The sequence below is a fragment of the Xenopus tropicalis genome, chromosome 4, assembly GCF_000004195.4.
Source record: "Xenopus tropicalis strain Nigerian chromosome 4, UCB_Xtro_10.0, whole genome shotgun sequence".
Lineage (NCBI taxonomy): Eukaryota > Metazoa > Chordata > Amphibia > Anura > Pipidae > Xenopus > Xenopus tropicalis.
The window spans coordinates 66,625,210-66,697,298 of NC_030680.2; the positions used below are offsets into that span (position 1 = coordinate 66,625,210).

General features: G+C 38.5%; 1 protein-coding gene across 1 annotated transcript; it reads right to left on the bottom strand.

Moving 5' to 3' along the window:
• Positions 1-14,451: 14,451 nt before the first annotated feature.
• On the bottom strand, positions 14,452-31,593 carry trhr2 (thyrotropin releasing hormone receptor 2). Its single transcript, XM_002936091.5, has 3 exons — positions 31,029-31,593; positions 28,711-29,134; positions 14,452-17,612 (listed from the first exon to the last, which is right to left on the bottom strand). Exons 1-3 carry the CDS (start codon positions 31,403-31,405, stop codon positions 17,211-17,213), a joined length of 1,203 nt encoding a protein of 400 aa, XP_002936137.2. The 5' UTR covers positions 31,406-31,593; the 3' UTR covers positions 14,452-17,210.
• Positions 31,594-72,089: the final 40,496 nt, after the last annotated feature.

Genomic DNA, 72,089 nt, shown 5'->3' on the forward strand with positions numbered 1-72,089 from the left:
AAATCATTTTAATAATGAATAAACACAACAGGCTTGTTTTGCCTCCAATAAGTATTAATTATACCTTAGTTGGGATCAAGTACAAGGTACTGTTTTATTATTACAGAGAAAAAGTACATTATTTTTAAAAATGAGAATTATTTGCTTATAATGGAGTCTATGGGAGATGGCCTTTTCATAATTTGGAACTTTCTGGATAACGGGTTTCCGAATAAGGGATCCCATACCTGTTTATTTTAATTACTTTAAAACAATTTGATTTTTTTAGTGTTACTGTTCCTTTAATTAAAGCAATATATGGGCCACATCTGCACATTGTGCACTTGTTTTTTTATAACTTTTTTTAAATGCATTTAAATACGTTCAACAGCATCTTGTATCACAACCATCTTGCCATGAAAGTTCATATGTGCGCTAGGAAAGTTTGCATTATGAATGCATTCATATATTCTCTGGTGATAGCGGCAGATAAAAATCTGACATTTCTAGATGCAGCACTTGGTTCTTCGAACAGTTAAATTAAATTGCCTGAATATTATACTGTGTGTATGTCTGAATGCCAATCGGCTTTTTGATTTATTTCACCTTAAAAGCATCTGTTGGGATAAAGCAGAAGTTGAAAGATCTGGAACTGATGATTTTTTTCTAACATATAATCAAATGAAACACAGCAGTATTCATTTCTATAACGGTAATAGACTACCATGATGAAAACAGCTTGAGGAACTGTGTTCTCATGCTGTGCTGCCTTCTTTATATACTATATATATATATATATATATATATATATATATATATATATATATAAAAATACACACACTAAATGGATGCGCCAAATGCACAAAAATATATATCTATATCTACCTCTGATGCAGATAGCTATGCTATGATGCGTTGGCATTGTCTATATAACAAAGATATGTGTAGTCCAGTAGTTTCATATGCTTTGGGGTCATGTTTAAAAGCATCAACACACAGAAACATGATTGCAGGGCACAACTTTCTTTTGCAAACCTTAAGAGAGCCCCTGGCAAGCTTTTAGTGAGGTGCAGAACACCCACAAGAGAACAGTTCCTGGAAATCGATTGTGACAAGTGCAACACCCATGTTGTAGATGTAATAAGATGGTACTTTGCAATAGTTAAGTACTAGTTTGCTATATGTCAATCTATTTCAACCTTGCATGGATCCAATCAACAATGATTTAGAGGAAGGTTTAAAAAAAGAACATTAATTTATTTCACCTAAGCATATACTAGTGTAGCCTCAAGGGTAGTTAATTCTTACTGGTCCCAAAAAGGCAAAGAGCTCTCTTCTGAGATCAATCTGTGATTATTTAATCATAAATGTCCTTGACAACCTTCTGCAACTTAATATGAAATGTGTCTAGTACAATTATAAATCTCTCCTCTCAATTAAAAAGGACTTTTGATTTGTAGATATGTTTCTTGGATACTGTAGACGGGTGTTTATATTTGATTCAAATTTAGATATATAGTTATATGCCAATAGTTTGTGACCATCTGAAATTGCCAAAAATGTTGTTTTATGACAATGAAAATGTATTAATAGTATGGCTGCTAATTTCCTAGTTATAGTTTTAGTGGATGACATACAGCCACAAGGGCCCAAAGCCATACATTATGTCAGCTCTGCAACACCACTGATCTTCTGTCTGCCCCTAGCAGTTTGTACTGGTCTTGTCAAATTGACAGCACTCCAGATAATTGAATTTGCAAATGATTAAGATAGTTAGCTCCTGTTTGCTGAACGCTTTTCGGAAGAACATCTCTTATCTAGAAAATACAGTATCCAGAAAGCTTTCAATTATGGAAATGCCATCACCACATTATTTTATGTATGCATGTATGTATGTATAACTTTATTTATAAAGTGTTACAAGGATACACAACACTGTACAATCTTACAATATACACAATTGCACACAGGGAGGAGTGTTATAATAAATACAATAAATAAATAAAAATACACAAGAAAAGTGCCATGTGGTATGAGACACAGTAGGAAGGAGGTCCCTGCCCAGTAGAGCTTACAGTCTAAGTGGTCGGGTAACATACAGGCACAAGATGGAGGGTAGGAGTGCACAAGGAATGGGCATTTGCCCTTAAGCACAAGACTAGACAAAATAATGTTTTAGTGCTCAAGAAAGTAGCATCTGAGTTTTTTCTTGAAGAGAGTGAGTGCTCCCTATGAAGAGATTCAGGGATAGAGTTTCCAAAGGTAATGAGCAGCAAGATAGAAAGGTTTAAGGTGAGAGAGCGCAGTGGGTGTGGATGGTGTAAAAAGACAGAGGCTCTGAGAGGAGCAGAGGAGACAATCAGGAACGTGCAGAGAGACCAGTTAATAAATGTAGTCACTGGTCTCCCTGTACTTTCCAGGTCGTCTACTCCGCTCCTCAGAGTTTCTGTCTTTTTACACCATCCAGATGCTATGTTCTGGAGTACTAAACCATTATTTTGTCTAGTCTTGTGCTTGTGCACTTTTACCTTCCAATTTGTGCCTGTATGTTACCTGACCACTTAAATTGTAAACTCAGTGGGGCAGGGACCTCCTTCCTACTGTGTCTCATACCACATGGCACTTAATCTCTGTGTATTTATACTTATTTATTGTATTTATTATAACACTTGTCCTCCCTGTGTGTAATTGTGTATATTGTAAATAATTCCATTGTTTAATAATTTCCTTTTTCAGAATTACTCATTGGTACTTGTTGGCATGGATGGATTTTCACTAAGGCTAGGGGTGGATAAGCCTCTCCAAACTTATCTGATGCCTAAAAAACAAAATAGGGAAAAGACCCTGCCTCTTTGCCACTGTACGGCAGCATATTTTCTGTTACTCTAAAATCTTCCATCATGCCTGTAAATGTCTATGCTGCTGCATATCAGTCCCAATATAACTGAAATCTGATTGGCTGGAACTGTGAAACTCCTACTAGCCAATCTAATCCTGGAGAAGCTATACTGGGGTTTCAACTTTGGTGGCTGAACTAGCAGTGTGAAAAATAGATGTTAGAGAGTTCTGGAGGACTGAATGTAATAAATGTAATATTAATATACAGACTGCTGCTGCTGACCCAGGAGATAACACACCCATCCCCCAAAATTCTACCTACTCACTATTTTATATCTACACTCACCTACAGCCCTTGTTTAGTGGCATTGCAGTTTCATAATAACAGTATTATTAACTCTTCTTTTACCTAAGCTGCCATGATATATGTGTAAGTAACCAAATGCGAAATCTATACCCCCTGATGGTAGACATTTACCCTGATATACAGTATGTTCTGATCTGTATTATGCATGAAATTGATACTGCTATAGTCTGTTTTGTTTTTTGGGGTTTTTTGATGGAAAGAATTAGCATTACATTTATCCTATCTTTTTTTTGGGGGGGGGGGGTTATACGTGAAATTAGCACATCATTTATTTTACCCAACACTTGGGGAACATTATAAATAAAACTTGCTAGTCAGTAACCCTAAATGCATCCTTAAACATAACTAATTTTAGAATCTACTGTACTTGTTGGGGGGTCAGTACCTAATTTTCTCATTGTATAGATAGTAATGCAATTCAGTTATGGTTTAATGTGCTCAGGATGACACAGCTGTTAAAATCACTCCTTTTGAAAAATCACGCCCCACTATAGTTGGGGCGGGGTGCATATTTGGGCCAACAGTAAATCCACTACATCTAATATTGGCTTTAAGTCAGCCCATGCATGGACAACTTTAGCCTCCCCAAACCATTTGCCTATGCTTGTTGGGATGGCAATGATTACTCAAGTGAGGAATGTGCATAGAGAAAATGGGGAGCCACACAATTTTAAACTCAGGAATGTTTTATTTACATTAATTTACAACATATTACTCTCTCAACAGTTTTTTTTTTACATGCTTACAGAACAATATAAGCTAACACAGTTTACCCTACCTCCATGAATCCCACCCTCTTGGTACCCTACTTTCCACCAGACATGGTCGGTATCTGGCCAAGTGGCACACACAATGGCCCTGCATACAACAGCTTACGTTATATAACTTCTCTTGGACATGGAATTTTTGATCAGGTTTAGCTTAGGCAAGCAAATTTCTGCTCCCCTATTCATTGTTAAGACAAATTATAAAACATGTAATACATTACAATAATTTAATGACCATGTTTAAAAAAACACAACACAGTTTAGCATTCTTTCAACAGTTTATTTTATTTGATGCTACGCATGGGTTTGCAATAAGTTTCAGTCTTTACGTGCAGCTAATATACCAATACAGGTATGGGACCTGTTATCCAGAATGCTCAGGACCTGGGGTTTTCCATAACTTAAGCCTGTTGGCTTGTTTTGCCTCCAGTAAAGATTAATTATATCTTAGTTGGGATCAAGTACAAGGTACTGTTTTATAATTACAGAGAAAAAGGAAATCATTTTTAAAAATTAGAATTATTTGCTATAATGAAGTCTATGGGAGATGGCCTTTCCGTAATTCTGAACTTTCTGGATAATGGGATCCCATGGCTGTATTTATATTTTAAAGAGAAAATGTGTATATACTTTGCGTTGAAAGAACATCAAAATTCTTTCAGCAGTTGGGCTGCTCTATATAAATTCCTCAAGAAATAAGAAATTAGATATGAATTTTTGTACAGTAAGGATATTTTTTTATGGCTTAAGGGACATTTGTACATGACCTGAGAAAACGTCAAACAGTTCACATAAGCTGAAGGCTGAATCATAGGTTAGCACCTTATTGATTGGCATACACTGCAGACAGCAAGCATAGTTAACAGAAGCTAGATCAAGTTAATAGGCTGTAAGTGAGAAACACAGATGACGATAAGTCCATTAGCCCTGAGCTGAACTAGCTCCTAGGCAGCCATACATTCCCCAGGAAAATATAGGTACTCTGCACAATAAGGAAAGCTTAACAAGGTTATGTTGTAAAAGTACAATGTTTGCTCATGTTTAGTAACTATCCAGTTAGATCAATGGTATCAGGCTCAGACTTCAATCTGGTTAATCTGGCAAATGCAAGAAAGCCTGCTTTAAGGGCTCTGGCACACGGGGGAGATTAGTCGCCCGCGACAAAACTCCCTGTTCGCGGGCGACTAATCTCCCCGAGTTGCCTACCCCTGCCATCCCACCGGCGAACATGTAAGTCGGCGGCGGGATGGCAGACACGGCGGCGCAATTTCTCGCAAATCGTCGAAAAAGACTCGCGAGTCTTTTTCGGCGATTTCGGGAAATCGCAATGCCGCGTGTGCCATCCCGCCGGCGACTTACATGTTCGCCGGTGGGATGGCGGGTCATGGCAACTCGGGGAGATTAGTCGCCCGCGAACAGGGAGTTTTGTCACGGGCGACTAATCTACCCCGTGTGCCAGAGCCCTAAGATGCCATAGGCAAACACTTTGTATTGGTCCTGTGGGGGCCAATTGGCCCTCCCTGTAATTAAAATGCTGGAGTGTATTTTGTATATTCTTTATTTATGCACATAGACATTTTTTCAATTTTATATCACATAATAAAGGGGGTAAAGAAAGAAAACACGTGTGACATAATGCATCCATTCATGCCCCAGATAGTCCTCTCTGGATACCTGTTATGTTATCGGTAGCATGGCCATAAACTGTGTGTCCCTGTTAGATGCTGTCTCCTTCCCGTCGCTGTGAAAAGTAGTTCTGATGACTGCATGTGGAAACCAATTTAGTCAGGTAGAGTCCGCTTTATTGGGATTTTCAATATAGTATGCTACCATTCTGGAACAGTTACTATTGGTCTTCTGTTATGTCATCACATGTGGTTGGGGTGGGGAGACAATAACATTCAATAGGAAAATGAAGTCATATTAATAATTAAAGAAGAGAAAGAAAGAAGAACATAAACCTGATAGGTCGCACAGCCGTTCCACTCCCGTTGGTTTATTCTAACTTAATTCTAATAGTTACTGGAGTGTATTTTGATTAACATGGTGGACGTTCATTCTGTTGTGAACTAGTCAAGCAGTTTGACCAACCAGATACACTTTAGTACCTATTTATTAATAATCAAGATCATGGTTTTTTTTCTGCAAATCAAAAATTTGTTGTCACAAGAAAAAAAATCCCAAAAATGTAATTGAAGATATTTAGTAACTGAAATTTGTGACCTTCCATAGGGGTGGAAGGGGTGGTGTATTTTCAACAATCAAATAAATTTAATATGTTTTATTTAAACAATCTTTTTTTTATAATATATTTATTATATTAATATTATAGCAAAGAATAATAAATTGATAAAATGTAATCAATGTTTTTCTTTTCAGAACAAAGAAAAACAAATTTGATAATCAGCCTTCCCATGTATAATACCAACATAGTGTTCTGTTACACTGGTAATTTTTTCAAGATGTCAGAATAATTTTTTTAGAAAGCTTATATATGTACTTGTGAATTGTAATAGCAACCGTAATCTTAGGCAATGTGATCTAATAACACAGTTGTTGCTCTTTCACTTAAATAAACTGTTAGGGGCTTTAACTTTGTGGGATTAACTTTTCCACGGAATCATTATTTAGATATTGTATTTCTTAACGTGCAGGAGTGGGTGAAAAAAAAGCGTTTTCAGACGCTGTAATCTCTTCCTTTGTCAGGCCATGCTGATGTTTATCTTCCTAAAGAACAAGGTAAAGGTCACTTTTGCCAACATAAATATTTCTCTAGCTGTAGCTATTAGGTAAGGCAACGTGGGAATAGGCAAAAAAGATAATCTGAGATAACAGTGAAGCTACCTGGACACAGTAAAATATATGTAGAATTTATATACGGTATTCTAATAATTTAGGTCTGCAGACTATATTGGTTTGTGTCATCCCATGCACAGACAGGCACAGACAGACACACAAATCCCCAAGCCAGTTAGACATTTGCTTTCATTATTATAATTGTGAATGTCCCTAAATTACATCTACATAACTGGTTTTAAAGGTTACCCTCCTGTACAAGCCTGTCTGCACCAGCAGTATGTAGTACAACATTATTATTTGTGTACTCTCCCTACTGCCCTTGATCTTCCCCACAGAAGATCTACAAAACAGCATACTTTGCTGGTGTCCTTTGTGAGCCAGGAGAAAGGCGAACCCCACTAGCCCATATGTCTAATTTCTAATGACCATATATATGTTTCAAAGAAATCACATAATAAATACATTGCCAATATGTCTACTAAGAATGCTTACACTAAGGGGCTGATTTATTAATCCACGAATCCGAATCCCGAATGGGAAAAAATCGGATTGGAAACGAACATTTTGCGTCTTTTTCGTATTTTTGCGATTTTTTCGTCACCGTCGCGACTTTTTTGTAGCCCTTACGACTTGCGTGAATTGTCGCGACTTTTTCATAGCCATTATGACTTTCGTGAATTGTCGCGACTTTTGCATAGCCATTATGACTTTCGTGAATTGTCGCGACTTTTGCATAGCCATTACGACTTTCGAAAAATTCGCAAAATACAGATCATTACGAAAAAAACGCATTCGGACGTTCGTGGATTAGTAAATGTGCCCCTAAGAATGCTTGCTTATTTTGGCTTATATATATATATATATATATATATATATATGACCTTAGTGGGGTCCTGAGTGGGGTCAGTGAAGCTTCTTGCATCTAATAGTATATTTAAAAATCTTATCTGTATACTATAAGCAGACCATTAGAAGGTAGAATGCATGAAGAATGTATATATTTTGAACAGTATATATTTCCAACATATAAGGGCTAATTTATAATCACGGTCCCAGTGGGCAATTTGCACTTTTCTATGCAATGAGTTTTGTTTAAAACCACTTTTATTAAAGGCACTTCAATCCAAATGCGCTCTACAAAATTCTGTATAGTTTAACTCAGCGGCAATCAGTCCTTCCAGCCTTCTGTTCCGAACTGAGTGCTGCTGTGTCTATTAGCGCAGGGCACTGAGCGAACTACCTCCTGGTCAGGAGGTGACGATAGCTCAACGATTCGCACAGCTATCATCCCTTCCTTACCACAAGATAGTTCCCTCAGTGCCCTGCATAAATAGACACAGCAGCACTTGCACTAGAAGACTTTATTCACACACGAACACTGGGACTGACCTAAAACAGGACCAGAACTGACACTGCAGACTGCAAAAATGTTTGGTGCAGTTGTGCCAGATACAGGACGAAAGACTCAGGCACAGTGTAATTGTGTCCACATGACACACTTGCAATATCCCATTAATTTAATGCCGATTGCATCCAAAAGTGCACTTTGCTCACTGTGTCTGGGTAAGTGAATGTGCTGTATCATCAGAACCCTATTTGTGGTTGTGCAATTTACACACTGAGTGCTTCTCTCTTGATTCAGTGTATGTCAGTTTACTATGGTACCACAATGGTATGCCAAAGTAGTGGAATAGTGATGAGTTAATTTTTTTTGCAGGCATGGATTTGCTGTGAAATTCTGCATTTCACCATTGACAAAGTTTTTTGTGAAACAGCAGCAAAAATTCACCGCAACAAAAAATGCACAGAGAAAAAATTAAGTCACACCTGCATTAAAAGGTTGCATATGTAAGAAAAATTTTTGCGTGGTAGTAGCAAGAAAAAATGCCCATTGACTTTAATGCATTTGGAGTAAGAAAAAAGTTGCGTGCATAAGAAAAAATTGGTACACCTAAAAAAAAATGATTGCCTATTGACTATTTTTCGCTGCTTCACACATTTTCAGCAGTTTTGTGAATTTTTCAGTGAAGCGAAACAGGGCAGATTCACTCATCAATACAGTGGAAGCAAATGTGTTAACTGCTCATGTGTTCCTATTCCAGTCATGTTCCCGCCAACTGTAACCACCCCGTCTGCTCATACTTTGTATCCACTTTACTTTAGAAGTGCTTCTGCAGGCTGCAGACTGAAGAAAGAAGGAACATAATCAGTTTGATTGAATACGAAATGATTCAACCTAAATGGCAAACACCTGCATGAAAGATGTAGATTCTCATTTTTCACAGAAAACACAGAATAGTGATCACATATTATTTTCTGTATGGAAGAATGTATTAAAATAACCTGCTGAAAGAATTCCAAAGCAGGATTCATGATTACAGAAAGAATTATGTTAAAAATCCTTGTGATTCAAAGCATGCATGGATACTTCCATAAAACATTCCATGCCATTGCTAAAATAAAATTAAATGCATTCTAAACTAGCTAAAGAGTTGGCTTGCTGGTTCTGCAAAGTCTAAATAAATGGGCATAGATATACCACATGGGTCCAAATTTCTACTACATTTTACTTTTTAAATTGGCTTAAGTAGATGTTTCTGGGGCTTGCAAAAATCAGCCTTAAGTGATACTGACATGAAAAAACTACTTTTCAAAATATGAATATACATAAAAAGCTACCTATAGGTCATGTTGACGGTTTTTCGCTGACAGGTTTGGTTTTGTAAGTAATTGTTACTTGAAGTTCCTAAACCTGACTGTTTTGCCAACCTGACTGTCCCTTCCCAACCTGTCAGTTATAGCTTCTAATGCTAACAGACAAATATGGCTGCCCCCTCATAGAGGAACACAGGGGATCAGACAGGTAATGTAAACGCATCAGGTAAATATTTTTATGGCAAAATTATAAAGTTCTTGCAAAGAATGTTATGATAGATGTAAAAAATAGATTTTCTTTCTGGTGTCAGTATCTCTTTATAACCTTCACTATGGGTAACACAAGAATACATGTCATGACCCACAATTGGCCCCTCTGCACTCTGGGCCCTAGCTTACTATTGCTCCTGCTGTCTTCAACCTCCCTAACACGGAAGCAAAATGTACTATAATAACTGCAAGTAGGTGTGTTGACAAAGAACTGAATGGTGATCGGTATGTTTAATGCAATATGGCTCTTTCTAGACATGCTAATGCTTAAGGCTGCTCATTCTATGTCTAAGGGGCAGATTAACTAAGACAAATTTTGGCTAATTTTTTGTCGCTTGCGCAACTTTTTTGACTCCCGCACAACTTTTTCGTATGCTTGCGCAAAAAAATTGGAAAGGTTTTCCCACTGTTTACAATCGTTCGGTACGAAAATTTTGTGACTTTTGGATTGCCAATACGATATTATCGTGACTAATATGATTTTTTCGTAAGCATTTTCGTGATATTTGCGATCTTCAGAAATTTTCATATCCAATGTCTAATGCCGAGGAAGAAGAAAAAAGGAGTGGAAGTGATATATTCCTGTTAAGCGAAACATTAGAAGAAAAAGCAGTGGAAGTGATATCTACCTGTTTAGTGAAACATTACTGCTGCAGTACCAGCTATCTTTGGCTTGTCACACAACTAGGCTATACTAGGCCACTTATGGCTTCTTGTAATTAAACTATGACCAGGGTCACCATCAGTAATCATGGGATCCTATACTACCAATGGCCCTCAGCCCAAGGGCCTCAATTTTAGGCCACTAGTTACCTGGACCCCTTGGGTGGAGCCTGCCAACAACTTGTGTCCTTTATAGATGTGTTCCAATAGATGAAATTATCATTCTGCATAAAACAGGAGATGTCACGCTTTTGACCCAGCAGTTTTTAGTGTGGAGCAACTCACATGCTCTTTAATATGCTGCAGAAGCTGACTTTATTTCTGCAGACCTCTGGCCTTATTGTACAATATATATATTTGTATATAGTGTCACTTTTGTTAATGAAATCCTTTTAAACCTAATTCCTGTTGGTTTCTGCTAAGTAACCACAGACATGGTGAACCTTCTTCAGGTCCTTTATGATACTGGGCTGGACAATGGCTGCTGGGTCTGTACCTCTGACTTATTTGTAACAATGATGTGCCAGACAGACAACAAATTGCTTTAGAGGAGTTGAATATTGCATGAGAAAAAATGATTATTGTACGTACACATACCTATGCCAATAATTGATTGCATTACAATTCAAGTCATCCTCTACTCAGCATCCTCTCGTTCTAGAGGCATTTTATTTATGTCAGGCTAGGGGTATTTAAAGCACACGTAAACCCCCCACAAAAAATTAATCAGTGAACAGTCTCTTTGAAATGTTTAAATACCTGCTACTCCTGTTATACAAAGGTTGTAAGGCTGTAGCATCCCCTTAAAGGACAAGGAAATTCATCATCTTATGATTGCAGTATATGAGAAGGTCCCCCTTGCTGAATTAGATTGCTAACTTATTTTTTTAAAACACTGCTTGTATCATTCAGTGCTTGTCTGTTAAACTTCCTATGCATCTGCTCGGCCCTAGACGCCATCTTTCCCTTTCCTATGTCATCATTATAGAGCCCTGCGCAAGTGCCATTACTTGCCTGCCCACTGACCCTCGCTGGTGATAGTATCTCACGTGCCAACATGGCACGACAACATTGATATACTTTTAAATGCACTTTCATGTAGCATTGTCAGTTAGCCTTCCCATTTGCTGACAAACTTTATTATGCAAGCCTGTGTCATATACAGAGACCCCAGGAGTAAATGAAAAAGAGCTCTCCTTACTGTTCATTCTACAAGCACTTGCATCTGTCTGTGCTTTTGCCTAGCAATTGGTGGCTCTGTCCTTACTACCTAAAAACAGGGCTTCATTGTGTGTTGCACCTGCCGGCACTCCCTACCGTCACACATGCAAGTTAGGGGAGGGATAGATGGGACACCTTTGTGCCTCCCCTCATCCATCCCTCATGAATACAGTGCTGCAAAACACAGGTAATGCTTTGTTTACGGGGAGGGCATGGTACTTTGCTTTTCATTTTGGAAAATAGAGACTTGTGTCTAGGGTTTCCACCTGTCTAGTTTTGACAAGGACAGCCTGTTTTCTCAAGGGGCTGTCCGGGTCAAAACCCTCTGCCCCATTTTCAGCATTCTGAAAACTGTGTAGAAGCTCTCTGAATTGCATCTGGTGGATGCAAAAACCTTGCCCCTGACTTTGTCACGCTACCAGAAACTTGATCATGTGATGATGCTGTGTGATGATGTTGCCGTCGCATGCCCCTTTGCCTGCCCTACACCCTATTTTCTAGAGGACAGAACATAGGAAAAATATTAAAAAAAAACTTGTGGCTTTTATCTGTTTTTAGCACTGTACACTGTCCTGGACATAATAAATGACATCTTATATATAACAATGATATTCCTTGGGTAGTTTGACAATGGTTATCTACTGCTATGTTTTACATACAGTGCATCTAAATGTTTGCCAGCACACAAATTTGAAGAAAAGTAATCCATTTTTTTTTTTAACGAAGCACAAGTATAGCATTTACACATTGGCATTTCCTTCACCGGAAATAAAAAATGACATCTCTTGATCAAGAGATAAATATTTTATTTTTGACATTCTCTGCTATCATCAAACACAAGACCACAATATGGAACATAAAAGGTAAATAACACACAAACAAGTGTTAACAGCGCAATATACAAGCAGTATTCAGAAACATCCTCCAGGATTTGGCTTTTTTAGAAAGTAGATGCCTCTTGCTAGCTGTCATTGGCAAACATCAAAGCAGTGCTGGTTGTTCATCGCTTATTAGGCCCACTGTTGTGTAAGGCAGTAGTGGATCGCTACCTTGTCGTGGTTGGGGGCTTGTGGGTCTCTGTGACCCAGAGAGCTATGCTGATTGGAGCTTATGCTTATGGCCTAATGGTAGTAGGTCAGTCAAGTAATGAACTGGTTGATCAAAAGTGATTATACAATTAGTTTTATTAGAAACAATAGACACATACCCTTACATATCATAAAATGCAGTAAGTTTGGCCAAGTGCAATAACCAATAAGATTTATATATTTATTGATATATATTGGTTTTAAACAAGTGAACATTAGATACCACCTGCTGATTGGCTGTTAGTTGTTACAGTAACCCCGTGAGTGTGCTCTCTTTTTAATTGTATTTGAGAGTGTGTTGTGGATTATATATTCAATCCATTACTCTCATGAGTTAGAGAAGCAGCCCCGTTCATGGAAGAGGGGAATATTTACTCGGCAGCCAGGGAGGACTGGGCCGCCGTGAAGATACACGGTGGGCCCCAGACCCGAACCTGTTGGCGCTTCCCTTGCTGCCAGTGTCCTCCCCTGATGTGTTCACAAACGTGTATTCAGGGGAGGACGTCCGGCGGGGGCCCCTGGGGGGGTTAGGGGTGCATGGCAGGGGGATGCGTACCTTGGGGTGTGAGGGGCTCCCTCCCCAGTGGACCCTGCACCCCCCAGTCCGACCCTGTTGGCAGCACATTGACAGACAGCAACCCGTAACAAATGGGGCAAGCAAGAACTGTGAGCTAATTTCCGATAATAAGTGCTAAATTGCAACAATGCAAGTTTCCAGTAGCATCCAATTAGCTAATGGTATCAGCTTACTAAACATTTGAAGATTTGAATGGTTTATGAAAATATATTTTAGAAAGTAAGTTTTTAGCTGATTAAAGGCAGAGACTAAACATATTATGAATGTAAATATGCTGGTTAGTGTTGAGCATAGATACATATTAACCATTTAACAACAACAGATGTGGTAGGAAATAAAATATGTAAACTTAATAAAAATTTGCAGAAATAAGAATAAAAAGTTTAATGTAACAGTTTATAAATGCTCATTTATCAGTTTATTACATTGTGAACTTTAACTTTTAAGTCCAACCTGAAGGTGGTGCGTGGTGCTGTTTTTTTGAGCAATATTACTGCTTTTTTAGTTACAATTTATGACATACAGTATGCTACTGGTAGAACTGACAAAAGCACACAATCTTCTGCTGCCAGTTGAGCCTCTGTTGGGGTTATTTAATAAAAATATAGGTCTAGTTAGGGCAGAGTTTACCTGGTCAAACTTATATATACTGTATATACTCGAGTATAAGCCTAGTTTTTCAGCACCCAAAATGTGCTCAAAAAGTCACCCTCGGCTTATACTCAAGTCGGGTGCCATGGGTCCCTCCAGACTAGCACCCTCTCTCCTTTGTGTGCAAATTAGGCCACCTGCAACCAGACCCTCCAGTGCCCTGGACCGCTCCCAAATTTATCTTCATCTACCATCCTCACCTGTCCCATTCTGCACTAGACATTTCACTTTATATTCTATATAAACTATATATAGTTTTGAAGGCTTTTTGCTTGGTTGCTGAGTACTCTTAAGGTATCATTGTTGATAAAACAATTGTTTTTGTTGACCCTCCACTTACAGAGCTAGTTTACAGTTTTTATTTGAAATAAATATTTAAAAACATATACCCCACTGATGCCTCATTTAATGTAATTTTATTGGTATTTATTTTAATGAAACTTAGCAGTAGCTGCTGCATTTCCCACCCTAGGCTTATACTCGAGTCAATAAGTTTTTCCAGTTTTCTTAGGTAAAATTAGGTACCTCGGCTTATATTCGGATCGGCTTATACTCGAGTATATACGGTATATTATAAATTATATAAATCATATATTATTTCTACATTATATGTTAAAGCTATTTATTACATTTCCCCTTTAGTTTTGTCACAAGTTATTTCTATAGAACACTTGTTGTAGTGGGACACTAATGGTACCAGAAGTGTCAGTGGTTTGATTAAACTAAATCTCAGGGAAACTTGCTGAAGCCTAGCATACCAATGTTCAGTATATTGCATCCTCCCAAAGCGTCTGTTTCCTACAAGTAAAGCGTATAGCATGTGATAAATAAGACTATGGTTAGTCAGCCTTGGAAAGAAATTAATATTCCACTAGTACACATGTTCATCAAGTGCAGTGAGCAAAGTGCAATTTTTAAGAGGAATCAACAAGTTTTATTTCTCCCACAATGCAGTGTTTTTCTCAGATTTCCAGCGTCAACATGGTCTCAAAAAGGGCAATGCGACCATCTGACGACATTTCCGGTGTTTGTTGTGCAAGTGATGTCAGTGGCCAAAGGGAAAGGGAGGAAGGACTGAGTGCAAATATATGGAAGTTCAATGAGCGCATTTTGAAGCAAGTTTTACCTAAAAGTGACTTTGGGGAGCACAACTGCACTTGCAACCCTACCATGTTCTGAGATACATCTACACGTAGCCTTTTTTTCAAGGAAATTGGCAACAATGATGTGAAATAGCTGTATATACTTCATTATGTGCATCTTCATTCTGCTTTTAATGTTGAAATATATATAGCAGGTTGGAGGAATATATGGAGACTAAACAAATCATAGAACACCCCTTTCCCAGATATATTAAAGCAGGACTTTAGTGAACAACATATGTATCTATAAGGCAGACCTTAAGAAGAATTTATATACATGGTTACTAATTAGAAATACCATCAACTTGGGAATCATTCTTCTTGCATACTGTCCTCATGTGTCCCTGAAACCAGAGTCAATCAGACAGAATTTACAAAATGGCACTAACATAAACAAAGTGTTAATAAGTATATTAGTATATAATAAGTATATGTTGTTTGTATTTCACTGTATTCAGGCTTTTTCCCCTCCATTTGTAAAAAAAAAATAGAAGTATATTGGTCTTTGGTGAACACAAATAGTCCTAATATTATTATATATATATATATATTTGGATAAAATTTTTAATAAGCCCCCAAAATAATTTTTTAATTTGTGTGTGTCTCTATACATAGGGCTGCTGAACTGTTTTCATTTACATACAAAAATAATGTTATAGCCTCCTCTAAATGGTAAGCTGTTCTCTGTGTGGTTATTATAGCAGTTTATATACAAGAGTTGCTTTTTCACTAAGATTCAGCTGAATTAAATAATAGGGAACCCATGCCCATTGTTTCATTTACTAAAGAGGTCATTTGTCATGTGAGTTATAATTATGTCTGGCTGTCTAAAGTGGTAGTTCAACTTCAAGTACACTTTTAGTAATGTTTAGTATGTTATAGAACTCTTACCAACATTTCAACTGACCTTCATCTTACATTTTGTATAGATTTTGAATTATTTGCTTTTTTCTTCTGACTCTTTCAAAAGGGGGTTCACTGACCAAGGCTATTGCTCTGTGAGGCTAGGGGACAGATGACTTAATGCACTGAGCTTGCTTAGCAAAGTTATGTATATAAAAGATTATCTGCCTTGGAACTCAGTGAGCATTTTTGTCATTTTATTTTAGGTCTAGCAATTAAGTGTAACCTTTTGTCAGAGGAATTAGCAACACGTAACATAAAGGAAAAAGTATAAAATATTTAAAATGCTGGCAGAGTACAAAGTAGAACAAAGATCTGGCTGAATAAATATATATTCATAACCATAACTGCCACAATATCATTATCAAGCCCAAACAACTGTGCAATATCTACAATATATAGAAGTTTCGATCTATTTATTTGTTTAAGTAAAATAACCTTGCGCATTGTCATGTCACCTGTAAAGAAGAGATTTTTGCCTTTTTTTAGTTCAAGCATTCTAAGCATTGCAGTCCAAATGTTTCCTACAGGGTTAGACCCATAAAATATATTTGTAGCAGTCACCATGCTACAGTGTTTTGAAAATATTTCAAACAGGAAATCACCCTAAAATCTTATTCTGATTACATCCCATAGCATTATCAGCCCAAGAGAAAAGTGTAGATTCTGTATAGGAACAGCAAGAATGGGGTCAGGTCCATCAACAGCATCAAAACATTTGAGGGTACTGTAACTCCTTGACTTCTGCCATTTTGAATCATTATCTCAATCTCCCTTATAACATAAAAATGCATGATTTTTTTACTGTGATGAAAAATGGTTACTTTGCTCTGACAACTCTATATCTGTGGCACCTGCAGAAGTTCCTTTTTTTTACTAACAGTAATAAAAAGTTCCTTGTCAGAAAATACATTAGCGAAGTGGGCATTGTAATTATTCTGGTTACTTACAAACTGATTAGATGGCTGTTTTTATGGCTAAGTTGGTGATTGGTCTGAAGGTGACAAGCAATAAATGCCTTAAAGCTAGGGCTGAATTAGGTATCTCAAGGGAAAAGAAGTTTAGGTCAATGTTGCTATCAGAGCTCTAAATATATAGAATTTATTGGGCACTGGATATACCCCCATTAATGACCAATACCTTGAACTTATATCTTCTTGCCCTTTTGCATTTCATTGGACAAAAATGTAAAGGGTTTTTTCTGAAATTAACAAAAGTTTTTACTTGGAATAAAGATTATTTTCCAGGTATGTTGATATTAATGAAGGCACATAACATGGACATTACAAGTTAAACCACACTGTAGTAGAGATCACCTTCAGGACCTGCTTTATTTGTCTGTTTGGCAATTATATTTGTTTTCTCAAGAGATTGCTTCTCCTTCTTTTCCCCACCAGTGTTGACACCATCTTTTACCATACTGTAACTTGTAGTTGTCATGTAAATGCTTCTTCTTTGGGCCTCATGCCCACACTTACATAGTCTTTTAAAGGCAGTACGAAACTTCTGGGACATAAGATTGTAGATGACAGGGTTGATGGCACTGTTGGCATAGACACAAATGCGGCAAAAAAGAAGGAACCAAGGATCTAGGTAAGGTTTGTCCATAAAGGAGTTGACCAAAACCAAGGTTCGGTAGGGCATCCAGAGAAGTGCAAATAAAACAACCACAACTGCCAACATTTTTGTTACCTGCAAGACAAAATGACAAAGATTATTTATCAACTTCAGTTTCACTTTTTATGTTGCTGATAATATTATTTATCATTAAAGCACAACTGAAGTTGCTGTGCCACTTGTGTTCTCATAAAGACTCTACAGATCAAAGAATCAATGCAAAGCTCTAATAACTTTTCTAAAACATATCCATGGGACACAATCATTGTGTAGACAGTTATACACAGACACTTCACTCAAGTTATTACACAGTAGCCTCATGCTATATATACATAGATATATTATATTTGGATTTTATTATCCACGATGCTTAGGACCTGGGTTTTGCAGATAAAGGGCCAAATTCAGTTGGATGAGAAAAACTTATCTCATAATTTTTACAAAGACCCAGATGAAATTTAATGAGAAAAACGGATCTCACTGTTTATCACATAAAAACTCTGTTGAAGTCTATGGGAAAAAAAGGTGAATTATAAGAAATGTTTTTCTCCTCAAATTGAAACTCTCCCATTGTTTTCACACAATAAATTAGTTTTGACACACACATGATTTTATGTAGTTTTTTTTTCCATCACTGTACTGTTTTATTATTACAGAGAAAAACTGAATAAGAAATAATAATTTACATAAAATACAGCCCATACCTGTGTTTACTCCCCCCCCCCCCCTACACTGAATATTTTCCGTCACAACCATGGCTAATAAACAGGCTTTGGGGCACATTCATCAAAGTGTGAGTTCGAATCCCGAAATGGGAAAAATTCGGATTAGATACAATCATTTCCGATGATCGCAAATATCCTGAAAATTCTTACGAAAAAATCGTAATAGTCACGATAATATTGTATTGGCGATCCGAAAGTCAAGAAATTTTCGTATCGAACTATCGTAAACGGCTTTCTGCATGATTTTGGAAGCCTCCCATAGGACTTAATGGCACTCTGCAGCTCCAACCTGGCCCAAGGAAAGTCTAATATGCTAAGATATTGTGGTAGGTATTTTTTATGGATTTCCTTGACCTGATCTGATAATTAATTCCTGAATTTCATTTACCGAATACATATATATTTTTTCTATGTATTTAGTATCATGCTGCATAGTAGTCTGTGACCTCACTTTATATATACCCAGGCACATATGTAATTATAAATTGTAGTTATGCTGCCATCAAAAATGTACCACTGCTTGTTTATATGGATGCACTTTGCCCTATGTTGTCTGATTCATAAGGTGTGGGTTTTTTTTTTAATTGTTCAAGGCTTTCAAGGTTTTTTCTTTTATCACATTGCTGAATGGGTGAGCTCAGTTTTTGGTCATCTCTCTTTATGTCCATAGTGAGTGTATCGTTCATTTTGATGATACATGTGGTTGTTGAATCTGCCTTGCCCTGTGTTGGATTTTATAGGCAGGCGTTCTTTTACATGCAAGGGCACACCACTGTGCATAAAATATGTGTATGTATATTTGTATATAAACACATAAAAATATATGAATATTTATATCACTCAGCAAATGCAAAGCATTATGTATAGACACATAAAAATAATGCATGATATACAGTGTATATCTGGAAACAGTCTACTTTCTAATTACAGAGCTCTGCACATCAATAGTAACCATGGCACTGAGCCTGTAGCTTAAAAACTGGGTTCTCCTCTACCTCTCAGCAAACTGTTTGATGTTGCCTTAATGGATTCCACTCACAATTCATCTCTTATCTCAATTTAAAAAATGATAGAGGGAAACCCCAATTAATTTCAACAATTTCAGCCTTTTATAAATCAGCCTTGGGTATTTTGATGGTGAAATCTTTGCAGTGCACTGTAGTTTCATCAGCAATGTCAAAGTGCTTCAGTGGATGAAGGAAGCGAACCGAATAATACACTTTCACTGATTGTGTGGTTTAACCCTCTAAATGTCAGGAATAGTAAAATCTGCAGCGCTAGCATAAAGGCGCAAGAATGTCAGCAACATAGATTTTACAGTTCTTGGTTCAACATTGTTCTATGTATAGCCGTGCAATACTAGCAACAGGAAATGCGGTAAGATTTTAGTGACATAACAAGGGTTAAATAGGAGTCAAAAAGTTCTGGCACCCACGGCAAGGGCTGCCATTTGTGCCCCTTCCCATCTTGGTTTTCCTTTACCATTTTTATCCCAGTCTTTCCATGACTAAAGGGCTCCTCCAAAACTGCATAGTGGGCTGCGTCGCCTAAACAGATCAGTCAGAAGGGAAGGAGGGGGTGAAAGAGTGAGTATATCCATGCATTTTGTAAGCATATTTCTATATGTTGCTGGGGCTGGAGGCTGTGCAGTACTGTTTGGGATGGGAGGCCAATAGACAGTATTTCCTTTGGCAGTTTTGTTCAAAGGAGGGCTGAACTAGTTTAACCAACCTGTCTGCTGTGGGCAAGCTGCTCTTGTTAAATTAAGAATACTTATATCCATATAAGTTTCTCTAAGGGGCATATTTATTATGCTGTGTAAAAAACGGCGAGAAAATCCGCCACACATCTGGCGTAATATCCGGCGTTCAGACAGCGATCTTTTCCATTTATTTTACACAGCTTTTTACTCCGTTTTTCCGGCGAATTAGTTTTACACAGCATAATAAATACGCCCCTAAATGTTCAGTTAAATATATGAGCCTAACTTATATTACACAGAAAGTCAATGTACTGTATATAAACATCATGAAAGCTGCTGTATATAAATATAATGAAAGCTTACAGGGCAAGTGTGCTGGAGCCCTATGTGTCACAAATATTGATGAGCCTCTCAAGGCAACTTCCACAATTTCACTGAAATCGCGCCGCTGCGTATGCCATCCCACCGGCGATTTAGATTTTCGCGGTGGGATCGCATTTCGGGGAGATTAGTCGCCCGCGAACAGGGAGATTTGTCGTGGGCGACTAATCTCCCCGTGTGTCAGAGCCCTTATACTGAGTAAAACAGAGTGGTATGTATTTTGTTTTAACACTTAAATATAGCTCATTTACTAACAATGGGCAAATTTACACCTGGGCAGCAACCCATAGTAACCAATGAGTAATTAGCCAGCTGCAATTAGAACAATGAAAACACACTTATTGCCCAGGTGCAGAAGTGCCCAGCTTTGATATATGAGCCAGAGCAGTATTCAAAGGGACTGTTTTCCTATAAGAATGCGTTATGGGAGATACCCTGCTCTAGTTGGACACATAATCAGAGTTAGAGCAATAGTTATGCTCCATTTGTTTCTGTGCATTTCCTAATTCCTGCAGGAGATGTTACTGGATATTCTGTTGAGTCTGACCCCTTATGAACTGATTTTAGGGGATCAGCCAAATGTTTAAAGAGATTTGCTTACGGGCTGACCTGGAAGCACCGCTGCAGCAACCCATCTCTTCCGTCAGACAATTTATCCCTAGTCAACAGCGGAAAATCTTTAACTAGTTGCACTGGACACAATCACAACTCATGTTGTTCTTTGCAAATTGAAGAGAAACATGCCATAAATATAACAGGAATTCATTTCTTTTGATGCATGTTAGTACAAATTGTTTTTAACACAGCAGTACAAACAGATATTTAAGGCACCCTGCTCAGACTATTTACAAAAATTCAATGAGCCAAATAGTTTCTGGGCAAATGACTGCTGTGTGATCAGTTCATTATTTTTCCGCTCCATGCAGTCTGAAACATCTTTTTAGTTTACATAGTAACTGTTCTTAAAAAAATGAATAAATTCTTATTCTAGTGCATGTCACAGAATAATCTGGTGTGCAGCAATAACATTCTCGTATTGTTAAAAAAATTAATGAAAACAAATACAGACTCTCGCACAGCACAAAGTTCAGATAATGCAAATGCAATTGAAAAGGTTCAAGTAAGAACGAAATTTGCCAGTGATGAAGTTACTTGGTGAATTTTCACTCTGTAAATTTACCAGTTGGTTTGTCAAGCCTTTACCTCCAAAAAAATAAAAAAATCAAAATCTTTACTTGGCTGGTTTCTTCTACCATTGGTCTCTGTTTTTATAGTTTAGTAAAAAGCTGATGAAAGTCATTATTTATCCTTATGGCAGTAGCTTATAAACTGGTATCATTTGGTATCATTTGATAAGCACAGAATGGAATCTCATTGTTCCACATGGCTTACAAGCTTTCTATTTGATTGTTGTAAAAAGCTGGCTACAGATACAGGGGACTATGATGGTGATTTCCAGGTACCCACATGGGTGGCTGTATCTAGCAAGCCAAGATCAACCATTTGGTTTGGAAGGAAGTGGATTCTGGTGAACTTGGACTTACTGCTTATGTTTTAAAAATCCCAGCAAGTTGTTACATATAGGCGCATTCAGTCATTGCTAGGTTCCACTTATATAAACCCTGTCTCAATTTCCAGTCTCAGCATTAAGGTTTTTCTCAACCAGTTACCTTGTCTTGTTCCAGGCTCGTCTTGTCCCTGCCTTGTCCACCCTATCCCATTCTTCTTTTTCTGTGCCTAAAAGACACATCCACCCTGACTCCAGTTTTTAGGGGATTATCCCCTAAATTATCCCCTTATATTATAGCATCTACCTCTTGAACTGAAAAATGATACAGGGCCTATTGCCTTTTTAGTTTTGTACCTGGATGATATATTTGCAGATGGAGGGGCCTTTGCACCATCTAAGCAAAAGAGCCCTAGTTTTATAAGATGCCTGAAATCACCACAGGACATTTTTAGTATTTCCTTGGTTTTAAAATTCTGTGTGTTCTGAATTCACTGGGTTTATTATAAATGAGTAAATAAAAGATGATACAATACATGCTTTTACCACTCTTTTAACTGTACATTTGGTAAAAGAAAGAGCTGCCTGTTAAGACAGTTACGACAAAGTATTAATAATGCATTTTATCATGTGTAGTATTGTCTGTTTTATGCTCTGTAAATCCCAACCACCTCTAGATTGAGTGAATTTCTTCTTTCATTTACTTCCTTGCAATAATGTTATTCATTTAAATCAAGAAATAAAAGAGTAGAATAATCCAGTCTCCCAGCAGGAGTGCATGACACATCATTTCTCATCCTCTACAAAGCAACATCCCTTCTGCAGGTGTCTTTATTCCTCCTTTTAATAAACAATACAGTGACAGATAGAGAAGAGGGACAATTTGTAATGAATGTCTGACTTACTGCAAGTAAATCCTATTTCCGTTCTATTAATGCTGGCTGCTTGTAATCTCAGTGTTGTACAAATATTCAGCTCAACACCTCTGGGGTCAGGCTGGCCTGCATGGCGGGTTGTCATTTGCCCCCCAGGGCTCATCACAGTTTAATGACTTCTAACCTTTGCCTGAAGCTATCACAGCTGCAATTTAAGCCATCGCTCACATTCTAGTTCATGAAAAATGCACTCTGTGAATTTATAGGTTATTGACTGGCCAGCAAATAATGACAATATCTTCTTATTGCAGATTCCACAAGTATTCTTCCAATTAAAGGTCCCTTAAGCTCAAGATGTTAATATATTTTTCTCATACATGGGGAATTATTAATTTTGTGTTAGGTAAAGGTATTCATAAGAATGGACTACATTTTGTTTTGCTATCTTTTACACAGGTAATTGCAAGGCCATGACTTAAAGATTTCTTCTTTCATTAATCATTAATGATTTCATTAGTTTTCATTAATGCATAGGAGTAGGAGCTATCCTGTCTGAGGTATCCTTCATCTACTTCAACAGAACACAACAATGTTCTAAAGCAGTCCATAGTGAATTCCTCTACTAAAAGAATTACAGTAGAACCCATGTTTTACATTCACTGTGGACCAGAAAAAATAGTGTAAAATCCGGCGAAATGATTACTCTGTATAGGCAGATAGGAGATGTTCTTTTTTTCCCATAAAATCAGCGCACCAGAGCATAGTATCCAAGGCTATTGTGATACTAATATCCAGGGTCCGATTGGGCCACCGGAACACCGGGAAAAATCCCGGTGGGCCCCAACGGCCAAGACCCAACCCTTGCCGTCGCTCCCCCTGCCCGATTGTTCCTCCCCTGACGCGGTAAATTTATGCGCGCTCGGGGAGGACGTCGGGTGGGGGACCCTGGGGAGGTTAGGGGATGCCCCGGTGGGCCCTGCACCCCCCACTCCAACCCTGCTAATATCTACAGTTAGGGGCTGATTTACTAAGACACGAATTTGAATTGGAAAAATTCAGATTGGAAAACGAACATTTTGCGACTTTTTCGTATTTTTTTGCGATTTTTCCGGCGCCTTTACGACTTTTCGGAAATTGTTGCGACTTTTTCGTTACCAATACGATTTTCGCGAAAAAACGCGAGTTTTTCGTAGCCATTACGATTCGCTTGTATCTTGTCGCGACTTTTTCGTATTGAGCGCTCGTAAGCGGCGGACGAAACTTTCAGACTTAGCATGATTTTGGAAGCCTCCCATAGGACTCAATGGCACCCTGCAGCTCCAACCTGGCCCAAGAAAAGTCACCATACTGAAGCTTGAATGAATCCGAACGCTACGAAAAAATCGCAACATTTTGAGCAACTTTCAGAATGGCTACGAAAAAGGCGCGACTTTTCGCGCAAGTTTTAACGCTACGAAAAAATCGCCAGATTTTGCGCAACATTCGGATGGCAACGAAAAAGTCGCGATAATTTTCCGAAAAAATCGCTAAATACCGATCATTACGAAAAAAACGCAATCGGACGCATTGGGCCGGTTCGTGAGTAAGTAAATGGGCTCCTAAGTGTTGATGTTGGTATATATAGTTTATGCATGTGAGTGTATAGATAGGTCAGTATAGATCTGTGTGTGCTGGGTTTACTTGGAAGCATTGAGCTTCATGGACTTCGGTCTTTTTTCAACCTGAATTAACAGGTAAAATTGGAGTTTCACTGTATAGGATCTCCCATATATAAATGCCAAAGCACATTCAGTATATAAAATAGACAATACAAATAAAGCACCTTACTGGTTGCACCCCTTTCCTTGCTAGTAACACAAAATGGAAGTTGCCAGGCAACTCCAAGTTTACCTTAGTTTTCACAGTAACTCAGAAACATAGAATCTATGGTACTGGTATTTATGTCTTTGCATTAAAGGAAAACTATGACCCCAGAATGAATACTTAACCAAAGGATAGTTTACATTATGTTTAATGACACAATGAATAAAGAATCTCGCCAAACTGGAATTTATATATATATCAGTGATGGGCTGTGTGCTCCCTCAGAGATCACATGACCAGAAATAATGCAGCTCTAAAGCTGGCCATACACGTGGCGATCTGACGATGTTTCGTACGACCATCGGTCGCACGAAACATCGTCAGATCCGCCACACACCATTCAGGGCTGAATCGGCAGGTAAGGAGGTAGAAACAATAGGATTTCTACCTCCTTCTGCCGATTCAGCTCTGAAGGGAGAATTTTGGTCAGGCGTCTTCTATGGCGCCCGATCAAAATTTTCTAACCTGGCCGATCGACGAGCCGACCGATTTCAGCAGCTTCCTGCGACATCGGTCGGCTCGCTGACATACCATACCAGACACGCACCGATTATCGTACGAAACGAGGTTTCGTACGATAATATCGGTGCGTGTATGGCCACCTTAACTGTAACAGGAAGTAGTGTGGAAGCAAAAGACAGAACTCTGTCCATTCATTGGCTGATGTGGCCTAGCATGTATGTGTGCCTTGGCTTGTTTGTGTGCACTGTGAATCCTATAATCCCAGGAGGCAGTCCTTAATTCCTAAAATGGCAGTTTTCTATTAAAGATTACCAAATGGCTCATGTGATTAAAAAATAATATTTTTATGAAATGGTTTATTTAGATGAAGCAGGGTTATAACTTATGAGCTGGTTTATATGATTTTTTTAAAGAGATCTACATTGTTCAGGGGTATAGTTTTCCTTTAAATTCTAAATTCTGTTATAAAATGTACTGACTGTGCACCCATTCTGTCTCTTCTTTTATTATACAATTCATTCAATATCAGATAAACCCTCATGGTACTACTTGGTTAACAGTTGATTAAAAATATGTTTAAAGGCTTTCAGGATTCAGAGGTTCCCTGCTTCTTGCATGTCCCAAAACCTTGGAATTTCCTCTTAATCATTAAATGCATCACTTCAAGTCCCCTGTGCTGTTCTCTTAATTGCAAAAGTGCTGAATACTCTGAGAATGAAATGGAATTAATTGAAAAAATGGAAAAAACTGCTTTATGCTGATATCACACAAGCTTAAACGGTCTGAAACGAGCTTTCTGAATGCAGTGGATACAATTAAAACTGATGTTTTGAAATGGCAGCTTTTAGAGGTGCTAAAAATGGTCATTAGTAATTTGCATTAAAGTGGGATGGCTGACCAGGGTACGAACTATAATGTACCAGCTGCTGTTATCAGTTATGAAATATGATGTACCGCTATGGAACCTGTTATCCAGAATACTCAGGATCTGTAGTTTTCTGGATAAGGGGTCTTTCCATAAGTTGAGATTTACTAAAAATGCTAACATTTCTCATTTTTTTATTTTAAAATTCGAATAAACTTGTTTCCACGCATGTCTGAAATTTACTAAAAAATCTGAAATGAAAAAGTCTGCAGAGCAAAAAGTCATAGAAAAGTGGTGAAAATTCAAGATTTCTCGAATTGTCACAGAAAAAAAATCCTCATAAATTGGAAACTTCCAAAGTATCAAAGCAAAAGAAGGTTCCTCCAGGGAAGGGACATTGACTTCTACATGAACTTGGAAAGTTTTAGCTGGCGAATTGTCAGATTCAGATTTTTAGCCATTTCTACGCATAGGAAATCTTGGAAAAAAGCCAACTGTTAGTAAATGGCCCCCTTAGTCTACTAAAAAATCATTTAAACATTAAAGGAATACAGTCATGGAAAAACATGTTTTTCTCAAAACACATTAGTTAATAGAGCTTCTAGAGCAGAATCCTGCATTGAAATCTGTTTTTTAAAAGCGCAAACAGATTTTTTTATATTTGATTTTTGAAGTTTCACATGGGGCTAGCCATATTCTTCATTTCCCAGGGTGCCACGGCCATGTGACCTGTACTCTGTTAAACGTCAGTCACACTTTACTGCTGAGCTGCAAGTTGGCATCATATCACCCCCCTTCCAGCAGCTGATCAGCAGAACAATGGGAAGGTAGCAAGATAACAGCTCACAATCGATATCAGAATAGCACTCTAAAGTAAGAAATCCAAGTCTGCCTTGGGACTCCTCCAGTTATACGGGAGTAGGAGAAACAATAAGTTACCTGAAAGCAGTTCTAATGTGTAGCGCTGGCTCCTTCTGAAAGCTCAGACTCAGGCACAATGCACGGCGCCTACACACCAATATTACAGCTAAAAAAATACATTTGTTGGTTCAAGAATAAAATTTCAAATGGTAGAGTGAATTATTTGCTATGTAAACAGTGTAATTTAAGAATAAAAAGTATACCAAAAAAATCACGACAGAATCTCATTAAATAAAGCCAATATGATAATAAGAATAAATAAAATCTTAGTTTTTAGAAATGAAATTTTAAAAATGTAATTTATTTGTTTAAAATAACGCTCATAACTTGGAGCTTTCTGGATAACTGGTTGAACGGACCCATACCTGTATGTGTAAATCTGACACACCTTTCTCTTTGTTATCAAATATTAGTCTCTTAATCTACACACTTTACCACTGCCATTACAGCTACAGAGGAGCTTCTCAGAACTGCATTTCATTCATATTCATTAAAATAATTGCAAAGTGGATAATTTTCATGCTATTATAACACCCGTAAAGTATATTGTTAGCCTTTTAGTGACTTTCCCATAATTAGCTAAATATATGGTAATGTTCTAGTGAATTAATTTAACTGCCTAATAATAGCAAGAATAATAGAGAACAGGTCAAACTGAGAATATTCCAACCCCAACTGATATGTTAATTGATCTGTACAGCAGGATACAATAGGCATGCCATCATTATGTATGTTAGTTTTCAAACATTTAATTTATTTAAGCTATGACTTTATTTATAAAACTAAATAGCTTGGTATGAGGAAAACACTTACTGGTTTCCTAATGTCCTATAGGAAGGAACACATCTCCAACAGAGCACGGCTGTGCAGTCAGAAAATACTATCTTTAATAATTATTCAAAATGTCATCAAAATGTAAAACTAAAATAAAACTATGATGCTGTAATGTACAATGTAAGTATGATGCTGTAATGTACAATGTACTTAAGAAGCAATAGCAATATTTAAATCAGCATAAATTGTTGCAAGGAAATGAAAGTATGATGTTGTAGATAGGGCTGCTGCTCCAGAATGCTAGAATGCTCCAACTAGAATCTTTCATGTAAGGAACATATTAACGTTAAGGCAAAATGGTATTTCGAAATGTTTTCTATAATAATATAGGTATGGGTTCAGGCCCGGATTTGTGGAGAGGCCACAAAGGCCCGGGCCTAGGGCGGCAGAAGTTTAGGGGCGGCATGCCGCCCCGCCGCAAAACATTTTTTAAATTTGGCTCCCATACGGAGAAGTCGGGACCTCTCCCCACTGCTCCGTATGGGAGTTTAAAGGAGCGCATGCGCACTGGTGGGGTCGCTTTCACGCATGCGCACGGGGGCGCTTTCGCGCATGCGCACGGGTGGGGAGGGGGCGTCCGACAGGGGCGGCCTCGGGACGCCCAAAACAGAAATCCGGCCCTGTATGGGTTCCCTTATCCAGAAACCTGTTATCCAGAAAACTCTGAATTACAGGAAGGCTACCTCCCATTGAGCCCATTTGAAGCAAATAATTCAAATGTTTAAAAATAATTTCCTTTTTCTCTATAATAATAATAATAAAACAGTAGCTTGTACTTGATGGGAACTAAGCTGCTTGAATTCATATTGGTGGCAAAACAATCATATTAGCAGACATTTTCTGTTTTCTATAATATTTGTTTTTTTATAGAGATCACTGATATTCAGATATCTAAACTTTAATTGTTATAATGGTTGGTTATTATATTAATTGTGATTATAAAATGCAAGCTGTGCTTTTTTTGCAATCTTCCTGATACATTTTGTATAATAGATTTGTTCATCTGGTTCTGATATCATTGAAGGATTGTTGGCATACCTGTTTTCTGGAGCTCAGGGCCCCCTTTGTTTTGAGACGATTGCTGGGTTTGTTGCCTTCTGTCTCTGACTCGGTTTTTTCTTTGGAACTTTTCTCTCTCCAGCGCTCAGTTGTGCTCTCAGGGTGCTGAGGAATGGGACTGAGAAACAAAATTCTGCCAATCAGACCATAAAGGATGGTGGCTACAAGCAGTGGTGTGACATAAAATATTGCAAAGTCAGCTAAATAGATCGGCAAGTAGAGGTTTCTAGAGACCTTGTAGCCGCACTCCACTTGTTGACTCTTGTTCACGTGGATATCCACCAGAAAGAACCAAAACATACAGTAAATTGAAGTAAAGATCCAAACAATGGCAATAATGCGTTTAGCCCGGGATACAGTGCAGACAGTCTGTGCTCTCATTGGATGGCAAATTGCAATGTATCTATGAAACAGAAACAAATACATTACTTGATTTCCTGAGCCAAATTTACTCATTCTTCACATATTCGTGCAAGATAGAATTTCATGAAGCTAAGCTTTGTATTTCCTTTTGCCAGCCTTATGTGCTGCTATATTGGAGGTAACTCTGTTTTTGTGGTTTTTACTGAATATGGCAACCATTTTGTGATGATTTTTTTCTTTTTTTTTTGCCAGGTGCATAACATAGTTAATACGCAGTGTCTTTTATTTTCTTTTTTTAACACAAATATAAATTAACAGAGAACTCTGGCTTCTGAACCAAAAATTGCTAAAGAACTCCACAAAGAAACCCCTAATATAGGTATCACTGTATTCTGTTACTTTAAAAAGTTCTTCTCTTTTAGCATCATTTAAAAAACTTGCCAGGGAGAAGGGACTAAAACACTGATATTACAAATTGTAACAACTTCAAAGCTTACAGACAGCATGCAGGAACTACATAACCCACAATGCATTTCACTGTGATGTTCCATTCCTTATTGACATCACCTGTGGAGGGATTTGGAAGATACAGGCTGAAGGCAGGCTGAGGACAGTCAACTATATTTTTTTTTTGAGTCAGTCAGATTAGCATTAGAACATGGGGCAGGCTTATGTAACTATTCCGAACCATATTATTATATTAAAAATCATAAAAAGGCTGCATATTTTTAATTAATGTATATTGAAAAGTTGCTTGAAATTATGTTTACTTTTCCATAAGCTTAAATGGGTTGTTCATCTTTTAGTTAACTATTAGTATGATGTAGAGAGAAATATTCTGAGACAATTTGCAATTGGTCTTCATTTTTTATTATTTGTGTTTTTTTAATTATTTCACTTTTTGTTTAGCAGCTCTCAAGTTTAGAATTTCAGCAGCTATCATGCAAACCACTCCCTTAGCAACCAGGGAGTGGTTTGCACGAGAAACTGATATATTTATAAACAAAAACATAAGTAATAAAATGTAAAAATAACAATAAAATTGTAGCCTTATAAAGCAATAGCTTTTGGGCTGCTGGGGTCAGTAATCCCCATTTTAAAGCTGGAAAGAGTCAGAAGAAGAAGGCAAATAATGCAAAAAGTATAACAAAATAAATAATGAAGACTAATTGAAATGTTGCTTGGAAATGGACATTTTATAACATACTAAAAGTTAATTTCATGTTGGACTACCCCTTTAAGTTGTGTTTGGGTGGCTTCCTCTTTAAATTCTTGCAGCATTGTTGAGGAGGAAAAAGTCAACAGAACCAACTGCTTCCATAATGGGTGGTGTTGGGCATCAGTACTGGCCACCATCACCATACTTTCTATATTAACGCAAAAGTAACCATCTCCAACCAAGAGTTTGGACAAAGGATAGGGAACTCCAAAAAATCGTTCTTTAACAGCCACTGTGTGGGATTCTATTATGCCACATGAAATAGTTCAAGTATTAGGGGACCTTGTTAAATATTATATTCTGGCATACCAGCAGTACTAACCAAGGGTGCTTTATTTCTAAGAAGCCATAACTAACAGGAAAAAATAAAATTACCCTTTATATTTTTATACTTGTGAAATACCATACAAGGCCAGTTTGAAGAGAACTGAATGCAAGCCATTTATAAACACTGGGCAAATTTGCACATGGGCAGTAACCCAAAGCCTGAAAAGAGCTAATCCTTGATTGGTCTCTATGGGTTACTGCCCAGGTGCAAATTTGCCCAGTGTTTATAAATGAGCCCCAGTGTGTTTTTGTTAACAACAGTTTTCTTTTATAGAAAATAATTGCCAGAAATGGCAGACATTTCATTTTATTTAGAGAGAACACTAAATTTAACCCCTTAAGTTTCTATGTTATTTCAATGCCTGTATTGTGATATTTTTATGATTACCTCTCAACAGTGAATGCTGTGATGGAACACGATGAGGCGTTGATTCCCAGATACTGGAAATAGGTTATTCCCAGGCAGCCAGCATGCCCATAAACCCACGTGCCTGCCAAACTGTCTGACACGTTGGGCAATCCAGCAGCTACCAAAACCATTAGATCAGCCACCGCCAGGCTAACTAAGTAACAGTTTGTTGGGGTTCTCATATCTCGAGTGGTGAACACAACCAGAACCACCATGATGTTTCCAATTATTCCAATGCCACATATAAATAAAACAAGGAAAACAGAGATAGCTTTGTACTCAATCATGCTAAAAACCATGTCATGGTTAGCCAAGGAGATATTAGTAGGGCTGTCAAACTTGCTGCTATTTTCCATTTTGCCAAAACTGTTACGTCTGAATAATGCTCAGGATTTGTTTTACTGGTGTCACTGCAAATCCTTCATTACACAGTGTTGTTTTGGAAGATCTTCAGGGTAAAACTTGAATGCAGAACATTTTCCAAAAATGCCTGTAATCTGACCACATAATGCAAGGTCCAATAGGTTCAAATCCAAAAACTGTAAAAATCTGAAAAAAAAAAAAAGATAGTAATAATGAATGAATGAATTAAAATACAGTACATAGCTGATGAATTCAAAGTAGACATCAAGTCATCAATTCTGAATAAATCCCACTGCAAAGGCCATATTGTGTTGCCAAAAGCTCATTAACTGTACTTTTCTATAATTACCGCCTGCCTCAAGTAGGTATTAATTTTTGCATAGACTAATGCGATATTTAGCGCATCTAAGTTTTTGTGAATCATGTGTTAGTGTAATTTCGGCACGCAAATTAACACATGCGGTAATACTGTAGTGAATCGCGCGCTAATTGACGTGTCTATTTTAATGCAAAAAAGCATGCAATAATAATTAATGCACTTTAGTGAATCAACCCTCATGTCTTTTTCTGTGACAATATCATATTTTTGAGAAAAAAATAAGAGAAAAAAGTTTAGAAAAAAAACAACTTTTAGTAAATGCCCCCCTTAGGGGCTGATTTACTAAGACACGAATTTGAATCCGAATTGGAAAAACGAACATTTTGCGACTTTTTCGTATTTTTTGCGATTTTTTCGGCGACTTTACGACTTTTCGGAAATTATCGCGACTTTTTCGTTACCAATACGATTTGCGCGAAAAAACGCGAGTTTTTCGTAGCCATTCCGAAAGTTGTGCAAAATCTGGCGATTTTTTCGTAGCGTTAAAACTTGCGTGAAAAGTCGCGCCTTTTTCGTAGCGTTAAAACTTGCGTTAACTTAAAAGGCGCAACGTTTCGCGCAAGTTTTAACGCTACGAAAAAATCGCGATTTTGCGCAACTTTCGGAATGGCTACGAAAAACTCGCGTTTTTTCGCACAAATCGTATTGGTAACGAAAAAGTCGCGACAATTTTCCAAAAAAATCGCAAAATACCGTTCATTACGAAAAAAACGCAATCGGACGCATTCGGCCCGTTCGTGGGTTAGTAAATGTGCCCCATAGTGTTGAACCCAGAGAAAGAATAGCCATGCTAAGGCAGAAACCGAGAGAGTAGAGTTGGGCTTGGTGAACGTCAAAAAAAGTAAATGATATAAGGAAGTGGAAGAATTTTGCAGCGTATATAGATATACTGTACAATAGCATTCTTCCAGAAATTACATCCAACCCCCCTCAAAAAAATTACAGTACAGAAGGATACTGTTAAAAGGTTAACAAGCAGGGGATGACAGCTGAAGAAGATAAATACATTGTAGGCTACTTAAATTGTTCTGCAGACAGAGCAGGTATCACAAAAGGCAGATGGAAAAAAAAACATGGCACAGCGGTAGAATGAGATTAGTGGTTGTGAGTGAAGTTAGGTACAGTACAGATAAAACCCAAAGGGATTACTGGGATAGGCTGGATTATGAGACATCATTCAATACTTATAGAAAAGATAGATATAGCCATAATTTTGCTGAGAAGGGCTTGCAAAGGGGAAAACCAATAGGGAACAGTTTGCTATGTTGTTAGTGAGACTGGTAAATGAAGGCAGGGATAGCTCTGGGATGTCAAGGTTAAAAGAAAAGTAGCTACACGCATGAAGTGAGGTGTGAGTCTTATAGTGGCCGTGATCAGACAAAAAAGGCTGAAGATATCAGGTCATTTAAGTGCAAGTGCAGGCTGGCATCTGCCCGTATGCTTAAAAAAAATCTTGTTGTGCCTGTACCCAGAAGCATTGAATCCACCTAGGCGCAGGCACAGGCAGCTGATATCCTCCAACAAATTGCGGAATATCTTGGCGCTTTATAAATAAATGTTAATAATAATAATAACAAATTCCAAGTCTCACCTTAGTTGGCAGCTATGTGTGCCTGCACCCAAGTTGATTCAAGACAATGAGAAGACTTTTTGCAGGCTGACAACACGCCTCATGTGACCTTGCCCTTAGTGGTTATTTTCTACGCACGCTCCTTGACAATGCGCTCTGCACTGGAACTGGTTGGTGCACGCACACAAATTTTGAGGCCAGCGCAAGCAACCGATTGTGGTGTGCACAAAAACTAAACATTTTGTACCAATTCTGACCTAAGCACATAGTTTTTAAAAATGTTTCAAATGTGCGCACAAAATTATTTTTTTGTGCACATAGCCAAATGCACAACCAAATGCAGCATGCAAAGGGCAAAAAATGTAAATTCTGGTCTTTTCTCTTTGCGCTTTGCACACTGCATTCAGGTTCGCAAATGAGCCCTATGTAGACTGTCTCTGCAATGCAGGGGAACATTTAGGTATATGTGAATAAAATGAGGAAAAATACCTTCTAATGATAGTAGGGATACTATTTAGGTGCATTGTTGTATTTCTGCACATGCTTATATTCTACCGGGCTGCTTATTCTGCCAACTTAGATTAAATATTATCCACAGACTTTGCACCTGCACTTTTATAAATAAGCCCTATAGAGTGGTGAGATTTTCCATTTAGTGGAATCCAGCCAATCTGCCTACATTTAGTAACAATATTTATAATAACATATAATTTATTTATAATACCAGATTTTTTGTAGAATTTGTAATTCTAAATGTCACAATTCATATTCAGCTTGTGACTCAGTTGTAACAGGTCCAAGTGATAATTTGTATTAAAGATAGGTTCTGCCCGCTATGTTCGCCCACTGACAAGTTTCACTAGAAGATATTGCCAGTAAATCAGGCTAGAAATTAAGCTAATTGAGACCTAACTGTAATACAGCATACAACTATAATAATTTAAGTGGAGGGGATTTGACATTTTACTGAAGTGTGTTTTTCAGTTCTGTGCAAAATCTAGCCTATTCTTGTCCTGGGTAGTTTTGCCAGTTATTTTTAGACACAATATTTTTTTTTATAAATACTGACTTTCTCTTGTGCAAAGGGAGAAATCAAGTTTATGCACATCTAATTATATTAACAGTTGTCGGGAAATTCAATTTTAACTTCTGTGGAGTTGAGTCTCCTGTTTTCTTATCTTATCTCAACCACACTCTTAAATAAACTTTCTTTTAAAAGGATTCTGTCATGATTTTTTTGGTGTACTTTTTATTTCTAAATTACACTGTTTACATAGCAAATAATTCACTCTACCATTTAAAAATGTGTTCTTAAACCAACAAATATATTTTTTAGCTGTAAAATTGTTGTGTAGGCAGTCATCTCAGTATATTGTGCCTGAGTCTGAGCTTTCAGAAGGAGCCAGTGCTGCACATTAGAACTGCTTTCAGATCACCTATTGTTTCTCCTACTCCCGTGTAAATGGAGGAGTCCCAAGGCAGACTTGGATTTCTTATTTTTGATTGCTATTCAGATATCGATTGTGAGCTGCTATCTTGCTCCCTTCCCATTGTTCTGCTGGTCGGCTGCTGGAAGGGGGGTGATATCATTCCAACTTACAGCTCAGCAGTAAAGTGTGACTGAAGTTTATCAGAGAACAAGTCACATTGCTGCGGCACCCTGGGAAATGAAGAATATGGCTAGCCCCATGAGAAATTTCAAAATTAAATATAAAAAAATCTGTTTGGCATTTTAAAAATGGATTTCAATGCAGGATTCTGCTGGAGAAGCTCTATTAACTGATGCTTTTTGAAAAAAACATGTTTTCCCATGACAGTATTGCTTACCTTAGGTTTCACAACAATCCACAATCCCAGTCATTACATTTTAAAAACGAACACTTGCTTCATGAGATTCATTGTGCCATTGTGACTAGATCATACTTGAATGCCTCTGTGTATTTCAGCTAACATTTACCTAAATATGTTTGAATGCGTGAAACAATTTCTAAGATTACTCAGAAAGTCCAGTTGCTTTATCCTTACTAGGTTATTTTAATTTCAGAATCTAGAAGGCAAGAAGGATACCGCAAAAAGATTGTATAGAATGTTCCCAAACATATAAAACAGGTGTTGGAGGGGTTGTATGTTACAAGGCACATTGGCACACTTGATGTGTTATTGCCTTGTGATAGCCTTTTACTGGACAATATAGCTAACCTTTTACATAAAGTACTTTTTTATAAAATATCTCTTGATCCCTGGATTGATGTCTTGGGAAAAACCTTATCACATTTTACCAGGACAGCGCAAGGTTAACAAATCATAGATTAACGGTGGCATGGAGGCTTATAAACTCGAAGTGGAAACAAATGGTAATACCTACAAAATGTAAGATAAAGTAAAGGATGTTCAGAGAATGGAGTGTATGTTTGCTATCCATAATAGTACAATTTCAAAACATCATGACGTATGGGAAATTTGGGTCTTTAACTTTCCTAATAACCCCACCTAAGCAGTGGATTTCCATAAGGAACCCCCGTATGGATAGTGAATTGAGTACATCCTCAGCAAAATTACAGTTATAGAAGTTGATATGAGACTCAGCACCTTAATCTTAGACCTCTGTTGGGGTAGAACTGAAGACCTTTATACCACATTATAGACCTTTATACCACAAAATTAAATTTTTCAGTACTAGCAAATTTCATTTTTCAGTACTAGCGCATGTCTTATTCCATTATGTGTTATGTTATGCAGTGCTTGAATTGGGTTGGAAAAGTTGGAGTGCTGCTATGTGCGCCACATATAGCCCCAGAAATAAACCCCCAATATAATAAAATATAATTATTATGCTCTTTTCATTCCTCAGCCTGCTACCCAATCTTTTGTGTTCTCTTCTGCTCTCGTGTTCTCTATAACCCTTTCTGTTGCCTCCACCTTCCTCCTCTTTTCTACTTCTCTCCCAGCAATCTTTTCTCCCCGTTTTTCTTCTGTTTCCTTGCAAACTTTAACCTCTCCATTTTACTTCTTAACTGTTTCACCATTTTATCCAGCTATCCACCCCCTCTTCTCTTTAGTCACCATTTCTACCTTCTCTGCTTTCAGTTTTATATTTTCATTTCTACCTTTGTCTTCTTTCACCTAATTCAGCCTCTAATTCAGGCATAACCTGCAGCGCTTCTGTTTTCCAACTTTCTACAACTTCGGATATGACTTTTCTTTGGATAGGCAGGAAATGCCAGCACTGCAGGTTATGTATTTTAAAACATGTGGAAGTGGAGAGGAGCAAAAGAAATCTCAGGTATTACAAAAAAAATCTCAGGTTCTGAGATTTGAAACTACTGCATCCATTCTGAGGGGATGCTATTTCACAGAAACGGGTGCAATACCTGTACCCACATTTATGTTCAATTTGCATTTATGTTTTTGCACATACAGCACTGTTAAACTCAAACTAACAGTATAATGATTTTTTATTATTGTGATTCCTTGGGTTTGAAATTATGTACAACCATTTTTTTTAACTACCTCCCTGTTAAGCCTTCCTCATTCTCATTTTTCAGCAAGTCTCCATGTATTGATTTGCTAAAAAAGGCAAGGTCAGCAAGCTCATTGTACAGTCTCTTTGTAGCCCCTTCCAATTCATAAATACTTTAAATCACTTAATGTGAAACATGTTGACAACCTACAGTGATCTCTACCTGCATGCAACAGCAATAATGGCTAGCTCACATTGAGTTAATTAAACATTGGTAAATATTTCAAATATGACATTTAGATTATATTTAGAAACCACAGATCTGAGAGTCCACAATGCAAGTGCATGCTGTGCTGATCTATTGAGTGATTTCCTAACAGTGGGGTTTAATGGAACCTGTAAGGATAGAGTGGTCCATTTTACAGTAACAAGAATGAATGTTTTACAGTTTCTGGTTACTGGGAAACAATGGTTCCAGGGATGTCACTGTTATTCTCGGCAGAAAGTGTTTCCCCGGATACCACAGTTCATGAGAAATTAGAAGAAGGTAGATATGTACTGCCACCAATTTTTAGGTCCACAAAAGTAATATACATCTGATATGTAATTTGCTTTTTGCTTGTCCTCTAAAAAAATGGGGGAGTAAAAACAAAACACTGTTGCCTTCCAACTGACTCAACTGTGCTTTCTTACATTTCTATTTATAAATTCATCTGTGCACCCTAGGAGCCGGAAATATATATATATATATATACATATATATAAATTAATTGGACTGAACGCAGCATGTGGTTATTTTGCTGGGCAGGAGGAGAATGTACCACTATAGTATAGTGAGCAGGTGCTTCACAACAACTTCTGAGGCAGGAAGTGTTTTGTAAGTGTTTAAATAAAATAATGGCAGATATTTCCTTAACATCTATGTAAATTGTAAAACTGATTAGTTGATACTATTATGAGCAGGGGAGAAGGGCTTGGATAGTTAGTTACATCATTTGGATCATTTAGATGTTTAAACTGTATTTGATGCCTTCTGTGCAATAGGGAAAAAGAACTAAAGCAGATAATGGGAGCTTGGCTACGTGCAACAAACTCTCAATACATCTGTCACCATATTTACCAAAGATATGCAACTAATAACAACCATTTTATAGAAGCGTGTTTACTCAGGACACCTGAATTAAGTCATGGAATTTGTCATTTGTTTAGAACCAGTAAAGCACCTTGTATTTAAGCGTTCTGATGTATGAGAAATGTAAACTGTATGTAATATTCCTTGTTCCAGAATTACACTGAGCATCTTTCACTACTAATTTTCCTTATGCTATGGCAGTTGCTAATGCTTTTTGCTATCCTAGGCTCAGCCTGCAGGCTATTTGTCAAACCAAATATTTTACAATGATCCAATACTGCTGCATGCTGCTGTTGCTTGGATATAGTCTGTTTTTGTTTATTTTTGAGTCCCTGTCACTACTGAAAAATGTAAATACCACTGGATTATTAGTGAAACTATATGTTAATAAGTGAGGAGTAACATATTTCATGCAATGTTAACTCATGCAACTTTATTCTGCAAATAATGCTATCCTCCATATTTAATAAAAGGCACTAAGTTTGCCCAAGTGCAGTAATTTGTAGAAACCAGTAAGATTCTTGTTCTAAAACAGGTGTCCAGTAAATGCTACTTGCTGATTGGTTGCTATGGGTTATTGCTTGGAGCAAACGTAGTTCCTTTTATTACATACCCTCATATTTTTTTTCAACCTTGAGTCAACATTGAACCCTAATAAGAAATGTAATTAAAGGGGATGTCAACCCACCAGTTTTTTTTGTTGTTGCATAATGAAAGAAAATTTAATTCTAAAGGGGATGCATATCCAAATACAAAATTAGATTCTAAAAGATTTTCTAAACACTATTAACATTTTAAGTTATTTTAATTTCATTGGCAAATGCAGTTACAACTGAAAGTAATTTGTGTCTCTTTCTTTCCCTGGCCCTTACACACTTTGTATTGGTAGCCATCTCCGATTCCCACAATGACATGCATGTTCTGTGAATAACATACCCGAGATGAAGAAGGCATAAGGTCACCAATAAAAGCTACTGACTTGGTCCTTTTAGACTGAGTTGACAGTTTATTAGCCTGTGTATTGGGATGTCTGATGGGCCTGTCCAACCTATATCTAGCAGAAAATCTGGCAAATATCAAATTGGCAGGTTTAAAAATCTGTGTGGTAAGGATAGTATCTGGCCCTTGTCCCTATGGCCGTCATTTACCATAAATTTTGATCCCCATATCGGCCAGCTCAAGGTGGACATATATTCTTTCAGTGTATGACCGAGTTAACAGAGGTGTGCAAGGCATTGTGGGAACTGGAGTCTTGGCTAAAGTAGAGCTAATTACTGATAGGCTGTTCTTTAGTCTGGCAAACAGAGAATAGAGCAACAAAGCACAGACAGAAATTTCTTTCATTTGCAGTTTAATTTGCAAATAACTTTTCAATTATCAAACCTTTAAAATTGGAATGGCATTTTGCTACATTACAGAAATAATAATTTATATTTTAATACATTTCTGACATTGCATGTCATTAGTGATGAGCCATTTTTTTTTACCAGGCATGGATTAGCAGCGAAATTCCATATTTTGCCAGTGTGTGCCATACCGTACCTGCCCTACCCTGCCTGTGTGCCATACTCTGCCTGTCCTATGCTGCCTGTGTGTGCCATACTCTGCCTATCCTATGCTGCCTATGTGCCATACTCTGCCTGCCCTATGCTGCCTGTGTGTGTCATACTCTGCCTGCCCTATGCTGCCTGTGTGTGCCATACTCTGCCTGCCCTATTTTGCCTGTGTGTGTCATACTCTGCCTGCCCTATGCTGCCTGTGTGTGCCATACTCTGCCTGCCCTATGCTGCCTGTGTGTGCCATACTCTGCCTGCCCTATGCTTTTTCATTTTTAGCAGGACTGAGGCAATGATATATTGTTTTAGTGTAAAACTGTCACATACATTTGGGAATACACTAAAAACAATTATGAAAAAGTATAAATGGCACCATGACAGGACCAACCAACACACATTGGTTCAACTCTATATAATGTTTCTGTACAGATGAGGTAAAAGTTTTAGCTCATGTAGATGTAAAAATGTTACATGAAAAAAAAATCCCTGTATGTTTTTATTTTTAGCCTCATCTTGTGCAATTAAAGTTTACATCTTATTGGTGGTAGTATCAGCTTCCAGGTCAATGGAAGCAGGTTTAGAACCTACTAACCTATGACAAAACTCTGTCTATTGCAGTAATACTGGTGAAGTAAATTGATTAAAAAAAACCCAGCAAATTCTAATGGATGAATTCCATTCCAGCAGCATCAGCTCACCATTTATAGCCTGATACAGAAAAATAACCAGCATATCAAAAGAAACCTTAATAATGAATAACCAAACTGAACACAGCATATTGTGCAAAAAATGAAACAGGACCAGAGATCACAGATCTGATGAGAAAACATTTCAAATATTAAGTTCCCTAAAACAAAATGCAGCTCAGTTATCTGTAAAATTAAAAGTATCTGCCAAGGAAGAGCCCAAAGCCCCCTTGTTCAGCTCTCCCTGATTTCTTTTTTCTTTGAGCACCCTATGTGTGGGTGTGTACAACCCCAATCTGCTAGCCTGAGCATAGTCCCACCCTCTGGCATTTCTTTGTTCTGCAGAATTCTGCCATAAAAAAGAAAGGAGTAATGAAACCTCTTTTAACCTGCTCCTATGTCACACTCATACCTCCCCAACAACAGAAATTGAAGAGTCACCTCAAACTAATAGCTGTGGCTGGTCCCAAAACCCTGTCAATACCATCTTATAGGTTGGCATTTAGGTAAGGGGAATAATATTTGCCATGTGAAAATGTATGTCTCTGTGCAAACCAATGCCTTTGCACGAATTTAACATAGCTGTTGTGAAAGGACTATTTCTGTGTGTCTGATCACTGTACTCCACACAGCAGGACAGTAAACTAACCATCTATAGACCACAGCCCTCAGGTCAAATATAAAGTCAACGGCTTCCTAAAGCCTGCAGTTCTTAACTGAATAAAGCACTATTATATTAGGAGGCCACAGAGTTATTATTATTAACATGTATTTATAAAGCACCAAAATATTCCACAGCACTGTACAATAAATAGGTTTATACATTGAACATACAGAATTACATAACACAGCAATCTATAACAGATACAAGAGGTGAAGAGGGCCCTTGTTTATACCTGATTCACTGAGGCTGGTATGACTTGCCATTTCCTACCTAGCCATTATACCTTAATTCTCTGCACTTATGCAGAAAACCCAGCTGCCCACCATACACTCTCTCTTGCATGCCCAGAAGTAAAGGAATGCCCAGTAATCCTGATACAGAGTCAATCAGCTGGCTACTTCTAAGCACACCATTAAAGTGCCTATAAGTACCTGTGATACATTACCTTTGGCAACTATGTCCCTAACCAAAATTTAGTTCTACATTACTACTACTGCCCTACTACTGCCCTACTTCTGTATCGATTTCAATACCCAGAAATGACAACTTTGTGTGAGGTTCTGCTGTTGTCTCAGTTGCAGTAGAGACTACAAATTCTGATAGGTTGGTTAGCAGTTCTTTTCATTGCAGCAATCATTTCTGGCCCAGTACTAGAATATCACCTAAGTAGGGGGCTATGCTCCTGTGGCTAAATCTGATTTCAAAAGACCAATGTATTAATGTGTGGAAAAATGTAAATTTTGCACAAGATATGCCCATCCCATGTGTAAACATCTGTCCACAAAATAAATACACAGTCATTTTACAGTTCATAAAAAGAGCTACCTTTAGGCTATAGCAAATGCTGAATGAGCCAGAATTCACCTGTTTCTCTTTAAGTAGTACATCCAATGAAGATATTACAGATTTCTTATGAATCTCTATGAATGGGGAACAGTTATACCCAGGGAGATTTCTTTTCCAGTTTTTCCTTTGACCACTTCAGGGTTATCGTATGCTGATTTTAAATTTTAAAGCCTTGCACAAAGCCTATCCAAACAAATTCAGCAGCTTTCATATCAGGACACCTGCTTAATCGGGGGATCAAATTATATACTTTTATTGATGTTGGCACCTTTGCCAGTATTAATCTGAAAAGAATTACACATAGTCAAGTGTCTTTTATCTGAGCACAGTCAGTTGCAGGATAATTGCCCCAAAACAAGAACAAACTGTCTGAATTTACAATTAGCTCCTCTTGAAATTCCTCTTTTTCATTAAACCTGCAACACTTTTTTTAAACTCCCAGTTGATCACCATTATTTTGTCTCTGATTTTCTGCTCTCTACCTACCCCCTGCATCCAAATTTCCATATCTCTCTGGCCAAAACGCAGCTTATCATTACCTTCTTATTTCTCCATTAATTCCCTGTCTTACTGAGACCATGACTTTACACCGTACATTCCATATGTGTCAAATACAGTGTAGAAGTACTTCCCCATCACTGTTATATAAAAGCCCATATATGTCATAACCCCTTTTAATCATTCTGCTGTTTTCTTTTACCTCTTTAGTCTTATTTCTCCTTTGATTTCTCCTGTAAGCTTCTTTAGTTATCTTGAATATGTCCACAAACTTTCCTGTCTGTATTGTTTCCATTGTCTCTTTTTATCAAATAGTTATGAATAGCAAACATAACACAAGCTTTTCTATCTCCTGTTGATACAACTTTAATTTTCCTTTTCCTCCACTGTGACCCCTTTCTTATTTACCTCCTTAGCCCCATTTGAATCTCTTTGTTATAAAGAACCTTAAGGTATTTTTAAAGCATCTTACAAATGAATGCTCCTTCAAACTTACATCTAAATCAGAAAAAGCTGTGTCAGAAATATTTTTCTTTAGTACTCACCCTCTCTTTTGCTAGCCTTTCTGTCAGCTTCTGTTCTTGTCTTCCGCTACCTGCTGCTGCTGTTGCTGAAAAAGGATGTTCTCTGTCCTGTATTGTTACTCCGCTGCTTGTGTTGTGCCACTTGCTGTATACTGTTGCTCTCTACTGGCTGTGTCAGCTCTTTCTCATTAGATTCCTCATGCTGGGTTGCAGCGACACCTATAGTCTCTGTTTATTGAAGGATCTGAGCTCTTTGATCCATGTTTACTCATTCTGTTATATGTAGCACCATTGATTCTGCTTGTTTCATTGTGAAATCCACATTTGTCTTTTCATTTAGAACTGTCTGTTCTTGTTGACTTCATCTGTAATGAGATGAACATAGTTGGGCTGCAGTGCCTGCTTGCTGTTGTGTTTTAAAGCTCCGTCCCTGCTACTGTACTGCCTTTATAGGCTCCTGCTCCATGGCGTTCTGTCCCTGTAATAAATGCTCTAGCATGACTAGGTAAGCTCAAAGTGCATCATGCTCTATGTTACAGACATAGATCTCATGAGGACAAGCTATTGAAACATGGCTTCATGGGGACAGGAGCTGTAAAGCAGTGGAATGATAAAATTATTATGGTTGGGTAAATTTGTGGGGCAGTGAGATCTATGTCTCCTATGCTTATCATAAGATGGTGAGCATGATCCTGTGATGATGTGATATCACATATCACATGCAGAGTCCAGGGAAACTTTCTGATGGGTGTAGTGAAACCTCTCATTTCATAGTAAGCAGCTATGGGAGGTGGGGAAGATGCATCGCTACTGCCTGTAGGTTAGTAATCTGGGTCAGGACCCTGCTAATGCCATGCTGTTCTAAGGGCAGCATTAGACTGAAGTTGACGTAGAGCAAACTGTTTGGGCTGCATTGTCTCCAATGAGACTTGAGACTTACCTGGGCATTGGGCAATGTCGCGTCTAAGTACCTCTTGGTATGACCAGATTCATGTCTGGGCTCCCTTCTCTCCATGTTGCTAGTAGTCCGAATGTATCTAGCACCTGCAACACAAAAGCAAAGAGGCTATTTAGCCCTACTGCCTCTGAGAGAAACCTGAATTCAGAAACAGAGATAAGTCTGAGCACAGAATTACATTTGCTCCATCTTAATATCAGTGACTTATCATGGTTAGAAACTTTTTACTAGGGGTATATAGCCACCAATATAGTAGTGCCATGGTTTATGCCACTGGGGGCTGTTCGGCATTTCAAAAATGGGTTGCTCTTATTTGTAAATTGTGGTTCCAGAACAGTTCCTCCCTTCCTGCTATTGACAGGGTCATGTTCCTACTGGCTTCTTGCTCCCATTGCTAAAATCTGTTTAAGTATAGATTTGATAGATTTGGGGGTCATCACAGAGCTAGCTGGGGGCACAGACAGCACAATTGCAACAGTAGCACTGCTGTTGTGCAGTGCTGGGGTCCTACATTTAATACAGTGATCCCCAAGCAGTGGCTCGTGAGCAACATGTTGCTCCTCAGCCCCTTGGATGTTGCTCTCAGAGCCCTCAAAGCAGGTAGTTATTTTTGAATTCCTGACTTGGCGGCAGTTTTGGCTGAATAAAAACAAGATTTACTACCAAATAAAGCCTCCTGTAAGCTGCATAGCTCCTGCATTGAGGCTACCTAATTGCCAGTCTTAATTTGGCACCTCCATTAACTTTTATGGTGCTTGTGTTGCTCTCCAAGTCCTTTTACATTTGAATGTGGCTCACGAGTAAGAAAGGTTGGGGACCCCTGATTTAATACTAACCAGGGCACCTGTATACTACTGGAATCTGCAAGCAGCTTTTATGTTCTCCCTATGCTTGTGTGAGTTTCTTCCCAGAAAAAAACATACAGGCAGGCTAACTGGTTCCTGATAAAACTGATCAGAGTGTGTGTGTGCAAATGCAATAGGGACCCTAGATTGTAAACACCACTGGGGCAGGGACTGATGTGAATGAGGTATAATCTTTGTAAAGCACTGTGAATAATAATGTAATTTTTATCTCTACCTGTGATTTTTGCAGATTAAACAGCCTGGGGCTACTATGCGTTGCAATACAATCAACTATAGTTAATGTCCTTGGGAAAACAGATGCAGTAATTGATTAATAGACTAACAGATGATAAACAGATGACATGGCTGTGCTGTTCTTACTATGATTGCATACCCGTACTAATGATCTGCACATTTCTGCCACATCTGCACTATTCTTTCAAATATTTGGCAGATTATCACTTAATCACCTGTTCTAAGAAATGGCAAAATACTCATTAAATTCATTACAAGTATTCAAAATATAAGGCTGATGCCACACGAGGCGTAGGGCTGATATTTTCGGCAAGCGGAAAAACATTTGGCGAAAATTCAGCCCTATCCCTGCTACTTGTGCCTGCACCTGAATGAATGGAATACGCTTGGGTGCAGGCACATGTAGCCGATATACGCATGAAAACGCGAGAGAATGCAAAGTCAAATTCCATTCATTCGGGTGCAGGCACAAGTAGCAGGTGTAGAGCTGAATTTTTGCCAAGCATTTTTCCGCTTGCTGAAAATATCAGCCCTACGTCTCGTGTGGCATCAGCCTAAACACGAACTACACTGTAATGCAGCTGATAGGCTGTGATTATTAGGGTAAATTCCCAGTGCATAATTATTGTATGTGTCTGCAGGGCCGATCATTCTATAAAAACATATTGCAGGGATTGTAATAATTCAGTATTCAATTTAATATTCAGTATTTAATTTAATATAAAAGCATCTAGTACACACCTCCCCTAATTCACCCCCCACCCCATTCCTACATGATCTGTTTGTTTGGTTAATGGACAAAATCAATAAGATCAGTTTGTGGCTGAGATGTCATGTGAATCAACATACGTGTTCCCCATTACAACATAACAACTTCTTTAAGTATTCATTAAATCAACATTTTTCACATATTTTGCATATTTCACATTTAATTACATTATTGTTATTAGCAATAAATTATGTGCCATTCTTCTTTTTTGCTACTGTTACCTGATTGGAATATAGCATAATGGTATTGCATACACTTTCACTGCAGTCATGTGACTTTACATATTACAATATGATGTTATACTTAAAGGGGATCCAAACCCGAAAAATAAATTTCTCTAAACTTGCATATTGCATACATTTTCTTTTGTTGGTGGTTTATGTGATTTTAGACAGTTTTTTAGACAGACTGCCAACACCTTTCGGCTCAACAAAGCTCAACAAAGGTTACAGTGTCAGTGACCCTAATTGCCTTGCATTTGTCTATGTACTTCCTGTATAGTTAGTTAGCCATAGGGCTATAAATATAGGTGCTATAAACCCATGCCTAGGGTGGCTCTTAGGTGCCTATAAGGTAAAATAAAATGTGAGGAAAACCTCTCCTGCTGCTACCTAATACTCACTGGTTAATGCCGGTGGCAGTAGGACACTTCCTTCTGGCCATTTACCTATTAGGCTGTCAGTGCCTATGGTGGCACCAGGCCAAAATACAACACGGCATAGGGTTGCTGACTCGCTGACTCTGAAATTCAAAAGTCTATTTGGTTATATCTTAGAAACTGCTAACAAAACAGAAATGTAATGTACAAAAGTGCTCAGAGGATAACCCTGAATATATTTACATCAATTCATCTTTTGTTTTTGTTCAGAACTTTCTGACAATATAATAGTGCTGTTTGTAAAGACATATACCTATCCACTATCTGATCTTGGGTCTGAAGATGTTGATGGACTACTACTTCCAGCATACTATGGGAACTATAGTTCAACATTTGAGGCTTCAATTATAAGAAAAAAGTAATCACAGACGCTACACACTAAAGTGCAAAGAATGGTCATGTGACACAATCATCTGTTCCATGGGCATTTAGATATTCTTTGTGGGTCAGTGATTTCAATACCTATTTTCATATAATTTTCATGCATCTCTATACATAACCTGGGCATTATGAAAGTATATAATAGTTGGATGTTTCCACTCTGCTCAGTTATTTTTCTTATTAATTAATTCTCACAAATAAAATACACAAAATCATACAAAGATGCCTGGAACTTGCAATACAGATCATATAGTGCTCAAAATAATAAACAACAGTAGCATAACTATAGAGGAAATAGACCCCACGGGGGGCCTCGAGAGCAGAAGAGCCCAGACCGCAGGGTCAGCTTCTTTTATAGTCACTTTTCTAAGAAAATGTGCGCATCTGCTGCCTTCCCAAGATGCTTTGCATGGGGCCCGGCAGCAACTTTGTTACGCCGCTGGTAAACATTAGTAATCTGAAAACTAAATAATGACCACGGCATAGTCTATATATTTCCACACATTTGCAATTCTGTCTTCCAATGTATCTAGCCAAAAACATTGCTTATAGTGTTAAGGGAGAAAACAATTCAAAAACAGTTGCCAAACAGATTTTACTCAAACTGAAATAATTAACACCAAATCCATGTTTCACATCAAATAAGGAAGAGTAGAACCCAGTCCCAACATAAGGCTTCACAAGAAAGAAACCTGTGAACTATGTTCACCCCAAAAGAGGCAGTTAAAAGGGGTAATTTGCCATAAAATAATGTGGCATAATGTAGACAGAGATATTTTATGTTTTGTATTTTTTTTACTTGTTTTTTGGGTGCAGAGGTCAGTGGCCCCCAATTGAAAGATGGAAACATATATCAGAGGAAGGCAAATAACTAATGAAGACTTGTTTTCTAAAAGTTATAAAAGTCACAGAAAAGTTGCGAAAAATGCAAATCATCCAAAAAATTAGAAAGACTCCTAAAACCATGAAGCAAAGAAAGATCTTCCAGTTGTAAAAGAGACACCTGCCATTGACTTCTTCATGATCTCAACAAGTTTTAGAGTATTTTTCGGATTCAGAATTTTCACAGCTTTGTCGCAAATGGTGCACTGGTCCTTTAAACTAAAGTACAATTCAAGCTACTGGCACTGGTGTGTGGATGTTGAAAACAAATAATGCTTTGTCTGCAAAGAACACAGATCTTAGATTCTATTGAAGGGGAACGTACTTTAATTTGCCTTTAAGTGGCACATTAGTATTACTGCTTTCAGAGCAATTTTACTTCTAAAAGTTTTCCTTGGTTGTATTAAGTGCATTGATTGTTCACCCTTTTTAACACACATGATCCAAATAAGAAAACAAATATTTTTAAAAGCATATGGAATTCTAATCTCCAAGGCAAGCATACATTAATATTTGTTCCAGACCACCAATAAACCGCTGTATACCCTGCAAAGATTTCTAACCCACATCTGTGGTTTCACTGGTTTCACTGGTGATCTGTTGTTATGGTGCTTGGTATTTGGGTTTAAAATTTGCAGAGCTATGAACTCGTCCGATTTCTTGGGAGTTACTTACTTTAGACTCCTCAACCTCCCTTACTATCTGCTATTCCCCCAAGTGAATTAGAATGGTGCATACGCAGTGAGCATTCAGTGCCATGGAAGGTGCACATGAGCAATGAGCATTCAGTGGCGTTAGCCGGACTTTGCGCTCATGTAAAGTGATGTCATCGGATCCCCAAAAGCCACACCATTTTCCCATGGGTGACAAAGCACCCCATATGCCATCACAAAGCATGCAGGAAAAGTTCTTCCTAAAATGCTATAGCACCCAGGGAAGCAAACATTTAGATGGAAACTGACCAGGTGCTATTATTATTAACATTTATTTATAAAGCACCAACATATTCCGCAGCGCTGTACAATAAGTGGGTTTCATACATTGGACATACAGAGTAACATATAAAGCAATCAGTAACTGATACAAGAGGTGAAGAGGACCCTGCCCAAAAGAGCTTACAATCTACAAGGAGAAAGTGTTGAGACACAAGGTGTGGGAATGGGCATGACCAGAGTTGTGAGAGGTGTGGCACCGGGTATTGCTTTTAGCAGCACACTGAGGTCATGTTAAACTAATTTAGGGTAAGCTTCTCTAAATAAATGCGTTTTTAGAGATCTTTTGAAGGCAGAGAGATTGGGTGAAAGTCTGACAGACTGTGGGAGCGAATTCGTGAAGGGGGGAAGCCCTTGCAAAGTCTTGAATGCGAGCATGTGAGGAGGGAATGAAAGAGGAGTTGAGGAGCAGGTCAGTAGAGGAGCGTAACAAGCGGGTTGGATGAAATCTAGAAATAAGTTCAGAGATGCAGGGTGGGGCAGAGTTATGGACTGCTTTGAATGTGAGAGTCATTAGTTTGAATTTTATCCTGGATGGTAGGGGAAGCCAGTGCAGGGATTGGCAGAGTGGCACGGCAGAGGAAGAGCGGTTGGAGAGGTGTATGAGCCTGGCAGCAGTATTCATTATGGACTGGAGAGGGGACAGTATTTGGAGGGGAAGGCCAATTAATAGGGAGTTACAGTAGTCCAGGCGAGATATTATAAGAGTGAATAAGAATTTTGGCAGCATCTTGGGTGATAAACGATCGTATTTTGGAAATATTTCTTAGGTGAAAGTGACATAATTTAATAAGTGACTGGATATGAGGGTGAAGGACAGGGCAGAATCGAGGATAACCCTAAGGCCCTGGGCCTGGGAAGATGGGGTGAAGGTAGAATTCTTAACCTTTATAGATACCTCGGGAACAATGTGGGTGTTGGATGGGGGAAAGAGAAATAATTCAGTCTTAGAGAGGTTTAATATAAGGTAACAACATCCAAGTGGAGATAGCGGACAGGCAGGAAGAGACAAGAATTAGAAGCTCTGGGTTGAGATTAGGAGAGGAAAGATAGATCTGATCATCATAGAGGTGAAAGCCAAAAAAATTGATTAATTTGCCAAGTGAGGAGGTATAGAGAGAAAATAGTAAGGGGCCCAGGACAGAGCCTTGAGGAACCGTGACAGAAAGAGGCAAGGGAGAAGATGATGCTCCATTGTAAGAGTCACTGAAGGATCAATCTGAGAGATAAGACAAATACCAGGAAAAGGCAGTGTCACGAAGGCCAAGAGAGCAGAGAGACTGGAAGAGAAGAGGATGATCCACAGTGTCAAAAGCAGCCGATAGATCAAGAAGTATTATTAGCGAGTAGTGTTTTTTGGCTTTAGCCGATAAGAGGTCGTTTGTTAGTTGGGTTAGAGCAGTTTCGGTGGAGTGTTGTTGTCTAAAACCAGATTGTAGGAGATCCAGGAGGTTATTGTCAGAGAGTAATAGCGTCAGTCGGTTGTAAACTAGGCGCTCAAGTAGTTTAGATATGAATGGGAGCAGAGAGATAGGTCGGAGGTTACTAATATTAGAGGGATCAAGGGAGGGTTTTTTTCAGAATAGGGGGTTACAAGTGCATGTTTCAGTTGGGATGAAAGGATTCCAGTAGAGAGCGAGAGATTGAATAGATGAGTTAAGACTTTGATAAGACAGGGGATGGCATTGCGTAGAAGTTTGGTAGGAATGGGATCAAGTGGGCAGGTAGTAAAAGTTTTGAGACTTATTTCTCATTACTGTAACTGTAATATCCCCGTGACTCAAACAGGGGTATCCAATGGTGTCTGAACTTTTATGTTACCCCTCAGCAAATCAGGGGTACGGGAATGATGAGAATCTTCAGCCGAAGTAGGAGAACTCATTGCTGGGAACCTTTAGAGAAAAAAGAGAGTTTTTTTTTTTTAATTATACCTACTATTGCTCCATCATTGGATCATCTTCTAATGCCACTGATCGGCACAATTCTCTATGTATTTTACTCTTTTTAAAAAGCCTAATTTAAGGGTCAGGTCTCAGTCACCATTTCCCTGCCACCAACGGACACTCTGGCACTTGCCCGGATTTCTCATTTTTATTTCTGGGATCAGAGGTGGGTGGAGCACTGATACATGGGGGGGGGGCATTAAGGGAAATAATGGCAGAAATGAAGGAAATCACAGGTTGGGACTCTGGGTGGCACCCAGATGCTCTAACAGGAGGGCTCCCACCAATCACTACTGGCATATACCAATACCCAAAGGCCCTGCTTTATCTATGCCAATTCTCATGGGAAACCCTAAAAGCTGGGGGGATTTAAAGGGGCAAATGATCAGATATTATTTTACAGACAGGTGAGATTTAGATTGGAACAGACCAGCAGGTCCCCTTATTATCACCAGATTTGCACATAGTTATTTTGCTCCTATATATATATATATATATACTAGGAAACACAAGTAGGAGGTCAGTACAAGATGGCACATCTGCCCCCATCAGCTGTTGCTTAGACTGGGTGCCATGTATAATGCCAGGAGCGCACTGGAGTATAACAGTGTCAGTTCCCCAACCTGTGGCCCCCCAGCTGTTGCTGAACTACAGTTCCTAGCATCCCCATCAGATCTCCAACCTATGGCGCTCAGTTGTTTTGTGACCAATAAAGTATGGTGGGGATATCATGCTGCTGTGAGGCTGCTTCTCATCAGCAGGGACTGAGCCTCATGTTATAATAGAGGGGGCGGAGGGATTGTGCCAAATGCAGGGCAATGCTGCAACCTGTTTTACTCTCATTTCAAGGAGAACTTCACCTTATATGCTGTTATTGCACAGATTTTTGTTTTGCTAACCTGAGACAGTGTCACATTGCAGAAAAATCTCATTTCACAATTTTGACTGAACAACATATTCATTTAGGGTCTGTTTGTAAAATGGGAGAACTGGTCAAGGGTGTGAATACTTATATAAGGCAGTGTATCCTGATGTGTGTAGCAGAGATGGCCGGCGCATATGAGCTCACAATCTCTACTTTCTTTCCCTCTTTCTATAAAGTGAAAATAGTGAGCGATTCTGAGCAGTTTAGAGTGACTGAGTGACTTCGCGGCATTTTTGACAAGATTTTTTTTAGAGTAATTCAGCGAATTTCCAACTCCTTTTTGACGTTTCTTAGGAAATAACATCTTCCATAGATGTCTGCTGATATCTCTTTTTTATACCCAATTGCTCTTTTAAGAGCAAGAAGACCCGGGAGCAATGCCATCCTGTGCCCGCTGGAGGAAGGTAAGACGGTCGCTACGATTACATTTGATTGAAGGGTCTGGATGTACAAGTATAGAATGTAACAGAATCTTTCTCTTTTCCCTCAGCTAGAGGCGGGATCCAGATCCTTCTCCGAGATTTATAAGCTGAGTAGAAAATAGGGTAAAACTGTGCCCCACTCACTGCTACTGCTGTAGGGGCTGCAGGTTTTGTACCCTGGGGAATATTATGTTATCAATAAAATCCCCCTTTTATTCTATTTTCCAGCCTCCTGATGCTCGGCTGACCTCGGTGTGTGCTCCTCGGAGAGGAGGATGTTTATAAGGTAAGGGTCCCAGCAAATTCCTAGAGGGGTGAAAGTGCTGCCCCTGTCCCTGCTGTGCCCAGGATCCCATTCTTTAACACAGCAGCTCATCAAACATTGGGCTGCTTTAGGCAGGCATATCAGACTACTGTTTTGGGGCCACATGGGGCCCTCTCTTTCCTACTTGAATGTAAGTGACACCTTTCTGTCTGTGTTACAGGGTTTCCACCATCGCAGAGGATTGGTGGCAGTGAAGATGGCTAACATCGGCTGGGTAGTTCTATATCATTTCTATTGGTGGGGCTGCCTATGTGAGCTAAAGAGATTTCTATTATTCCACCCCAGGATGAGGAGTCAGTCTGCAGGGAGCTGAAGTTCAGCGGCCACAAAAACGTGGCCTCTTTCCATGGAGCCTATTACCGGTCTCCACTGATGGAGAACTCATCGGCGCTCCTGGAAGTAAGGAATTATTTGCTGTATCTTGTTCCTTCCTCTTGTGCCAAAGAGATCTCCATTGGTGGAGATATAATCCCCGGCCTGACACCATTTCTTTCTATTGCAGATTGTTCTTGAGTTCTGTGAGGGCGGCTCCCTCCACGACCTCATCAGGACCAATAGCCGATCCCTGAAGGAGCCCTGGATTGGCTACATCTGCAGGGAAGTATTAAAGGTAAGGCCAGAATAACCCCTTAAGTACTCATCTATGATTTTGCATTACATATATATATTTATTTATTTTTTTTATAGATCATCATTCTGCTAAAATGTGTTTTGTTAGGAATATTAAGACTTATGTCTGTTATATTCTTATAACCTACATCTCAATCCCCCCAGGGGCTCCACCACATCCACAAGCACCGGGCTGCACATAGGGACATCAAGAGCTCGAACGTCATGCTGACGAAGGAGGGGAAGGTGAAGCTGAGTGAGTAGAAGTGAGTAGGACTTACAGTTATATAATAAATGGAAGGCGGGAAGCTTCTGTGAATATGGTTTCAGAATTCAGGTTTTATTGTATTGCATTTAAAAAGTAATTTTCCATTCATAAATATAATCTGTCATTTCAGTCAACTTTGGACTCTGCTGGGACCTGGACCCACAGACTGGACTCCGTGCTGGATGGCACCTCAGGCCATAAGGAGGAAGGGCAAGCCCCTGGCGTATGACACCAAAGTAAGTTGTACTTATAATACTTGGAAAAACAGGGTGCATTTACCTATCAATGTTTATGGGACAAGCAGTGGGAGGAGCCGATGGCATTTTTCTTCAGCCTCTCCCCTGCTCTTGCACAAATGGGTGCTGCATTCAGTTAGGGGCAGTTCCGGTTACAAGGGAACTAAACATAAAGCCATTGGGGCCATTTCTTCTATCAGTGCTAAGTGGGCGAGTTCTAATTGATTCTATATTTTCCATTCATTGTATACAGGCAGTGATGGAAGAACCACCCCAGTAACAACTGAATTATCCTCTAACCCAGTTCTCTCTTTCTAATGCTCATTGGTGTCTCTTTTCCAGTGGGACATCTGTTGGGGATAACTGCTGGGGTTAACTGCTATCGAAATGGCCGAGGGAAAGCCATGTAAGTAAATCACAACAATTGTGGGCACTTGTGGATATTTATTCTATAGTCTGAGCAGCAGATATTCTGTAGCAGAATGTGAAGAACTGTGACTTATTCGCTATATTCGGCAAAAAACCCCAAAACAAAACACTTTTTTCTTTAGATGAAATAAATAGTACAGTATATAGATATGGATATATGTTTCTAACTTTCAGCATACTTCAAGCAATACCCGGTGAAGGACATTATTATCGAGAGCCAACCACCAAAGCTTCGGGCAAAGACCTGGTAAGTCAAACCATATATCAAGTTAACTCCATATCGTGTTGAAGAATGTTCACTCCTTGTCGCGATCTCTCTTTTTAGTCATCTAAATGGATAAATGAATTGTTCACCAGAAAAAGCTAAAAGTTCTTTCTCATTCCTTTTCACAGGTCACAACAATTTGAGTCCTTCTTGGAATTGTGTCTGAAGAAGGAGCCTGCAGAGCGATGGAGCGCTGAGGAACTCCTGCAGAACCCCTTCATCGCTGGACTGCCGCCTAAGAAGATCGTCAGGGCTGAGATTCAGAAATATCTTCAGGCTCTGCAGAAGCGGCCGGCCAAGAAAGGTGAGGGGATCCATTGTATCTGGTACGACTGCACCATCATGAACATTAAACTGAGAAGCTGTTGAGTTTATTATAGTGGCGCTAGGGATAATGAATATATTTTGAGGGCTACATCACCTTAAAGAGGGCCTGTCACCCTAAGAAATAATTGGACATTTTTTTCTATTGTGTTTGTTAAGCAAAATAAACTTCACTTACGCTATATAAGTAATGTAAATATTGTTTCCTTCAGCCCTGGAATTACACAGTCACACCAAATAGGCAGGTACCATTTTGTGGACACTGTTATTAAGGCAAGCTTTGTATCACCCCAAAATCTTGTGTATGTGCCAGAATGGGGGACCAAATGCCCAGGCCCATGCACTGGCTACACAATTAGATGGCTAGGAGGGAGGGGAAAAGTGAGAGCTGAATTGAAACTTAAAGTACTTGTCTGCCCTGCCTCTATGCTTAAGGCACAGAGGCGGGCAGGCAATATATGATTGACAGCTGGGATTTTTAAATGCCTTAATAATGGGTTTGGATGTGTTCATATAAAAATGAATTTGGGTTTCTTGTTTAATTTGAAAAGGACTTTTATTATACAGCTTTTTATGTCTGGGTGATAGGTCCACTTTAATATTACATTTTAATATTACATTTTAGACAACTTGCATTTGGTCACAGATTGTTGCACAAGATGCAGCAATACCCGTACTAATTGGCATGCGCATTTCATAAATCCCACACGAGTTATGACAAGGATTTTCTAAGCAAACGGGTTCTGGACTATGAGAATTCTGTGTGATGATTGGTCTGTATCAGAATGAGTAATATGGTGATCATACAGGTGCCCTCACACAAAAATTTTGGGAAAAAAAACCTCTTGATCTTGATTGCAGGTGTGTGGGGCTCCACTAGAAACCACTGAGAGGGAATGGTTTTTGTGGGGCGTTTGGTCATGTTTCTACTTTCTTGTCTTGTATAATTTCTAAATAATTAGACAAAAAATTTAATTTCAGTTCTGATTTTTTTATCTATACAGGAGTGAAGGGAGCAGCTCTCTAAAGCCCAGGATGAGTCTCCGCAATAACATATTTGGAGAAACGCCCACAGAGAAAGGTACCGTCTCCATTAATTATCCCTGTACATTGGTCCTACAGAGACTTAGGCCAACAAGTTTTACAGTATATAGTTCAAATAGTTAATTTTAGGCTTTCCTGTACTAATGGTAATGCTAATTGTATACACATTTGAAATAAGACTCTCAGCATCCTCACCTTGGTTAATGGTATTTGTATTGAACAGGTTTTAGTTCAAACAAAGCTACACGTTTGATATCCCAGAGCTGCCACCCCAAGGGGATTGCTCACATTTATTTGACCTATAAAGTTTGCCAGCGCTTAGTTTGCCTTTAAAAATAATTTTTACAAAAAATGAGGTGTTAGTACCACACTTTGGCCAAAATATGTAAACTCACGTGCCACGTCAAGGCCCCTCATTGTACGTGAGTCCTACACTGTCTAATGACTTTGAGTCTGTGATGCAATTAAAATAAAGTCCCCCAGAAAACAATGTGACTGAGTACCTACCTTTAGCTCAAAAAGGCTCTAGTGGAAAAGCAGGGAGCTTTTAAGCCCCAGCTCATTAGCACACACATGAAAGTGATTCATTAGTTTAAAGGCTACATAGCAGCTAGAAGCAAAATTTGGCTACAATTTGTAGACAAAACACAGAAAGAAATCGCCAGCGCTCGGACTAACCCACGCTGTAGTGTTGACCAGCTGCTAGAAACACACTATTGTGCCAGCGCTCGGTCTAACCCACAATCTGGAGTTGACCAGCTGCTATAAACGATAAAAAGCCATTAATTATACACAAAGAGAAAGAACGTTTGCCAGCGCTTAGTTTGCCTTTAAAAATAATTTTTACAAAAAATGAGGTGTTAGTACCACACTTTGAGTGACTTTGAGTCTGTGATGCAATTAAAATAAAGTCCCCCAGAAAACAATGTGACTGAGTATTAAGACCTATTGCACCTACCTTTAGCTCAAAAAGGCTCTAGTGGAAAAGCAGGGAGCTTTTAAGCCCCAGCTCATTAGCACACACATGAAAGTGATTCATTGGTTTAAAGGCTACATAGCCTTTAAACCTATAAAAGCTTAGACATATACATGAATCTGTATTATTATTCTCTTTTTTCCTGCCTGCACCTCTTGAACTGTTGCCCTATGCAAAGGAGAATTCAGTGTGAGCATAAAATCCTTTGTAATACCATTGTTCTTAATGAATATTCATAATGATCCATTACTTATTGGTTTTCATTCTATTTTACAGCTCCACCGGAAGCGCCTGTGCCTCCATCTGAAGCTCCAGGAGTATCTAATTTTCAGACAACCGTAACTCCATCAGTGGCGTCTACCACTTCCAATTACAGCTACACCACCAGCAGTGCATGTAACATTCTATACACAACCTCCACCCACCATCTTTATCTCCCATTTAGCCATTTTTCCACCAGTGGCCCTTTTTCTCCAACATCTGACTTTGAACCAGCCTTCCTCTGGATCAACTACTAAATAGGAACCTTCCATCTACACTAAAACTTAAACTTAATGAAATTAGTCTTTTCCAACCTAAACTAAAATGCATAACTTAAATACATCATATCTAAATTATAAATAAATATTTCAATACATATTTGAATGGTGCTTTGCATTTTATAGTATTACCAGAGAACTTTAGAGAGGAAGGAGACCTGTGGTGCTAGAGAAAAGGGTAACTAAAAAGAAAAGGTGGAATCCGGGGGCAGGGGTGGGAGAAATGGGTGAGGAGAGATCCTAAGTTGAAGAAATGTAAACAGGCAATAAGCCATGTCTGAACCCAGACCTAGTGACCTTCACTGAGCTACGAGCTTTGGTCAGTAGCCAAAGCCTTGAAGGGCAATTTCAACTCAACACATATTTAAAATTCACCCTTAGTACCCTTAGTACATTTTGGGCTTAAGGACCATCCAATAAATATGTCTCTGCCATTAGTGATCTTTGGGCCTAGGAGAAACACACCCATAAACATGTCTCTGCCAATAGAATCCTTTGGGCCTAGGAGAAACAGACTCATAAACATGTCACTGTCAGCAGAATCCTATTGCCCTGGATGAGAGCAGCTGATAAACATGCCATTGCCATGAGTATTATTATTGGAGCAGAGGAATGGCAGGCCCCAACAGGCAAACAGGTGATTTAACATGGTGGGGGGGGGGGTCATGCCCTTGATCTGCATTGGCTATCGATCAATGGCAGTCACCCCATAAGTTTTAATGTAGAGTCTGGAGGCTGTTAGTGGTATTGCATTAATGGATAAGATGGTGGGGAGGGCAATTTGTTAGGCACCCACCATTGACTATAACTTTTCCCCAGCACATGCGCCTTGGTGCTGCTGAAAAGTTCTGCTGTGTTTTCGAATGCAGAAGTGTCATTGGTTGGAAAGGCCATTGGGCCTGTTTCCGGCATTGGCTGGTAAACCAATCAGGTCTGCAGGCAAACCAAGCTAGGCACCCTTTAGAATCACTATTGATGTTATATGGTCTCTCCTTTGTAACAATGCGCTGCTAAATAGTTGTATGATGCTATGGTATAGCACAATCTCATTGGTAAGGTGGTGGGTGTGTAATTTGGGGGTAAAGAGATGAAAGGCTGAAACTCAGCACTTTTTGTTTATAATCCCACCCAACAGTGCTCAGAATGATTGGCCTAAAAATGCAAATGTTTGGCTAAATATTACAGTAAAAACCCCTTTTAAAAAATGAGGCTTGATTGGTTGTCTGGACATTGACAGGGCATATTGTTGTATAATGGGCGTGGATCAGGAGGTGTGACCATGCTTCCTTCTGCAGGTCACCCATTATTCTTGCTAGCAGGATCCAAGGCTGGGTCTAGGCTCCCCTGCTAATAACATTGTACCAGACACTGGCAAATCTTCCTGTTTGATCCAAATAATACATGCTACAGATCATAAATATGTAAGTGCCTCACAGGCAATGTACAGGCAATTGGCTGTGTTTTGTTCACGGAATGTGTGCAAAGCCTTTGACATCTCCTAATACAAGATTTTATGATCAATTTTATCATGAAAACAGATTCTCTAAAACCAAAGACCTTCTTTCCAAAGTTTTCCTTTACTTTACATCGATACATCGGTGGCCTTCAAGATTTTCGAGTTAGGACTAAAGAAATATGGAGACATCCCTGAATATGTCCTTGCCTACATAGTTAAAACCGGAGCCATCAGGAGAAGCACACAAACTGATAAGTTAAACTGACCCATCTCAAGTTGGCCACACACACAGCTGTATGGTCTGGCATTGGGTTTGATTTCAGCTTTAACATTGCATCATTGCATTATATATGGGCCCTTGTACGGTAGCATTGACAAAATGATCCTATTATAAATAAGTCAGTCTGTCAGACAGTAGATACTTTTGCTAGTTCTTCCCATCAACAGGTGTATGGAGCTTCGGCAGACCCAACTGATAAGGGCCATGCCACCATTCCCTCCTTTAGTGGTTAGTGTTGTTTGTAAATTCAAATGCTTGGTCAAATGAAATGCTCACTATTTAGCTTGTGAGTGGCCACCTTAGACCAGTTCATTAGCAGAATGAAGATATCTGTCATACATTAGTATCATCAGCACCATGTAAATGAATTCAGTTAACTAAAAAGAGAATAACGACAGTTAAGAGTACTATAAGCTCAAGTCCAACCAATCACATACCCCTTTTTCAGCAAGCAGATTGCTAGATTGTTCAATGTATTCGGCTTCATACCAGATATCCAGATGATGTCCCAGGACCAACAAACACTGCTCATATGCAAACATAACTGCAAAATAAATACAAATGTAGCTTATATAACAATATGATATTGGTAGTTGGGTGGGAAAGTGCTACAAACCAGTCACTGCTGTAAGTTACTTTACCTCTTTTTGTTATTAGGGTCTGGTCCTCTGTTCGCAGAGGGTTGCTCTTCTCCCACTGTATATATTTCTTCCACATTTCCACCTGCTGTGCTTCCTGGGGTGTGTTTTGAGGAAGTACAGAAGGAGCATTGCGATCCAGACCTTTCATCGCTGTTTCATATTCCTTAATCAAAATACATTTATACAGTCACACAAGAGATAAGCCAGTTCTACTAGTATTTCTTTGACTGCTAAGTCTTGAATGACACTGAAGCAATTGTTAGGGTAATGTGTAAAACAGGTATGGGATTTGTTATCAGGAAATCTGTTATGGGAAGGCTATCTCCCATAGACTCCATTATAAGCAAATTCTAATGTTTAAAAATGATTAAAGCAGGTATGGAGATCCAACTTATGCAAAGATCTGTTATTAGGAAAACCCCAAGTCCCCAGCATTCTAGATAACAGGTTCCATACCTGTACTTGTGTTTTTTTTTATACTGAAATAACGACACATTTGTGGCCTAACAAATCAGTTATCACTTGCTAGCAATAATGGAACTGAATGGAACCTACAGCAGTGAGTGTGGAACAATAATTAAATATATATATACTGTATATATATATTCTGCACTAAAATGCCATGTCTCTTAGCCTGTAAGACACACAGAGCACAAAGTTCAGTAAATACAAACTTGTTTAGAATAAAATAAAATTAACTGCCCATCCACTGAAACAGCTGGGATTACCTTTGCGACTCTTCTTGCATTCATGTAATCTCTACTTCTGTCTTCAATCATTTTATTTGCCAAATGGATGTTGACACCCTATAGAACATTTAGAGAGTTATTTCCATTTCCCTTTCTAACGCCTTACAGAGGCACTGAACTCCCCTTTCCACACTAGTTCAATGAATGGGCTTGCTGTGAACATGCTGGCATTAAGTTTTGCCCTTTGTTTTAATTAAGAAATATCTATTTTACTGTTTTATATATTTTATATTATTTATTGCATTTAACAAAGCAAAATCTGAAAATGAAAGTAGTCACTATCTCCTTCTTTGCTCTACAAACAAAGGTAAGACAAATCAACAGAGAAGCCCTCTATAAAAATCCCTCCTGTTCCCCAGCTGCAGCCAGTTAGGCTATGAGTTAAGGGTCAGTTCAATATACAAAGGCTTCTTATTGGACTGCTCGCTCATTTTGATTGAACTCCTACAAAAAAGGGCTTTTGTTACTCTCTTACTATATTTGCCCCAATTCTGGGCGTACAGCTTTAAATTCTGCGATTCACCTCTTCATACTTGTTGTAATTCCTCCAAAGATGTTTGATGTTAATCATGCAGTTGACACAGCCTCGCTGGTAAACTCTGCGGGCGGCCGTAATTCTTTGGTTCTCAGCATATGATCCCACAGGAAAAAGTGATGTACCGTGCTAGCCAGCCAAAATATTACAGGGTAACCCCCTTTGAAATAAAAAATAACAAAAGTGGTATAAAGGTGATACCTTTATTGGCTAACTAAGATAATCATAGCAAGCTTTCAGAACATTTGAACAGGTGTGGCTGTAAATGCACAGATGAGGTAGGCTTTGTGTTCTATGTTTTCTGGTCCTGTCCAGTAATTCAGAGATTCTGGAGTGAGGTCCTGTGATTTTTAAATAAGAAACTTGCTCTTCCTAATATTTTCTCCCCAGAACTCTGCTTGCTAGGATTAACAGGAGTTAATACAACTACGGTCTTAGTCCAGGTTGTGCTATTTACAGCTGTTATATTATATATTTATTATATATTATATATATATATATATATATCAATCCAAATGGTGTCCGCACTCCAAGGCTCAATATTCTGCGGGGTGCTAGCCAAAATTATGTATGCATAGAAAATAATCATCTTTGGCCAGCACACCCTTCAATGTTTCATCAAAGGATCCTTGAGAAAGGTCCAAACAAGGACCGAAACGTTGTTTTTTTTGATGAAACATTGAAGGGTGTGCTGGCCACAGATGATTATTTTCTATATATATATATATATATATTTATTTATTTATTATAAAAGGCCATTCTAATGCCCTGGAAATCCCTTGACCTTCCCTCCTCTACAGTTTTGTCAAAAACTGGTAAATGACTCTCTCTGAAATCCTAACTCCAATGAAATATAATTTGCACCTCTACCTCGCTCTTCTTTTATTTCTCCTTTCTTCTTCTGTCTTTTGTACTTGGTTTTAACTAAAAAAATGACAAAATAAAATCTTTAAAGAAAAAGAGAAGGGGAGTAGACACCTGTCAAAGAAATATAGAGAAAATAAAGCAGGAAAAGCCTGTAAGGACAAAGCTCTGTCACCTTCATCCCTGTCTTCTTTCTCTCTCTGGATCCCAGTTATTAGACTTTTGAATATTACATTTGTTTTTGTGCAACAGGGCACTTCCACCAGATATGCAACAGCGAACCCCTTTCTCCACATGTGCAGTATTTGTCCCGTGTGGCTTGGTAGATATCACTAAACTAGGTTGTCATCAAGTCTAGAAAATAGGGTCTCATAGTTTTACAGGGCTGAGGCATTTAATGTATTTGGATAACTGTGATTTCACCAATACATCATAAATGATGCATATTTCACAATTTGACTTTGGAGCAAATTGTTGAAGCTGTTGTTTTTATACAGCTCTCAGTTTGCATGAGGTATCTGATTGTTTAGCAATTTATAAAACCCATCTGGAATACAGTAACTTGAAGGACTTTTTCATCAGTGGACTGTTTTATATTTGTTTATTTTGGGGAGAGCGATGTCCGCCTTAAAGAGGAGCTATCAGTATATCTCCTCCCTGCTTAAAAACACTTGCTGCAAAGCTTTATTCATTCATCTAATACTTATGGGTAGCCTCAAACCATTCATTACGCATTCTGTTAGTAGACATAGGTAACCTTCAGCCACTCCAGTTACTAATTAAAGTACACAAATAATGGCACCTACAATAACACTATCTTTCTTATGCAAACATAATGATGATTTTCAACAAATATTTTCTATTTAAGATTGTAACACATAATTCAATTGCTATAAATAGGCACTGCTGATGATGGAGGCTAGTTTTATAGAGATATAAGGACATGTTGTAAACAAAAATTAAATTAAATTTAATAAGCAATTGGCAGTTGGTTCAGTACTTATTTAAGGTTGCAACAATTTTAAGCAGTAGCACACAATATCGATGTGCCTGTGTTTTTGTCTCATATGCCAAACCAGTCTGCTTGCTTTTAATTAGATTTTGTTGTTCTGCCAGCCCTAAAAGGAAAAAAAAAGAGGTAATATGTATCTGAATTTGAAAGATCGCCTTCACATTATCATGGTACACTAACACAATAATTTTGAATTCTAAAATGATTATTTGTTGCTGAAAGATATCAGTTATGACAAAACAGGCAGTTTATTGTTTCTCAAAGTAGGGTCAAAATAAAAAGTGATATACAAGGGTCAGTGGGTAAGATTATAGGGCTTAAATACCAAGTGCAGTGCAGGGTGTAGAATGAAAACAACAGATGCAAACCACTATGTTTTTTGCACATTTGTGTCCTGCCCTGTAATTTTAAAACAGTGAACTTAAATAACAGAAATCATACAGTATAAGCCCAAAAAGATGGCGAGGCCATTCTATCTATCTATCTATACATGCAAGTGTTGAGTCCTTCAAGTGTTGAACTCCTTTCAGTTCTTTTATTCCACCAACAACACTGGTCCAATTACAAAATATTCCATTAAGCATGGTGGGCAAAATACTTGCAATTACCCAATTACACCATAATATTCAGTTATGCTCTGTTCTCTAATATAACAATCCTTTAATCTGATAATTTATTTACACTGGAGAAGTTAAGAAAGTAAACGCAAGTATATGATTATAAAATCACTAATAAAATATAAGGGGGTCCTTTCCATCCGCAGGTGCAGTGAGCAAAGTGATATTTCATTACAATTGCCTTTTATTTTTCCCCACAATGCAGGATTTTCCCCCAGAATTCCAGCATCATTGCAGTTGCAAGGAAACATTGAGCCTGATCGGCGTTCACCGTGTGACATCTGTGCCCGATTCTTGAGGCACAAGTGCACTGTGCACTGCACCTATTGACAATAGCTGCAGCAGTTCTTGATTCCCAAGGCAGGTATGACTGAGCGCAACTAAAGAACTCATTTTGATACAAGTACTTTTAATTAATGGGGGAAAGTGCACTTGCAGTTGTAAAGTTGTATAGTCCCTTATGCAAATACAAAAGTTACCAAATATTTCTTAAAAATAAGATAAATTATTTTATTAAATTATCCAGCACTAAGCTAGGCGAATAAATAGATATTGTGTAAGTATTTTTCTGGAATGTAGTATGTCTTTGTATATGTTTGTTTAAGCCTTAGTAATGTTTAAGCTAACGCATGAGGTACAGGTATGGGATCCATTATCCGGAAACCCAATATCCAGAAAGCTATCCCGTAAATGAACATTTGAATAATTTAAAGTCAGTGTGGTCAGATTGAACGAAGAAAGAAAACTGTGCTGCATTTATGGGTTCCACTAAAATTCCTCTTAAGCTGATCTGACATGGGCAAATAAAAGCAGCCAACGTTATTCCTCCGCGCTGAATTGGCAGCTTATCCACCCGTTTATAAGGCTGTTGGGTCCTGAGTAAGATGAAGAAATCTCCGAAATACTTCAACAGGAGCCTTGGCAAATAATTTCATCAGAGAAGGATGCTTTATTGGGTCAAGCAAATAATACAGAAGCATTTGATAGCTCAAAGAGCTCTCTCTCAAGCTGACCGTTTCAAACCATTGTATAACGCATAGCATATGTTAGCATATTATCATAATTCATTTTATTTTATTGGTCATAAAATACATAGTCATTATAATTTGTAGCTTAGCAAAACTTTTACTAAAGTGATTAATATATGTATATCAGTATCACCAGTTTCTATGTAGATTTCAAAAAATCCTTGCTCAATTCAGTGACTTCCTCTTTTATCTCCAACCAGCTCATGTTAAAACTGCTATCATGTGCTTATTCATGAAACTGGATTTTGCTGATACAGGTATCGGATCCTTTATCCGGAAACCCATTATCCAGAAAGCTCCGAATTATGGAAAGCCCGTCTCCCATAGACTCCATTTTAATCAAATAATATAGAATTTTAAAACTGATTTCCTTTTTCTCTATAGTAATAAAACAGTACCTTCTAATTGATCCCAACTAAGATCTAAATAATCCTTTTTGGATGTAAAACAATCCTGTGGGGTTTAATTAATGTTTTATTGATTTTTTAGTAGACTTGAGGTATGGAGATCCAAATTACAAAAAAAATCCCCTATCCGGAATACCCTTGGTCCCGAGCATTCTGGATAATGGGTCCTATACCTATGATATGATTTTAGTTAGCATTACTATAATGTAGAATCAATAAATATAGGTAATGGGGTGTAAATTAATAGGCTTACGGCCTTTACAATGTCAAACCCTAAAAGGCTTTTGGTAAGGCCTGCCCAACCGATATCTAGCTGAAAATTGGGCAGAAATCTATCAGACAAGTTTAATAATCCCATTGGGTGAGAACTGCATTAGTGTATTGGTGTGGTCCTTATTCAACAAGGCTCCACAGACTGACTATATGATCATTGCCTGATCTGGTCCAGTGCATTGGTGGCAGATATCTGCTATATGTATGGTTAGCTTTAGTAAAATAACCAGATCTGCACAATCTATCAACATAGATCTTTACATTGCACCCTAAACTGATCAGTTGTTTGAATTAATAACTGAACAGCCTGGAAAAGGGTAATGGTACACAGGGAGCTTGTGGGTGCTATAAGTTCAAATATATATAATTGGTGATTTTCTGATTTTAATATATTTTTTCCCAGTTCTTTGTGCACGAAGGATGGATCATCTAAGAAATTTTTATACAGATTTTTCTAACTATGGACTTTTCTCTAATTATGGACTTTTCTATAAATATTTTGTAAAAGGAAATATATGGTGATCTAAAGTAATTTGGCTGGATATTTTCAAGCACCAATTAATGCTTAGGAGGTGGGGCTATGGGTTCAAATGTTCATTCTGTTGTTAACTAGTTACACTTGAGAAAGGGCGTGATACAGCCGGAAACATGTTGTGTGCTGTGGTTTGAATAAAGGCTGAAGCAGTTAATCGGTGTGAAGGTGCTTGCTCTCCTCTTTTTCTGTGATATTCCAAAAAGCCAGGCGGTGGGCTATTGGGGACTGACACATCGTGCCGTGTGAGCAGTAAGGCTGAGCGTTTATATATTCAATTTTCTGGACTTCATTACCATGTGTAAACGCCGCCACTCTTGTTGGTGAGTTATACCAAAATGACCACTAATAGTGCACAAGACCCTTGCAGAAATACGTTTGTGTATTCGGATAGCGAAATTCAACGCATCCTATATGAGGTGGAACAAAGCCTAGAAGGTAATAAGGAACTTTGTTTGTTTAAAGACCCTGCTAAAGATCTATTGTATTTGCAGAAAAAGGAAGTGAGCCTGTCATTGCATCAAAGTACAGGTATAGGACCCATTATCCAGAATGCTCGGGACCAAGGGTATTCCGGATAAGGGGTCTTTCCGTAATTTGGATCTCAACACCTTAAGTCTTCTAAAAAATCAATAAAACATTAATTAAACCCAATAGGATTGTTTTGCATCCAATAAGGATTATTTATATCTTAGTTGGGATCAATTCCAAGGTACCATTTTATTACTACAGAGAAAAAGGAAATCAGTTTTACAATTCTGAATTATTTGATTATAATGGAGTCTATGGGAGACGGGCTTTCCGTAATTCGGAGCTTTCTGGATAACGGGTTTCCGGATAAGGGGTCTGATACCTGTACTTTGATTCGATATGTTAAAGCAAAACAAATTCCTAGAGGTTTAAGACTGGATCTCACCCCTAATTTATGTACAGATGATGCAATCTTCATGCAACGTTGGCATGAGATTACCAATAAATGCAGCCTAGATTTGATGATTTTAATGATTGATAGGCTGCACGTTAAATTAATGGAGTTGAAAAAACAGATTGCACAGATAAAATCGGAGATTACCTTGAATGTGGGGATGGATGAAGCAGAGCGCGTATATGCCCGGCAAAAGGATGCGCTTGATAAACTGCTACAAAGCATCCTTACATGCAAACTGACGAAGTTTGAGCGTGACTCAAAGAGAGAGTGTACACCTGGCGCAAAGACCGCCAAAGACATCGCTTCGAAGGAGGATCCCCGAGGATCGGTGTGGGAAACCGCCGGCGCTATTGGGGAAAGCGGAGTGAGAGTCGCAGCCTCGTAGTTCCAACAAGCAGCGAGGAAGAGTCATCTGGTATTCCACAGAGGGCACCTTTTTTAGGCACCGCACGCATTGAGGACGAAGGCGTAGTAAGGCCAAAACAGCATATCAATCCCAGGCTACCGATCGGGAGAGAACAATACCCCGGGAGAAACACGTCAGCAGAGGTAGAAAACTTGGTTATTAACATCTCTTCCTATGAACTTTCAGCAGCTGAACTGTCCTTATTAAATAAAGGGTTAGGCTTTGTTCCCACATACCCTACAAGTATAGAAGACTTGGAAATTGACTTTCTAAAATTTATACGGAAACTTAAGTTAAGAATGTGTCATTTTAATGATGTGAGTGCTAGTTCAACAAGCACGTCTAAACAGGTTAATACTGAGCTATTGGGTAAAAGTGATGCTAGTTCAACAAGTATGTTTAACCTAGCACAGTTATTCCTGACTTACAAAATGATTCTGTTGATGCTTTTGAAAAAATTGTTATTGTTGAAATAAGAAAACTGGATGGTAATAATTTGGTAAGGCACCAGAAGAACTTAACGTTAAGGGCTCTGGCACACGGGGAGATTAGTCGCGCGCGGCGGCGCAGTTTCGTGCAAATCGCCGAAAAAGACTCGCGAGTCTTTTTCGGCGATTTCCCGAAATCGTCCCGCCGCGTCGGCCATCCCACCGGCGACTTACATGTTCGCCGGTGGGATGGCAGGGGAAGGCAACTCGGGGAGATTAGTCGCCCGCGAACAGGGAGTTTTGCCGAGGGCGACTAATCTCCCCGTGTGCCAGAGCCCTTAGTGAGAGACAAGCTCTGCGTACACTAAAAAATGATATCATTATTCGTAAAGCAGATAAGGGGGGAGGTATAGTTGTACTCGATAGGAGTCAATATGTGAGGGAGGCCCTTAGACAACTTAATGTACCAGGACATTATGCCCCTATAGCCAATGACCCCACAGGTAAAATCAAAAAAGAGGTTGATATGATGGTTAATGAAGCGTGGTTGAATGCCATAATTGATAATGTTGAGAGGGAATTCCTTACGACTACACATCCACGAGTCCCTGTTCTATATTTTTTACCAAAAACACATAAAACCTTGGAAAAACCCCCTGGGAGGCCGATAGTCTCTGGCATAGGGTCTGTTTTGGAACCTTTATCTAAATATGCTGATTTTTATTTACAGAAGGAAGTACATGGGGCTAGTAGCACGCAATGTTTGCACTTACCATAAATATAAATAACTGAATAAATAAAAACACAAGACACTAGAGCATTGGTGGAGAAAGGCCACAGCTGTTTTATTTTAAAACCGTAAATAACATCTCAATAACTTTTAAATAGAAGAGATCATAACTTTCCAAAATCCGTAAAATAATTACCCCAGCCAGCCTCTGCTCCAACACCAGCAGGCTGCCTTGAATGAAGTGTACCGTTTTGCCCCTGCCAAAAAGCCCAGGGCTTACCTACACGCCAAGACCATTTAAAACCTTAAATTGGTCTTGGCACACCCCATATCAAAATCGCTTTATCAAGTGCATCTTGTAAGCCCATATTAAAGATATAGTTTCCGATATCGGACAGATGTACTCTGTCATGCCTATAAAGGCCTTCTCCACCAGATTCCAACTCAAAGTGCCTGTGAACATTAATGTTAACATATTTTGCGTACTTAGAAATATTGTGATTCAATTTTTTCCTGCATTTTTCACGCGGTTTAACCGCTGTATCCTGCAACCAAATCAATCTAGGGATAATTTCGACCATATAATAATACTGTCTGGAAACATAAAACGAATTTGAGCAAGATCGCGCCTAATCATACTAATAAGATCAATTGATCTTATAGATCCAATGTCATTACCACCCAAATGAATAACTATTATGGCCGGAATGCCCCACCTAGTGGTCATCTGCATAATGACTGGTAATAAATCGTTCCATTTCAAACCTCTAATGCCCATCCAAACTATGTTCAAATTCGCAAGGCCAAGATTGCTTCCATAAGTGCGATGCTGAGCTCTTTTCCTTGCATGAAAGATAAATGAATGGCTGATAATCCAGACCATGAGAGGGTGCCTTATGAAAACAAAATATATATAACTAAAATTAAAATTCAACAAAACTAAGACGAATGTATGAGAGATAGCGTTTTGAGGACCACCTGCCCAACTGCATAACAGACCGCTCATTAAAACCCATAAGAAAGGCCTGTGTAGCCGCACCGATGCGTATTATAGTCAGGTGCAGATAAACCGACAGCAATCACAGCTTTTTTAAAAACCTGTCTAAATTGAAAGGCCGATAACAATGAACCATCGAGATGAATGAAAAGAGGGCCGGGAATACTGGGTCGAATAGCGCAATACTCAGAGAATGCCTGTAATGGGCACAAATCTTTTAAATCAAACTTACCAAGCCAAATCCCAACAGATCCGTCTTAGAATTCCTAAGTAAAATCCTCAATTTATCTTGTAGAACAACCACATCCTCAATTCCAAGACCTCCAGGCTTAAGCCTCCTAGCAGACACAGACTCGCTCACTCTGAGTGCAGCGAAAAAGGACAATACAAACAAAAATTTAAATAGGATACTCTCATATTGAGAAAAGCACACAAACTAATTTAAGTAACAATAAAATAGTTATTGGTTTTCTGTGATCATCCGATCGCAAAGAACTAGTTAAACCTTTTATTAAACTGTTTGATTAAAAAGAGTTTAGTGAAATCAAACAAACCTTGCAGCTTTAAAAAATATGACATACCTGCCACATTTTTGCTAATTTTTGAATGTGAATACTGAGCCTCAAAAAGCTCCAGTATATACCACAAAAATAAATCTTTTTCTTACCATGCCTCCTGCATGTTGTTAGCTTTAAACAATGACCAATTCAACCAGCTTGTTGAGTACTCATTCCACATTTTTTGAGATAAGGCTTTCTTTAAAGGAACAGTAACCTCAAAAAATTAAAGTGTTTTAAAGTAATTAAAATATAATGTGCTGTTGCTCTGCAAAAAAAATGGTGTTTTTGCTACAGAAAAGCTACTATATAAATAAGCTGCTGTGTAGCCATGGGGGCAGCCATTTAAGCTGGAAAAAAGGAGAAAAGGCACAGGTTACATAGCAGATAACTAGTAGATAAGCCCCATATAATGGGGATTTATCTGTTATCTGCTAAGTAACCTGTGCCTTTTCTCCTTTGAATGGCTGCCCCCATGGCTACACAGCAGCTTACTTATATAAACTATAGCAGTCTTTCTGAGGCAAACACACCAGTTGTAGCAATGCAGGGCAACAGTACATCATATTGTTATTACTTTTATACACTTTCATTTTTTGGTGTTACTGTTCCTTTAAAATCTGGCATGTTCTGGTAAGATGAGCTCCCACCGGTAATCTGGGCAAGGGACACCGTAAGGATCTGGGTTGTCCGCAATTTTCCAAAATAAGTAGAACTGTAACCAAGACAAAGCATCAGCTACGTTACAACCGGGAATGTGTTTGGCCCTAATCCAAATATTATGTTTTAATGCCCTAAATACAACCTGCCTTAGCAGTCTTAATACCGGAGGAGAATTAGAAGATAAGCTATTAAGCACAAAAACAACACCCATGTTATCAGTATGCCACAATATTCTTTTGTTGGCCAACTGTTCACCCCATATTTCCAAGACTACTAAAATGGGGAAAAATTATAATAATACTAAATTACTAGTTAGCTTCTGTTCATGCCAGCTGATTGGCCAAGTGTCAACACACAAATGGCCATGAAATATTGCCCAAAATCCCACAGAAGCGGCGGCATCTGAATAAAGGTGTAGAACAGAATTACCAATAAACTCATCCTGCCAGAAAGCTCTACCATTAAAATCCTGCAAAAAATGCTGCCAAATTACTAAATCATCCTTAAGTTCTTGAGGAATCCTAATGTGCCAATTAGGATTAGTGACACCTGCTGTTAGAGAAATTAAACGCCTATTAAAAACTCTACCAATAGGAATAACTCTTGTAGTAAAATTCAAATGACCGACTAGAGAGTGAATGTGCTTTAACTTTAGCTTCTTAGCTGCTAAAGCTGACTTGACTAGGCTCTTTAAGCGGTTTAATTTCTCTAGCGGCAGCCTAAACTCCTGCCTTACAGTATCAATTTCAATTCCTAAGAATTGTATAGACGTGCTAGGAAACACCGTCTTATCTACCAATAAGGGAACACCAAACTTCTGACATACCCAAATAAATGTCTTTAAAAGCAATTGACAATGGTTTGAATGGGCTGGGCCTATAAACAAAAAATCATCCAAATAATGTAAAATAAGTTTAGAACCAGTTTCAAATTGTATTACCCACTCTAAAAATAAAAGCAAGACAAAGAACTTCCCATCGGAAGACAACAGTCATAATAAAATTTCCCTTCAAAATGGAAACCAAGCAACTGCCAACAATCAGGATGTATTGGCAGTAATCTAAAAGCGGATTCAATGTCACTTTTTGCCAATAATGCACCTTTCCCACATTGCCTGATGTTGACAATTGCCTGGTCAAATGACGTATAATTCACAGCACATAGTTCAGGGTCAATTCCATCATTGACTGAGTCTCCCGCTGGGAATGATAAATGATGAATCATTCTATATGATCCAGGTTCCTTTTTAGGAACTAACCCTAAAGGGGAAATTCTAAAATCAGGAAAAGGGGGTTCTGAAAAATTACCCCTAACTCTATTAGCTGCAACTTCCTTAGCAATTTTTGCTCTGACTACACTCAAATTAGAATTAATTGATTTCAAATTATCAGGGATAACCAAAGAAAAACTGTCCCTAGAAGGAATCCAAAAACCAAAGTTAAAACCATCCTCAATTAATGCCGCCATCTTGCGATTTGGATACTGCCTTAGATATGGCAGCTTTTCACTGGGGTTGTCAGTTTTTCCTGACTCTTTTGACAATAGCTTGCTGGGAGCAGTGACAAATTTTTTGACACAACGAAAGGCAGGGTGATTGCCGGCACAGTGAGAACATTCATGTTTATACCTACAATTATTCTGCCATTTACATGCTGACTCATTATATGCCCAACAAGTGTTATATTTTTGACCTGGTTTTTGGGGACCAGATGAGGTAGTTGTAACCGGTCTTGGCGCTAACATGCCCATGCCCAAAGGTCTATATTCTTAGAACCCCAAGGGATAGACCTCTGAACTGCCATCTTTTGTCTAAATCAATCCTCATTTGCAAACCAAGCCACCCCGCCATAAGATTTATATGCTTCCAAAACAATATCCACATGCTTGAACAAGCTAGCACCAACCTCCGGGTGTTTACTACAAAAAATATTCGCATATATGCAAAAGGCTTGCAACCAATCAGTAAAGGTCCTAGCCACTGGCCTGCACCTATCTTCCTCAGATTCACTTTTTTTTATCTTTTAAAAATACCTTAACAGTAGGCAATAAAGATAAAGGATCTACATATTCCCCCCTAACGATTTTATCTTTAACCGGCTGAGGTAAATGTAAACCTAATGGAGTGGTTTTGCATAAAATAGAATCCCTAAAAGAGGATTCAGTAACCCCTGCACTTGTTTGTGTGAGCGCCGTGCCAGGGGTAAGTAAGGAAAG

What these genes read in the sequence shown, in the direction of transcription:
- trhr2 (XM_002936091.5), bottom strand. Translation starts at nt 31,405, where the DNA reads ATGGAAAATAGCAGCAAGTTTGACAGCCCTACTAATATCTCCTTGGCT. An exon ending in ACAGCATTCACTGTTGAGAG is followed by an intron (nt 29,135 to 31,028) that starts GTAATCATAAAA and finishes TCTGTTTCATAG; the next exon opens with ATACATTGCAATTTGCCATC. An exon ending in CCCTGAGCTCCAGAAAACAG is followed by an intron (nt 17,613 to 28,710) that starts GTATGCCAACAA and finishes TTTGTCTTGCAG; the next exon opens with GTAACAAAAATGTTGGCAGT.